The sequence below is a fragment of the Rhinichthys klamathensis genome, unplaced genomic scaffold (assembly GCF_029890125.1).
Source record: "Rhinichthys klamathensis goyatoka isolate OS25496 unplaced genomic scaffold, OSU_Roscu_1.1 h1tg000068l_1, whole genome shotgun sequence".
Lineage (NCBI taxonomy): Eukaryota > Metazoa > Chordata > Actinopteri > Cypriniformes > Leuciscidae > Rhinichthys > Rhinichthys klamathensis.
In genome coordinates this window covers 2,918,967-2,991,055 of record NW_026606611.1, presented here as the reverse complement: position 1 = coordinate 2,991,055, position 72,089 = coordinate 2,918,967, and the positions used below count along the sequence as shown (strand labels likewise).

Genomic DNA, 72,089 nt, shown 5'->3' with positions numbered 1-72,089 from the left:
ATGAAATGACGGTTCCTCTCACTCAGGCAAAAGGTATATAATGAGATATACACTAAATATTGTCAAAATAGATATGTATATCATGCAGCCATAACCAATAATAGCTAACTATAAATATTATAAAACTCTGAAATGTTTAAATTATTTAATATTACACTATTTGGTTTAATAGAAACAGATGCTATAGAGATAACATTATTAATAGATACAATGATAATTATTACACTTTTGACATATCACATCTCAAGCCCATTGTAAAAAGCATTCATTATTTCTGGCACTATGTTTGCCAGTCTGTGAATACTTGCTCATACGTACAGTGAAAAAGTCTTTGCTGTGAGAAATAATGCAATTGCACTCATCATGTCCAAATAAGTGATTATTTTAGCCAGAGCATATCCCAGAGTCCACCAGAACAGCGGTGGCTCTGTTATGCAATGGCGGCAACCCTGCAATAAACAGTAGGGAGCCAATTAGACAGTGGTAGAGATGCTAGAGATAACAGGATGGGATCTGCCATTTAACAACATGTGTTCTCGCTCAGTCACTGCAGAGATATGAAGGCAAATTATTAGCCTTTCAAGTCTCATGAAGAATAAACGATAGAGCATAGATCACATTGAGCCCGCACTGACTGAGAACACTGGTTTATGTTCCTGCGGACAAATAGCTTGATGCAAAGAAGCACAAGTTTCATATTCAGGGTGCATCTCAAAAAAAGACTGTGATACAAAGTTCCTTTGATGGACAAGCCCATAACCACAGAGTGATTGCTGGGGGCAGTATCTACTCCAATCTACATATTTTCTCAAATCCCTCATTGACCTAGAGGGTCAACAGCACTTTATGGTGACAACGCTTGCTTCCACAAAAACTCTCATCTAAAACAGTATCTAAATGGGGGTTGATTATTTTGGGGTTTTGTAATGATGTCTGTAAATGGGGCCTCCGGCTGTTGAAAGCGAATTCTGTTGGGGTCAACTCTGACCAGGCCCGGCAGTACAATCAAATCAATAGACACTTTGAAAACACAGATGAGAGTTTTTACAAGTGAATGGCAGGGGACTAATACAGACATAAGCCCATCTAAAAGCCTTGATGAAAAACAGCCCTGAGGGAAAAAACAAAGGCTCCAGGAGCACTTATCTTTTGCAAAGCCTCAACGGCAAATGAATATATCTATCCCGAGCTGCTTTGGATTCTGGTTGATTCAAGTCTTCTGCTCCCAGAATACAATTTTCTCAATTCGTTCTGGCTGCATCTTTCTGGTTAAAAGTCAAAACATTCATGGACGACTAATGTATAATGTTGAAGATTTTTCATCGGTCCAAAATAAATTGAAAATAAATGTATTCAGTGAATTTCTGGTGCCAGAAATAGCTGACCTAACTAGCCCCTTTGAAGCAATCATCCAGTGCATCCTACTAGTAAACACAATATTTGACACTACTGCTCTGTTCATAGCATAATAACAATGATTTATGTACTTAGGAGAGTACATATTCATGTTTAATGTTCTAAGCTGCCATCAGTAGTGCTATTTTAATGATTCCATAGAAATGTATGTTTTAGATATGCTGACTTGCTGCCTGTTCCACTTTAAACAAAAGACATTTCACCCCACCACTTTTCAAAACACTGCTGGCAAATTGATGGCATAACAGATGCGGCTCTCACCTTTCAATATTGCCAGTCCACATTACATGTACAGCATTGGTTAGTTGCATCATATTGGAAAGTGCCAGTCACTGCTCCTACTACTCACCATTAGTTGTGTCCAGCCTTCAATGTAAAGATACAGGCACAATTTAGTTTTGCTCTTTGTTTTAAAAATGACGAGGTGATAAAAAACGTTTTCACTCTGCTTGTCTTTGTTTATTTGTTCTAGACAGATTGGCATCATGTGTTTCTATGTCTTTTTTTTTTTTTTGTCAATCTAAATGAATCCAATCCAATTTCCCATTCCCAAAAACTTCGTAAAATAGGCCATTCAGTCAAGTGTTTTTGTTTTTCTCGGGGAGGGGGTGGGGTTATATGAAGGTATCTGAATACCTCTATATGATGCATAATAAAGTGGTGTTAAACCACTTTAATAACTACATCTTTGCTTTGTGTACAGGGGTAACTGCTGTATTTTTGCCAAAGAGGTCATCCCCAAACTCTTAGTCTGCCCCGACACGACCACGGAGGTCGCCCATGAACTGTCTGCCCGTCCTGTTACCACAGTGGTTGCATGTGAACTTTCTGCCTGTGAACTCTTTGCCTGTCCTGTATTGGCCAAGGAGGCCTTCTCTGAACCCTGTGTGTTCCCTGTGATGGCCACAGAGGAAGCTTCTAACCTCTATGTTGTACCAAATTAGCTCAAAGAGGAAATATTTATAATTAATCATAACTTGTTAAAATATTTGGATCAGTTAATCTGATTAACTTGATGTAGCTAAATTAAAATTACAATCAATTACTCAGTTCGTCCAGCCAACACTCAGTATTGAATATGAATTCTAAGAAAATGATAATTTTCATGTCCACAGAAAAAATATTCTTTCTTAGCACGCTTAGAGTGTGTAACAAGACCAGGAATCATTAAAGGGGTCATATAATGCCATTTTTGTACAAGCTAATATGATTCTTTAGGGTCTAAATTAAAAGTTTGTAATATACTTTAATTACAAATTCTCATTAGTATTGTAAGAAAACACTTATTTTACTTGGTCAAAAACAGCTCTGTTTTCAGCACGCCGTTTCAGTGCATATGACTTTAAATGATCATGAGCTTTGCTCACCCCGCCTCTCTGTTCTGTGCGTACACCGTTTGTAACACAATAACACAATAACCATAACGCCTTGTTCAGTATAAACGTGGGATTATGAATTATATTGAGAACATCATACATAGAAAACATGCCGTAAAGTACCCAAAGTGTAAACCTTAGACGCATTCATTGTGAAGCGTGCAGCTAGCGATTTGCAAAGATTAATATAAATATTAACATAAAGTTTAATAAAACGTTACACTCACTTCAGTTGTTCTAGAGGTTCAGCAGGAACACGAATAGCTGGTACCGATCCTTTTTTCATGAGCAGATTCTTAGCAAAACCAGCTTTACACTGACCCTCGTTTATAAAGCAGTCTGGTGAGAAATGATTCGCGCAAACATGAAAGCATTGACGTTGCTCGTGGGGAATATTCCCTTCTAAAACATACTCAGCCACTGCGTCTAAGCGGTTCGGATTTAGGAATATTAAAATGACTGCTGTGTTCGTTATTACACCCAAGAACAGAACACCACAATCGCTTAGACGCCATTCTGCTCATAGACAGTGCTCCAGCATATCAACAATGATCGCGCCGGTCCGCGCAGACTATGATTGACAGCTCCCTCACGAGCGAGGGTGGGTCTGTGTTGAAATGGTGCTGTCAATCAACAATCGTGGGAGGGGCTTCCGACCGTGTGATGTCACACGGTCGAACGGCTTGATTTTAGGCAGGGGTAAACATATAAGGAGATTAAAACAAAAACACTGGATAGATTTTTATCATTGTATGATGGTTGTGTACAGGCACTGCCAACACACATTTCAGTACAATCAACTTGTAAAAGTGCATGTACCATTATATGACCCCTTTAAACCTAGAAGATGAAAATAGCACAAAAAAAAAAAGCCAATACTATGGCTGTGATGAAATCTCCCCCTATACCCTCATTCACTATTCCCAACATTACTCCACTAATATGGTCCACTTGAAGGAGTGAATGAAAACGAGTGAGTGAATTTAGACACTGAGTGCGATGTAAGGGCTGCCACTTTTGTATAGTTTGCATAGTTTATGCTTGTCATTTAATAATCATTTGAATCAACTAGTAAGATGAAAAGATTTATCTTGAACTCTGTCATGGAAACTATGTATAAACCTTAATTAAACAAGTTAATAACCATTTAAAAAGGAATTTATACCTGTATGATATTATGCAGCATTAAGGGTATTCTCTAGCCGTTGAATGTACCGGTACACTCATTATTGCAGTGCATTGTGCGATTAAACCAGTGCACTCGATAACGTCCACTATGGTCTGGACGCCAATACAAATGGCTGTCCCTTCAAATAGTGCCCCATTTAACCGGAGGCTGCAGTTTTAGGACCACATTTCAGGACCCTAGTAGTTTTGTGACAGCACCACCTAGCCAATGCTACGCTAACAGAGGAGACTTGATTCAAACTTTAAACAAACATATACAAAGACTAAACCTGGTATTTGTTCTTTATTATTATTTTAATTTATTAATGTACTAATAAACACACTTGGTATTGCAATTGTTCTACCGTTTGCACTTTGTTCAGTGGGTCAGACATCAGACATGAGGCACTACGTTGCGCTATGGCTATTGAAATAAAGTCTCGCACAGACACAAGTCTCCAAGAATACTGAATTTAAAACTAGAATATAGGGCCTCAAATACTGAAACAAATTAGGTAAAATATTTCAAAAGGGATACCAATGGGTATGTTTAGGGTAATGGGTTGGTTAGGACAATATATTAATAAAATGTTTACAATTAAACAAGTAAATCATTCCTGTATTTATAATTGTATAAATATATAATTGAATAGTAAGTGCTATATAAACTGCTAATACATCAAATAAAATAAAAACTTAGAAATGAGGTCCTGAAACTGGAGCATCCGGTATTGCAGGAATATCCTACTCAAAAAAGCTTAAAATTAACTAGTTTTCTCCTAATTAGAATTAATGGATGGTAACATTGTCTTCTATGATGGCGTTCCACAGGGCTGTATAAGCTCACCAGTCCTTTTTATGCTTTATACAAATGAGTGCTCAAGTAGACATCTTAAAATATTCAGAAGATACAGCAATTTTAAGTCTATTAAATAATCTGGACAGCTCTTTCATTTATCATTCTGAGATCAAGTCATTTGTTGACTGGTGTGATGCCAATTAATTAAACACAAAGAAAACTGAGGGGATTATTTTCGAACCCAGGTTATTGGTGATCATAGACCAGTATTTGTATATAACCTGTAAATTACACAAGTGCAATCTTATAAGTATCTTGGATTGTATATTGGCAGATCTCTTATGTGGGATGTGCATATTGATTGGGTCTGTGAGCTATGGAGTTAATATTGTGCCATAATTAAACAAACAAATCCAGCATTTTGCAAACAAACTGGATCTGCAAATATTAGGGGTGTAACGATTCATTTGTTTTCTCGATGCATCGATTACAAATCCTGACGATGCATATGCATCGATCTTGAAACATGTATTTCGAATTGTGAATCGTTTATTTCGGTCAATATTCGATTTAAAATGCTAAGAATCGAATAATTTGCGATTCTATATCGATTCAGTGCTTTAAAACATATAAACATTAAATGACTACATGCGCGAATTAATGAGGCGTTGTGCGGCGTCATTTTGCGTCCTCACAGCTCTCACATACTCGCTGCACTCTTACCATCTTTCACTGGATTTCGCTCGCGCTCGGTCCCATAGCTCTCATCTACAGATTTTTGAGCAGTCCATGTTTGAGCTCTCCTCAGGACAGCCATTGGTGTTCACATGAGCAGATGACAGCTCTCTATCGAGAAAGCAAGCCATTGATAAAGCTGCCATATCTTTGCGCGGGCTGCTATGAAACAACGCGTTCGTTGCGTGGAAACGTCGCCGTTATTTTCTTTAAGATAAGATAGCCTACTGAAGTTTTACGAACATGGATCATACCCGTCCTGAGCAGTTAAAGTAAAACCCCACTTATTCAAGGGTGCGCATTTATTACATGGAAAGAGAAAACGTATAATAGGTGTCTAAAATGCACACGCTTCCGATTAATCATGAATGATGAATGAAATGTAACTTAATGTCGTTAAACTGAATGTATGAAGAAAACTGATGAAATAACTACAACATTAATTACACTGAAATAAGAGCGCGTGGTTTATCCATCAATCAGATGCGGATTAAAGTTGCATTCATAATCGTTAATAGCACAAGTAGACAGCCGGCACGTTTTCTTTCAGAATCACAAGGAAAATGTTCAGTCGGATAAAGAGAACAAAGAGTGTAGCTATTCCATGAGGAAACGTTAGTTAAGGTTTTAGTTGGGAAAGTTCATGGTATTTTTAGTCTCACAATGGAGGATGTTTAATGTAGGAACACTTTAAGGTTGTGTATCCATTCCTACAAAATAGTTAGCATGATGAACTATACTTTTAAAGCCTTTTTAAATCTTGGTTTACATTTTTACAAATGCTAATTTATAGGCTTTGGAAATATTTTTTATAATAATAGATTCATTAAAAATTAACATGAACTAACATTAACAATAGACAAAATGTTGTTGTTGTTTTTTTGTTTTTTTTCCCCCACTCTCTGACCCCCGAAGGCAGCTGTATTCACACCCTGACTAAGACCCATTGGGGGAAGCATTTCAATAATCCTATGAACAGGGGTGTCATGCAAGCCAAAATTCTGGGCGGGCACAATCTGAGACGTTGCAATTGTTTTCTGACGGGTGATATGGATCATGTTAGGAGGGGTCAGGGGGTTTCTCCCCCTGAAAATTTTTTAAATTCTGGCTGCTAAACATACCATTTCAATGCAGTTTGGAAGGGACAGAAATACCTTAACGGAGCTAGCAGCAACACTCCTCTATCTGATTCTGAGGACTAAGTTAAAGTATCTATTTTGTAAGTTTATGTAAAAGACAGGTTGATGAAAGAACTGTAAGCTCAAATTCAAAAGCTTTTGAAGTCTACTTCATTAAAGCATGTTTACACACACACTTACTGTACACTTAGGCCTACTACACATGATTTTAAAAACAGTACCATTGCAGTTTTTATGTTATGATTTTAAATTGGTATGTGACCTAAGAACGATCTTACATTAAAGGTAGCCTACATAAAGGTGCTGAGGTCTGACTTTGTGGTGCTCTGAAATTAAGTTATTTTAATATTAATATGTGATGAAGGACTTTGAAAGAAGTTTGACAGATTTCAGTGCTGAATAAGGTTTACACTATACCCCGTTTATTTGAAAATGGTTAATATTTGACAGAAATGTAAAAAAGTAATCAAATCAAATGCAATATGTATAGCGATCTGTATAAAAACTGTAGGGATTTGGGGGGTAGTCCTACTATGATATTAGACTACATTAAAAGATAATGAATTTCAAACCTGAACCAAACATATTTTTTAATTCAAAGATCAAAGTCTGTCATTAGTCTTTAGTCTGCCAAAAAAAACCCATTAAAATCATGAACTCAAATGTCATTGTGAAAAAAAAATGTGTTACTGTTAGTGTGTAGGCTAAATCAGACCTTTCAGGCTATAGCCTAACGCTAATAAGCCTTATGGCAAAATTATTATTACAACTAAATTGTCGGTCATTAAATAGGAAAACTAAATAATTTTGTAGATGATTTGCTTTGTGTAGGCCTAACCCGACATCAGACATTATAAGGCCCGGACGAAGTTTTTTTTTTGCACACAGTGGCGCGACCAATCAATCACTCCTTTAATGCTGCGTTCACACCAGACGCGAATAGTGCGTCAAATTCGCGCCTACCGCGTCTAGTTATAGCCTACGCGTGAACACTTTGAATCCATTCGCGCGTCAAGAGCAAATGACGTGCGTAAAAAAACTAAAGTTTAGACTGGCTGCCTGCACATTCACTGTCCTCGCGGCTGCGGCTGCTGCAATTGGAAGGGGCTGGCTGCAGGACGACTCAACTTCCACGGACAGTTTTTAATATTTTATATCAAGATTTTGCTTTAGTATAATTTTCGGGACAATTAAGGCCGGTTTCGGGATTCGGGACAACAGCTTAGATTTCGGGACTGTCCCGAATTTTTCGGGACTTCTGGTCACCCTAGGGAGGAAAAATCTGAGGGGGCACGTGCCCCCTCACTTTGAATGGGCATGACGCCACTGCCTATGAATGCATATAAAAAATTAAGAATCGAATCGAATTAATCGAATCGCATCGAATTTTAATGTGAATCGCATTGAATCGAATCTTTCTGAATTTGCAAAAATCGTTCTTGAATCGAATCGAAAACCTATGAATCGTGAATCGAATCGATTCGCTGCCTACCCAAAGATTCACAGCCCTAGCAAATATAAATAAATGAGCATAGATAATATTTCACAAATAAAAACAAACCATCCAACATATTACATGTAACCATTGAACAAATACCAAATCTAGTGCATAAAAATGCATAATCTATTATGATTGTGAGACACTTTTTATGAGATCTCTCGGCTCGATTTTCTCACAAATGTGTCCAGGCAGATTCTCACAAATGCAGTTGAGCAACTTCCTCTTCTAAAACAGTAGATGGCGCTAAGATAGGGGATTCATTTAGCGCTAGTCTCCCGGGAGAAGCACTGATTTGAAACGCGTGCTTGCCTTTGCCTACAGCTGTGGAAAATGACCGGTGAACAGGTGTGTTTCTGTCTTCCTTTATCTATAAATAACCTTTTTGAGGTTTTCTTTTGCAAAATGTTAATACATATCAAGACAGAAATCCACATTAGCACTTCACTCTCTCTAGGATAGGGGAATCTATAAGCTGAAAACTCTGCCATCATGTTGCTTTTTTACTATACAAACATAAAAACTGCTTGTATAGAAACAGCAGTAAAATATGATAAAAATCGCAAAAAAAATTGATGACTTTCCCCCCCAATTTTTTATTTTTTATTATGAAAGAATATTAATATATCCTAATATCCTAATATATCCCAGATCTTATGGGTTTGAAATGACAACAGGGTAAGTAAACGATGACAGAATTTTCATTTTTAGGTGAACAATCACTTTCACGTCTTAATGAGTCACACCATGTTCACATTTTGTCTAAACCTTGTCATCCATAGATTATCTTTCTGGATCATCCATAGATTTCACACAGCTGCTGTGAGTTACTGCAGACTTGAGTTAATGTCTTCTACCAGAACACAAAGATTAACCACTACACAGCACAAAGATAATTAGAATCTGAACAATGAACACGAGTTGTTTAGTACGGGTGAAGGAAAGGTCCACATTTCCATATGCTCCAGTTGTAGGAGAAGCACTGTTGACCATATCAAATAATCTGGTGTAGACAGAGAACAAAGGCCTGACTCTGTGGTACAAAATAATATTGCACACAATCTACTGAATATCTGATATTCAGGTCAGGACTAGAAAGAAGCTTTATCAAAGACCTTTAGCAATCACCATTCATAATTAATTCTTACCTTTGTGTGAACCAACTCCATTTGAAGCAAAAGAAAAGGGCTGTTTTAGGAACATCACCATATATTTATCTTTGCAAGCATTTGTATTCTTAGCATATGAATAACTAACATGAAAATGGATGTTGTGGCGAGCAGGACGAGGCCGAGGGCCGTGAGAGAGCGGCACGAGGCCGATGGCTTGATTGATAATGAGCGACACCTACGCGACGCACCGGTCTCATATCTCTCATGGAGGAGTGGAAGCATAAAGGAGGAGCGACGACAGTGAAGTTTGAGAGAGGAACAGGCCTAATTTTAATGTTGTGTTTTGTTTCTGTTTTGTGTGGCAGCAGTCATCCGCGAGGGGCATACTTTCATTTATGTATTTGTTGATTTATTTTATTAAACTTGTTGAACGTTCGCCGGTACCCGCCTCCTTCTTCCCATAACAACTGAATTGTGTTACAGATGTATTGTGTAAGAGGCACTTATCAGGTAACATGAATGTAAATAAAGTACAGGTCAAGTATAGATCTCACATGCTAAGAATGCTAAAGCACAGGTACCTGTTCAAGAAGACCATTTCAAAAATTCAAATAATTAAATTTAGTGTAAGATACAAAGTTTAGTGTAAATAGAGTCCTTTTGTGGAAGAAGACTTTTAGTTAAGCAAATATAAATGATGAGGACGGGATTTTTTTTTTCTGTTTAAAGTCATTGAACAGAAAATTGCGATAGTATTTTCTTCCCTATTGTGACGTAGTATATGAGTCAAAATATGCGAAGGGGTGATTGAATGTAAAAAATCATGTAAAAATGATCAAAATTAATAAAATCATTATTAAAAAAAAAATTTGTGGAAAATTAAACAACATTTAATCAAACTTTCATAATTGCCTTAATCTTTTACACATCTGAGAAGATAGTGATCAAAATCACCTGTCAAGTTTATAATATACACTGAAAAAAATGATAAACGCAACAATTTTGTTTTTGCCCCCATTTTTCATGAGCTGTGCCCGGTTGCATAAAGCACCTTAAGTGTAATTTTCCCTTAAGTTCGCCCTTATGTTTCCCTTAAACCTAAGGGTGTTGCAGAAAAAAAAAACCTTAAGTGTTACTTAAGGGTTTCTTTAAGTGAAACGTCATAAACACTTAGAATTTCCCTTAAATGCTGTTTTTTCACTTATAAGTAATCCCTTAAAAAGCGTTAAGTGTTGCACAAAACCCCTTTCGGTCATTTCCCTAAGTATAATTTAAGGTTTGGAAATCGTAACCTTAAGAGTAACCAAGAAGAATTTTTAGGGATAGGGAGAACCCTTTGGACCATCTTAGCGATGAAAAATTGTTGCAAGAATACCGGTTTGATCGACGCGCAATATTTGACATCGCTAACAAACTAGACGGCGACCTTGACCATGTCACACATCGCAACCACTCTTTACCTGCGGTGTTACAACTGCTTATAGCACTGCGTTTTTTGCAACTGGGAGTTTTAAGACAAAAGTGGGAGATGTTTTCCACGTGCATAAATCGTCTGTCAGCCAAGTGGTTCACCGGGTTGCGGGGGCTCTTTCCCATCATTTAAACGCAACGGTCAAGTTTCCATCCCGTAGTTTGCTTTTCAAAATTGTTTTTATTTTACCATATTCGTCAAGAAGAATACATTTCTCCTCCTCTGTCCAATTAGGCTTTCTTTTTTTGTTTTCTTTATCCATTCGGATATCCTAGCCTACTTTATTTGATGAAACCGCGAAATTGCTAGTGTTAGTGTTTTGCGTATCTATGGCAACAACAGACTTTTATAACGTGAATCGAGGATCGCTGTCGTGAAACACTTAAATATTTCCTTAACCTAAGAGAACTGTTTAAGAGATTATATGCAACACCCTTAAGTTATTCTCTTAGGTAAGGGAAAATCGCCCCTTAAGTATCATACTTAAGAGAAAAACTTAAGGTGCTTTATGCAACCGGGCACAGAACTCAAAGATCTAAGACTTTTTCTATGTACACAAAAGGTCTATTTCTCTCAAATATTGTTCACAAATCTGTCTAAATCTGTGTTAGTGAGCACTTCTCCTTCGCCGAGATAATCCATCCACCTCACAGGTGTGGCATATCAAGATGCTGATTAGACAGCATGATTATTGCACAGGTGTGCCATAGGCTGGCCACAATAAAAGGCCACTCTAAAATGTGCAGTTTTATCACACAGCACAATGCCACAGATGTCGCAAGTTTTGAGGGAGTGTGCAATTGGCATTCTGACTGCAGGAATGTCCACCAGAGATGTTGCTTGTGAATCGAATGTTCATTTCTCTACCTTAAGCTGTCTCCAAAGACGTTTCAGAGAATTTGGCAGTACATACAACTGGCCTCACACTCGAAAATCAAGTTATTTTTTTTACCAGGAAAAGAATGATTTGGATGCACAAAGTTGTTTGAAATGAAAATGCAGAACCTTTTTAAAACTCTTGTTCTATTAAAGGGTTAGTTCGCCCATTTAAGACATGAAGTTGTATGCAATCCTTACCAGCACTATAGTGCATACACACTGACCCACTCTGTAGTCACCTCCCTGGTCAGAGTTCTGGCCGCTGGAAGTTTTTCAATAAAGTACTCCCGGTTATTTTCCGGGGCCACAAAACTGTGCGTTTTTACGTGAAAAAATGATTTGCGTTTCAAAGCTTGATTAATTTACCACACAAAAAACACGCCAGTGAAAATTCATTCCTCAGTTTTAATCTGCACTATTTTCTATCCATTTCTATCAATCCGCGCGGCTGTCAACGTCAACAGTGCGCACGTTCCGATCAGCTGTTGATAGTGCGACTCGCTGACAACATGTCTGACTGCGAAACTTGGAAACTTCTGATAATGAAATCCAATTTTAGCACAATGTCAGACGGATCAGATGATTAAAGTAATTTTACCACAACGACAATGTTATTGATTGCAACACAAAACCACAATTGTGTGTGTGTTCAATCAAATAGTTTTCTCAGCAAATTGTACCAATATCCCTATATACTGTTTTTATATTAGACATCTTTTCACGTGTTTTATAATGGAGTCTAAACATCAGCTTGTTTACCGTACAGTTTAGACATGGGATAATAAAGTTAGTAAATAGAGCTTACCCGTGTTACTGGTACAGCAAAACTCTTTAATTTTCCTTTTCCTCCCGGTTGGGGATGTAATCGTCTTCGCTGAAGTGAGCACTACGCACACGAAAATCCTTTATTCTGGATATTTTAGCTCCCGCAGAGTAGCCGATGGCAACCAGCCAACAACACGCGCTTGCACCCCCTGCTGGTGAGATCGACTAACAGCAGATGGAGATTATGCTCGGTAAGCTGTCTCTAGTTATATTCGAAACAGGAAAACGATGGAATCTGAACTTTGATCCCGGCACATCCTTGTGTTCACAGCCTGGGAATTTACAAGTTCGCACTTTAAATTGTTAATTTAATACTTTTTACGTCGTTGTCAATCGATTGTGTAAACACTACAGCAGATCGGAACGTGCGCACTGTTGACGTTGACAGCAGCAGCGCGGATTGATAGAAATGGATAGAAAATAGTGCCGATTAAAACTGAGGTATGAATTTTGACCGGCGTGTTTTTTGTGTGGTAAATTAATCAAGCTTTGAAACGCAAATCATTTTTTCACGTAAAAACGCACAGTTTTGTGGCCCCGGAAAATAACCGGGAGTACTTTATTGAAAAACTTCCAGCGGCCAGAACTCTGACCAGGGAGGTGACAACAGAGTGGGTCAGTGTGTATGCACTATAGTGCTGGTAAGGATTGCATACAACTTCATGTCTTAAATGGGCGAACTAACCCTTTAATACTCCTCAGCAGATTTTGACGGTAACGCTTCCTTTTACAGTACAGTAATTACGTGTACTTACAGTGTACTTACCTAGAAAGTACTGGCTAAGTACATGGGTTAGGGGTAGGTTCATGGTTAGTACCTAGTTATTACCCAGTAATTATAATTACTATAATAAGTACATAGTAACTACATGGGGAACAGGACTGTATAAGGAAGCGTTACCATTTTGACTTATATCTGAGTGTTGTTGAAGGAGAAGAAATGTAGGGTGAGACTTAATTTTGTCATTGGGAAATTGATTGGATGGTTGTGGTTTCCTATTGGTGGATATAATTTGCTTGACAGGTTGTTCTGCACTCACTAAAATACATGGACGTTTTTTCACCACCACTGTAAAACATTATTTTGATAAAAAATTATGAGGGCACATTAATTAAAAAAATAAAATAAAATGAAATAATGATGTGCACAGAAAAATCATTTATAATAAATACTGAAATATTCCATAAAAAATCATGGTGACTTTAATCTGTCAAGCAAATACTTAATTGGGTTTCCTCAATAAATACAAGCAATTTGTGTGAATAGAGCTGAGATACTGGATGACATATTGCATTTAAAATCTTTCAAAAATGTAAATATATTAAGAAATATAAAGAACCGCTGTGTAATATATGTAGAATACTACAATATGTGTAGTATATCCACATGTAATTGAAATCCAAAGGGATATCCGGTCTTTGAAATGACAGACATCTTATATTTACACATAAAATTAGGCTGTCCAGTGATCTATTGTGTGTGGTAGCACTTTCAATTGAAAGCAAATCATAGGACGAGTGAATTCATCAAGGACTCAGAGGGGTTTAGCACATAGTGCGCACACATCTTGCTCTGAGAGAGAAAACAGACAGCATGCTTCATTGATTACCTTATCTGTTGAATGTCAAAGGGGAAGATTAAGGCATTCATTTCCATACAGAGATGAGAAGGTGAGAGGGGTGGGGGTGTGTTGATGACATGTTTTCCTCTCCCTGCAAAGCAGTTATGTAAATTAGCCGGCGATGCAATGTGAATATTCTTAAATTTGTATTACTTATGACATAAAAGCCACAAAGAAAATGACCAAACAAGGCTTGTTTCAGAATCCATCTGTACTCTGCATAAAGGAGAATAAAAGGCATTTTTTGAAGCACACAATAAAATACGGCTTGTTTAAAATCTAGGTCATGCTATTTTCTTTCCATTTTGTGGCACATAATTCTAAGATAAAGAGGCTGAAATCACTTTAATGGCTGCACTCTGGAAATACAATGTTACAGTACAATTGGGTACAACACATGAAGAATTCACACAGCTGCACCCATTTATCATTCTAGACAAAATAATGTGTGCATACATATATAATGTGTGCATATCAAAAACTGAGAATGAGATCAATGTGAAGACTTCTGAGATTATTGATTGCCCCCATGCAACTATGATGAAGACAATAAAATGGCCTGTTTCACGCTGTGTCTTTAATTTAAGAGGAATGAAGAAGAATTGGAGTCATTTGTTGTGCTCATTTAGCTAATTTTTAGGCCAAAAAAATCAAATAAAAATCACTATCAATGTCAGGACAGAACAAATGAACGGAATGTAAATACAATGTAAATTAACAGCATATTTGGGGGCAATTATGATGCAAAGGGGATTTAAAAACCCATTATTTCATTTCACAGCTTTCTCATAATGTGTGTGTGTGTGTGTGTGTGTGTGTGTGTGTGTGTGTGTGTGTGTGTGTGTGTGTGTGTGTGTGTGTGTGTGTGTGTGTGTGTGTGTGTGTGTGTTAGCTCTCTGGTGTGCACTGCATGTGTTGAAATATGAGATATGAGAGTCACAACAGAGGGGAAGATAATGAGTAACAACTTTAAATTCATTCTGTGTTCAGTCACACAAAGCTATATGACTTCAGAATATGTGGAATATTGACGTGCACAAGTTGTTTTATGGTACTTCTATTACCCTGCTGGGAAAAAAAAAAACAGCATTAACCAGCATGAATTCCTTTTTTGGTCCAGGCTGGTTTATGCTGGTTAGAGCTGGTCTAGCTGGTGGACCATGCAGCATAGTCATGCTTTTCCAACCTGATCTCACGGCAATCCGTACGAATTCATACGACCTCACTCGTACAAATTCGTATGATTTTTGCTAATTCGTACATATTTTACGAGTTACCAAATTCGTATGAATTCGTACGAATTAACTACCCCTGACCCCTAAACCTACCCATCACGTGGGTTTAGACAAATCGTACGAATTAGCCACCTTTTAATCACTCGTTCAAATTCGTATACGAATTGGTCGTGAGATAGCGTTGGCTTTTCTCATGCTTTTGTATCTGGTCCACCAGCACTCCCGCTTCCCATGCTGGTGACCAGCAAACCAGCAATCATCATCCCACATGTTGGATGTTGCTTTTTCAGCAGGGTATTGTTATATGGTAAATTATGGGAAAGAGCAGTTCAGCAAAACATCCATTCTCATGTTTGACAGAAGAAAGAAAATAAAGCATTTGGTGAAGTTGAGTAAATGAAGACACATTTTTCCAGAACAATAGACAATTCACCTACAGACCTGCTAGTTATTAATCTCTTGACTTCTCCATTACACAGAAACCTCATGGAAATGTCTTTAATCCTTAGTCAGGCTCACACAGGTGATTGCATCTCTGCAGTGCTGCTAGAGGCTTGTGTCTTAAGAGACCTGCCTTTGATTGCATGTAAACAGCTCCTCATCAGACTGCAGTACACGAGCCCTCTTGACTCCTCTGAGCTCATGCTCACTACCGGTGGGCTTTTATTCACATGTTGCTAGGATACACAACTTTCAGATGAATCACAATCATTGTGGACCATGTGCCATTCTTAAAAATATGCCCTATAAAAACACACACAATGGACAATAAAAGATTTAAAGCATTGATGCACTTTTAAAATGCTGTCAAAGTTTGGGGAGGTTTAATGTAAATCAATTACAAAGCTATTTGTTTATTCATTTTGTATACAGTCATTATAACTGGTAACATTAATATCACTAATTTGTCCTCAAGTCCTTTTATATAAGCTTTTCTGTGTGTTTTTCTCTTGTCATATAGGGTCATGTTACATCATATAAAATGGTATATTAGCATATAAACTCTATTAAACATAGGCCTATATTTTATCTAAAATTCCAGTCTTCAGTGTCACATGATCTTTCAGAAATCATTCTAATATGATGATGTTCTGTTCAAGAGACATTTCTCATTATTATCAATGTTGAAAACAGTTGTTTACTTAGTATTTGTGTGAAAACAGTGACACATTATTTTCACGACGAATAGAAAGTTAAAAGAAATGTGTTTATTTGAAATAGAAATCTTTTGAAACATAAATGTCTTTACTGACACTATTGATCTATGTAATGCATCCTTGCAGAACAAAAGTATTAATTTCTTTTTAACAAATGGTAGGGTTTATTGAATATGACAAAATCCTTTGAAAAAGTATGTCAGACTGATTATCCTTATTGCATGAAATGTAGCCCTCTGGTGCATGAATTATGTAATTAAATCTGTTAAAAATATATCTACTTTACATCAAAACAATAACATAATTGTTCCCCATCTTTTCCCCCACAATGATGCAAAGATGTGTTTTGAGAGCGGTACACATTTCTCCATTGACAGAGAATAAGTATCACACTATTTTCATCATTCATTCAAAGGGGGCAGTCATTTTGTATTATGAATAAGAGTCAAAGGTTGTGGTAGTGAGGGTGTGATTTTAAAGATCCATCTAGTGGATACCAGCATCAGAACGTTTAAGCATTTTATAAAACCTAAACACGTTAGAGGGCTGTAAGCTCGGAATGAAATGTATTGAGATTGTGTTTTAAAATGTGTTTGTTCTGCTGTATTGTTTGATCAAATATTTCGGTGTGCAGTTTCAGATAGCAAAATAAAATAATAATATTGCTCACTGCAAATCCCAGTGCCAGATACATGCTGTGACTGAACAAAGAGACACTTGAGAATCATGGGAAGAAAAAATAAGAGTTTATGATTGCACTAGATAAATAAAAATGGGCAGGGACTACTTTAGAAAGACTGAAATCATAACAGATATTGAAGGCACATATCACAGCCAGAAAACACATTTTCCTAACAAAAATACATACCGTATAGGAAATGCACTTTAAAAGTGTTAATGCTAATGTTTTCATTTTTTTTCATCTACATGTATTGAGAATCAATGATATCCAAGTACTTTGCTTCAATGATCTTTGGCAACAAGTAGTTCCTGCAAAGAAAACAACATGTTACCACCTCATAGAATGTTATGGCAAATAGCATTTGTCTGTGTTGAAATCAGGCAACATGCATTTTGCCTTAAAATATGTATTACCACAAAGTGTGCATCGTCTGTCTAGACGTTACACACACAAATACAATAAACAGCAGGCATGCTTCTTTTTTATAATGTCAAAAACATTGGAATTATTATAGTGATGATCACTTAAACCTCTAGGTAACACTTTACAATAACAGTATATGAATAATGATGTGCTAATACCTGAATTAATAGTTGCTTCAACATGAACTCATGATTAGTAAAGATATTAACTTGGAGAACCAATGAAGAGCTGTTCTTAATTACGACAGGAGTCATAAGGATTCAAGCATGAATAATGGCAGCCTTAACTACATGTTAGTACATATTTGATAGTTAATGCATTAATTAACATTTAGGGGTAAACTAAATCAATCAGGCTCCGTAAGAATAAATAAGTATTACTCTGAATTTGAATTAAACGTGATTTAATACTGTCATAGTTTAAACTGTAAGATCATAATCTGCCATCTGCAGCTTTGTGATAAATAATTGGAATGACAAATGATTATTTAGCCATTAATTACACAGATCTGTCTAATCAAATGTGGAAATAGACTATACCATTAATAAATTTTATTTGATCTCAACCATTTTCTGATTTTTATAGTTCATTTATGTTTAGTCATAGCTTTTCTTCCCGAAACTAAGTATGTAGGGTTTGTTTCTGGTGGGACACGCATTAGTGGTGCTCTTGTCACGTTAGTTGTGTGTCTACGGTAATGCTAGCATTTTAATCTAATAAGTGTTGCCTGCTTTGGTAAAACGAATTAATAATTAAAGACATGTTTGCATGTATTGTGATTTTTCAGGAGGTTATGTACAGTAATTAACTGTATTTTTTGTCATTTAAATGTATATGCTTCGATTAGCATTAGCTTATGGATGTGCCCTATTGTACATGTAAACGTGCCTTATGTGTGTCTTTACAGGTATGTTTGGGCTTTCTTTTAGGTCCATATGTTTAATTAAATAAATAAAAATAAACAAACTACAAAACATTTTTATAGTAGTTAGGAATAAGGACGGCACTCTTGTATATGTTTATTCATATTTTAGTTCATGATTTGTAAGTGCATCATTGTGTCAATGCTTTACTTGAGGGGGTGCATCATAATTAACTCATTATTAACCAGACACTGACATCAACTAATGGATTGTTAATGCATTATTTTGTCATGACTTTACTTCAGGGGGCACATCATAATTAATACACTAATTCAGCTCATGACTTATGATACACTTACTATCAAATACACATGTACTAGTACAACGAGTATTCAGCCCAGTTAAGTGACGTTGTGTGGCTCCGTGAGAACGGAGGTACAGTATCATCATCAAAGCCTGTGTCTGGATGGAGAATGAACTGTACTGGTCCCAGCAAACGGTCCCCTGACCTTAGTTCATGTTTCCTGTTTGGTTATTTTTTTGGTAACCGATTCCTTGGGAACTGTTGTAAGTCAAAGTAGGTTTAGTTTGATGGGAAAGAAAATATCACAAATTAGTGGATTTAGTATTTTCTCAGTGAAATCGAGGATCAGTGAAAATAATGACAAACTAATCCTGTGCCATTCAGTAATGTTTATGACGAAGCTGCTGATGTCAATAGTTTACATTATGACAATAATAATTTGTTTAAATTTATTTCAGTCAAAATATTTCTCATTCCTTCTTACGGACCCTGATTGGTTTAGTTTACCCCCAAATATTATTTAATGCATTAACCATCAAACATCTACTAACATGTAGTTAAGGCTGCTGTTATTGATGCATGAATCCTTATGACTCCTGTCGTAGTTAAGAATAGCTCTTTATTGGTTCATTAGTTCATATCTACACTAATCATGAGTTCATGATGGAGTAACTATTAATTCAGATATTAGTACATGCTTATTCATGTACTGTTATTGTATAGTGTTCCCAACCTCCTAATATAAAGGCTATGATATACCTTATTGGGATGAGCATGATCATGAGTAAAGGAAAGATCATCTTCATGTAGGGAAGAGGGTACATCCCAAACACACACAGGATGATCAGCTGAACAATCTGCAGGCCTGTGAAATAATGCACCTTCCTCTGCGGCACTCTGCGGATGTAGTGAGTGGGTGGATACGACGTCTTGGGAACAGAGATTGAGATTAGTATGAGAATGATCAGTGACAGATTTGTATTATTTCATGTTAGTCAACCTAAAATATAATCCTATTTACTTTCTTAAAGGGATAGTTCTCCCAAAAAAGAAAATTTGCTGTTAATTTACTCACCCTCAGCCCATCCAAGATGTAGGTCTTTTTTCTTCAGTAGAACATAAAGAAATGTTTTAGCTAAAACCGTGGTCCTTGGTGAATCATTTAATGCAAGTCAATGGCTACCATCATTTTGAGAGTAAAAAAAACAACACATACAGGCAAAACAAAATTAATACCCGCGGCCCCTGACGACACATACAAAAAAACCCCCCAAAAAAACAAGACCTCAATAAGTATTTTATTAGAATTTGACATTTTACAATAAAGCTCAATGAATGATAATATTGTCACGAATTGCGTGGAAGCAAAGGCGGTAGTCGGATCTAAAAGGAGCAGTAGACTTTATTTAATACAGACTTGGGTATACTCGGAACAGGCAAGACACTCGTCGTACGTAAATGCATACAATAACTGACAAAGACAGGGCAGAAACACAGGGCTTAAATAATCAGAGACAAACGAGCAGACAGGATAACAAGGGGGCGTGGATAACAAGAAACACCTGGGATAACTAATGACAAGACACTAATGACACTAAACATGACAGGACACAAGACCCACATAATGACAAATATCAACAGAAACAACAATATAAATAATTATTAATATCATCCACCATTAATAACGATAATATAAAAAAAATTACCCATAATTCCATACCGCACTCTCTCCATGTGGAGTATTCCAGTAAGGTAAGTCAACCTGGTCTTGAACTGAGGAACGGTATCTGATTTCCAGAGTCTTAGAATGATGCTCTTTGCAATAATCATTCCATAAATAATAGTGCTTTGTACAGAGACATTATGGTCTGACAAAGAAACAGAATATCCAAATAATGCGATCTCTGGATCAGGGTTAAACACAAAACCATACATGTCAGAGAACCACTTAAATGATACACCAAAACTCGTAAAGTTTAGGGCATGTCCAAAAGAGATGGGTAAGAGAGCCCTCTGCAGATTTACACCGGTCACATGTAGGAGAAACGGTGGGGAAAATTCTATGTAATTTATATTTTGAATAGTGCAATCTATGCATCACCTCAAATTGAATTAACTGATGCCTAGAGTTAATAGAACAAGAACGAACCCTGCTAAGGCTCTCCTCCCACACTTCAGCTCCAATCTGTATACAATTCCTCCTCCCAAGCATTTTTAAAAGAATGTGTAGAATAACTCATTTCTTTAGAAAACAGAATAACAAAATCTGAAATCAAATGTTTGGAATCAGGCGAGCCCAACAATATCCTCCTTTCCTCTGGCAGAGATTCAAAATTAGGCACTGCATGACGTACATCATTTCTAATCTGTAAATGTCGGAAAAAAAAGTGTGTTGTGGGTAGAGAAAACTTCTCTTTTGATTGAGAAAAAGAAGCAAATTGTTTGTTAATATATAAATCCTCTAAGGTAACAATATCATTCAGCCTCCACATGTTGGATGTTGCATCTAAAAGAGAAGGGGGAAATGCGATTTCGATATACTGGGGCGAAAATAGCAGTGTCAGATAATATGCATTCCTTCTTAATTTGATACCATATTTTCAAACAGTTTGAAACAATACAATTATCCACCTTAACAGATGTTGGCAATACAGGAGTTGTAAAGAGAAGTGCTGGGAGCAAACTATTTGTAACGCCATTTTTTCCCAATAGCAACCCAGGGGGGAGCGTCAATAGAAATTTCTGTTTTATAATCCCCCTGCCAATAAACAAGGGCCCTCGCATTCGCTGCCCAATAGTAATGCAAGAAGCAAGGTAGCCCTAGCCCACCCTTCTCCTTTGGTTTCTGTAAATGTATTTTTGATATTCTGTGAGCTTTAAAACACCAGATAAAGGGTAGGATTATTAAATCTAATGTTTTTTTTTGGGGTTTTTTTAAGACTTTGTCAAGAAAATAGGAAGGTTTTGAACATATTTCTTATGTTCTGCTAAGAACCAATCACATGCCAGAGATATTGCATTGTGTGTTCTTATTAGCTATAGCACTTGTCAGTAAAGTTTATGCAAATAAACTCTAGAAAGTTCAGTGTGTAGTTTGCTGCAGAAGAGTTAACACTGATGTTGCGTGTCTGATAAAAGCTAATAAAACCTCCTGGTACAAGTTAATCTGCGTGCACCCAGAGCCTCCTTGAATATTTCTTCATCATAACGAAAGCATTACAGGGCTGACCTCTCAGGTTTTGACAGAATGAAAACAACATCATCTGCATATAAGGAGATGTGATGATCTACATTTCCCAGTCTTACAGGCTCAATAGATGGATGGTTTCTAATACTGATCGCAAGGGGTTCGATCGCAGTTGGGGGACAGTAAGGGCTGAGGGGACATCCTTGACGTGTGTCTCGATGTAATAAAAAGGACTTTGACATTTCTTGATTTGTGAGTACAGAAGAGGTTGGGTGAGCATATAATATTGTAATCCATGACACAAAACGACTACCAAACCCACATTCTTCCATAACTCTCACCATATAAGGCCATTCCACCTGATCAAAAGCCTTTTCTGCGTCTGAGCACAGAGCAGCCACTTTAGAGCCTTTTTTATATTTATGGTACATTATGTTCATTAATCTTCTAACATTAAACAATTAAAATCTATTAGGAACAAAACCAGTTTGATCCATATGGAAAATGGATGAAATGTATGTATTTAACCTATTAGCTAATAATTTTGTAAACATTTTAATATCAGAGTTAAGTAATGCAATAGGCCGATAAGATGAAGGCTCAGTCTCATCCCTACCCTCTTTTTAAATTAGTGAGATATTAGCATTGTATAATGTGTCAGGGAATCTTTGAGTTTCAAGAGAATGAGTGAACATCCTCAGTAAAAGGGGAGCCAGCTTTCCAGAATATTTTTTATATAATTTAATGCTGAAACTGTCTGGCCCCGCCACCTTGCCATTAGGAAAAGATTTTATAGAATCAACAATCTCTGGAATAGTAATTTCAGAGTTTAAAGCCTCACAGGCAGCATCACTCAATTTAGGAAGATTCAAATGTCCAAGCCAATTAGAAATGTCCCCTATTGCTCTTGATGTATATAATTGTTCATAATATTCTCTAAAGCGATCATTTATACCTTTAGGATCCACAAGCATGTCCCTTGCTTTTGATTTAATTTTGTGTATGGCTTTATTTGCTTGTAAACCTCTCAGCTGTCGCGCCAGCAGTTTATGTGGCTTATCCCCGAACTCAAAATATTTTTGTCTTATCCTCAACAATTGATCCCATACCTGTCCTGATAAAATAGTATTGTATTCATACTTTAATTCAAGAATATTCTGCAAGGTAGAGGGGGCTATAGAGGAAATTCGGGTTCCAATTGAGATAATTCCTCTTCTATTTCTGCAAGGCGTCTACGTTTGGCTCGTCTGGCCGAAGACTCAAAAGAGATAATATGACCCCTAATCACAGCCTTAAAATATTCCCATAAAGTGGAGTCAGTGACTTTATAATTGTCATTAATATATAGAAAATCTGAGAATTTTTCAGATATAAATTGGCAAAATGATACATCAGAAAGAAAAGAATGATGAAAACGCCAACAATGTGGTTTAGTCTTATGGCCCAGATCAAGAACCACTGAAGTCGGAGAATGATCAGAAATTAAGATGTTGTGATCTGAGGAGATCAAGTTTGATATAATTTTGGAGGCAAGTAAAAAATAATCTATTCTAGAAAAAAACTTGTGAAAAGCCTTTGTGAAAAAAAGAATAGTCTCTACCTGTGGGGTGTATCAGTCTCCATATATCAACCAGATTCATAGAGGACATAAGGTTATTTAAAACTATGGAGGCAGAAGGAACTGGCTTATTTGGGCTGACCTGTCCGAAACATTATCAAGCACACAGTTAAAATCACCACCTACAATAACATGCAAATCAGTAAAATCAGACAATAAAATATTTTAGTAAAGAAAGTAGGGTCATCAAAGTTATGTCCATATACATTAAGAAGTGTAACATGAAATGAATAAATGTAACCAGTTACCAAAATATATATCGACCATTTGAATCACTCAAAGTGGAAACATGTCTAAAAGGAACTGTCTTACGGATTAAAATTGCAACTCCTCTAGCCTTGCCAGAGAATGTGGACGTAAGATATGGCCAACCGAGCTGAATTTAAGCATCTTCTCTCTCGTGGGTCTAATATGTGTCTCCTGTAAGTACATCACATCAGCGGACAGAGATTTCAAATGTGAAATTACTTTAACTTGCTTGATCACATGACCCAGGCCACGCACGTTCCAGCTGGTAAAAGTGATGCCGCTGCCCTTTGAAGGTAAACTAGGATTCATACAAAATTGAATGAAGTTGAAAATAAACAATGTACAACCCTGCTGCCCTTTTAAAACAATTAATGGCATAAAAAAAAAAAACACAACTCGCGGAAAAAGAACATTACCCCCCTACCCCCGTCCCACTTTCCCAAACAAAGTGAGAATACGCATCACAAAAATTCACTGAGGGGTTGCCGGACCATCGAAACTACAGCTAAAAAGCACTAGCTCTCTCTCCAATCACTTGAACAAGTAAATGGTCATATAACTGTCCCAGTCTGAATAACGGAAGCTGTTGAATAAAAGTCACATACCAGAGCATGTTATGCAAGCATACATGTATAAATGCTTTTCAAGACAGCGTCTCGATTATGGTCTCAGTCTCCTCGGGCGAGGAAAACACCTTGTCAGTGATACCATGAGTGACGCACAGTCTTGCCGGTTAAATTAAGCCGCTTCTCACACCGGCTTCTCGGAGATGCTTTCTGACATCATTGAATGCCTGCCGCTGCTTCATTATTTCAGCTGGAAGATCGGGAAAGATGTGTATTGGCCTGCCCTTGTAGCGCAGAGGAAACTGTTGACGAGCCAGTTGAAGTATTTTTTCCTTCTTTTGCAAGTGATGTATCCGGGCTATCATCACACGCGGCCACGCGTCTTCTCCAGAAAGTTGCCTCCCCAGACGATGAGCTCGATCCACTTCCAAAAGCTTAGAGAAGTTGCTAGCGCCCAGCAGGTCTTGAATAAACTTCGTCAGAAATTCCGTGGGGTGCCCATTCTCTATCTTCTCAGGTAAGCCGACGATTTTAATGTTTTGCCGTGAGCCTCCAGATCGATCACTTTCTCATGGCGGGCTTTGTTCTCTGAATGTACTTTTGCGCACTTCTGCTCGACGAGGGAAAGGCGGCGGTCATAATCGGCAATAGCATTCTCCACCTCCTTAATTCTATCCCTGGGGCACACTAAAGATGCTTGAGTGCACTGTAAAACCCAACAAGTTAAGCTAACTCATTTCGGAAACCGATTGCCTCAATTCATTTAAGTTTATAAAAAACAATAGTTATGAGTACTCTGAACTTATTTTATTCGAGTTCACTAAAACAATAATATTTCTTAAAACACAAACTTTACTCTGCATTTAATACTGTTTATAGCTGAAACTTCACTTTGAGTAAAAACAGTGTGGATGCAAAAGATGCTTCCAGAAGATCAAATCGATCCGTCATCGTTTTGTTCATATTCTGTATTGCCAGAAGAATACTGCCAGCTTCGCCACTCGACCCCGAGGATGCCGCGGCCTGTTCTGCCATCTCCGACTGTGACTGAGCAGGGGATTCTTTCAATGCTTTATCCAACTTCTTTCCCCTTTCAGCTTTTGCCTTAGTCATTATACAGCTCTTCAACAAAGACGATTATAAAGTAATGCCGGTAGAACACCCCCCATCCCCCCCGAATAATTAGAAATATTGAGAGGAGCTCAGCAGAACACTTCTACTCCATGCGCCCCCCACAGTGATGTTTTGTGAAGCTCAACGATCAGCCTCTGCAAGAAACTGAACATTATTTACCACATTATTACCTCTAATCCACAGCCTTGGCAAACGGTCCTGAGCGCGTTCATGGCAGTCTGGATCGTGAGCTTGTGCGGGGGAGCAAACTCACTCGTGACCTGGCGTTGTGTTTGATTACAACAAAGATGGAAGACGCGTGTGTTGTATTGTTAATCAAAGTGGTACTTGTGCTTATCCTGGTCCTGGATGCCGCAAGCTATATAAAAAATAAAGATTACGTGCGATTGTGCAATCTTAATCAAAATGATTGACTTTTCACAGATTCTCAACATTTGAGCTCCCGCATATATGTCGTAATGCGACGAAGCTTGCGCTCTAGACTGCCTTGAACGCGCACTCAGGACCGTTTACCGAGGTTGTGGATTACAGGTAATAATGTTGTAAATAATATTCAGTTTCTTGCACAGGCCGATCGTTTCGCTTCATAAGACCTCAATGTGTGGTCAGGACTCAGGAGCCAGGGGTATTCATTTTGTTTTGCCTGTAATGTGTTTTGTTGGCTCTCAAAGTGACGGTAGCCATTGACTTGCATTAAAAGAATCACCAAGGACCACTGTTTCAGCTAAAAATCTTTTTTACTGTTCTACTGAAGAAAAAAAGACACCTACATCTTGGATGGCCTGAGGGTAAATTAACAGCAAATTTTCATTTTTGGGTGAACTATCCTTTTAATACACATTCAATGACCTATAGACATGATTTCCAGCAAAAAAAAAAAGCTATTTGTCTTTCCATGCTGAACACATAACTGCTGCACATTCCGATAGAAGATATCTGATGTTACGAGGAGTAGAATTTTAAACCAATGAGATTTCACTGAGGCCAGTGTCCGATGCTTGATGCGTCTTGTTAGGACAAAAACTCAGATTTGCCCCGTTTCATTCCAAAATGCATCAAATTACATTAAAATCTGTTGGTAATGACATTTCACGTTGACAAACCTGTACATCTTCAACATGGTCGAATGGCCAGCATGGGACTCAAAATCTGGGACTCAAAAACAACCTTCACAACCACAAATTAGTCAGTAAAGTCACAATTAGTTAGTCAGTCCCTCACTACACTAGCTGTATACTGATTTATATTGTTTTTCACAGTGGTTGTACATTCTAAAGGTAGCACTATTAAATTATGCAAATTATAATGCAAAGTATCATTGATAATATACTGAGTGATCTGGACGAGGCTAGGATTGAGATTAGAAAGTCTTGTGTTTGATAATCAGAGGAACCTGTATGGTTTTAAATGAACTAAGTTACTGGGGCATGTTGAAATGCTTTTATTACTGTATGTGTATTCATAAACTTAATTAACTTGACCTTTACTGGATGGTGCTCTTAATATACAGTAACACTCATCCCCCAGCATATTTGTCTTTTTGTAGTTTGTCAATTTAAATTGCTATCAATGGAGAAAGATGCATTTTCCTCCATAAGGCATAAAAAAAAAAAAGTTTGGTTCCGGTTGGTTGTCAGTTGAGGTCATGGGGTATGTCATTGGGGGTCAATGAGGTAGGGATTTTTTTTTTTTTTTTTTTTTTTTTTTTTTTTTTTTTGTGGCAGCAGCAAGGGATAGGTAGGAAATTATTCAGGGCTCGACCTTAAGCCTTTTCATGTGCTTGCCCTCCGAACAAGTAAATCTGTCATTCACTTGTCAGAGTAAAAAAGTTGCTTGTCCGGATTTTTTTTTTCTTTTTTTTTTTTCTGAAGCAATGTTCTCATCAGTGTTCAATCAGCTTTGATATTTAAATCGGCATATTGTAATATCTGCACCTCCCCCAATCTTATTGGAAGGACATCCCCTCCCCCAATCTTATTAAATGCCCTATAGTGTCATCTTATTCTAAATAATTGAATTTATTGATCAAATTTAGGAATTTAAAATGAAAGATGAAGCATACTGTTACCCTAGGTAGGGCTGATCAAATTAAATAATTTACACTGAAAAATTACAATTGCATAAAATAATGTTATGAAATTGATTTAAATGTACAAATAAGAAACATAGGAAAGAAGTATACTGGGCTACTTATAAACATAACACTAAACTGCCAATAGGTGGCGGCAGGCGACCGTATTAATGAGTGAGTCATTGATTCATTAATTCAAACGATTCGTTTAAACGGTTGATTCATTCAAGAATGAGACAGATGTTAATGAATGGGTCATGGAATCTTTGACTCAACCGATTCGGTCAAAATGCTGAATCATTCAGTAATGAAAACAGGATGAGTGTTCCTGTGAGATGCGCCGTGGTTCTGCTGTGATTTTTGTTTGGAACTATTTTCGCTGCTGAAACAGAACAAAAACAGCCAATATTCATTGCATCTAAAATGTAAGTGACTTAATTGTAACTGTTTATTGAACTGTTGTAGGAAATCAATGTCACATTTTCAATCGTGATATGGTATTCAGGAAAAATAATTGAGGCTGCTTAACACATATGTTAAAATATAGAAACTCCACATTTAGATTTTTATAGGCAGTATGTTGTTAACTGAGTGTGTGTATGTGTGCTGCGCTCATGTGTGTAGATTTCTCCTCAAGAGGCTGCGCGAGCGTCAACAGCGCAACCTCACCGTCAGTAGGCTAATTATTTATTATCCACAATCGATCGCAATTTACAATAATTGTAATAAAATCACAATCATTCTCTCGGTTTAGTGATTCCCTAGTTATTTTTTTGTTTGTTATTGATGTTCTTATCAGGCTACTTGTCCGTTCGGGCAAGTAAAATTCTCTAACTTGTCCTTCAAAAATCCATTTGTCCCGGACAAGCGGACAAGTTAGACGGGCTCTGGAGATACGAAGCGCGGCAGGTTAGAGTGTTTTGGATTGCATAAAATAATAAAAGAAACGAACAAATACACGGCGAAAGAAGTGGTAGACAGCAGAAGAGGGGATTGGGATTTGGGATGATTTTTAATGAAACTTGGGAGGCTGATGGAGGTTACTCTTTAAAAAGAAAAAGAAAAAAAAAAAGACTTGTAGGCCTATATAGTTCAGTTTGACGAAAGATGTGTGAACGACCATGTAGCTGCCTCGTTTGTTTTGCTGGAGGACAACAGGCATCTTGCATCGCGTGCTATAAAAATACGGTGCTGTACAAAAACGTAAATTATAGTTCGCCTCAAAGTTTTTTATTTGTGTATTTATTTAATTTTTATTATTTCTTCCCCAAGCTCATAAAATAAATTTGGGTCGCACATAAATTGACAGGGTCGGTCGGAAACCGGAACCAAACAAATTTTTTTTTTAATGCCCAATGGTGTAGTTTTGGCTAACAGGGCAGTGCTAATCAGCCAAACTTGTTTCAAAGGGGTTGGCCCATTCATATTTTATGCTCATCAAGGCTGCATTAAAAAAAACTGTTTCTATTTGACAATATATTTTAAAATGTAATTTAATGCTGTGATGTCAAAGCTGAATTTTCAGCATCATTACTCCAGTCTTCAGTCTCACATTATGCTTCTGAAATCATTCTAATATGATGGTTTGCTGCTCAAGAAACATTTCCTATTATTATCTGAACACAGCTTTGCTGCTTAATATTTTTAATAATCTTTGATGAATAGAACAGATTCAAAAGAACACCACTTATTTGAAATGATGTTTTATAAACAAAGTTCGGGAGGAGCACGTTCAAATAATCATTCCAATCAACTGGTCATCAAACAATTACCATGTCTACCCTATCAGCACGAGAAGGAGCATATAAATATTCACTCTGTCAACTCACCTAACATTCCTTGACAGTTTCAGCATCCCTCCACCACCCCGACTCCTCACTCTTGGCTTATCTTATTTATTTATTTCACAGCCAGGAATACGGGGGGAGTGCTCTGGGTTCGGGCCGAATACCTAACTCGGAGCCCTCTCCTCGGACAGCACGCCAAATACGCATTTATTCTATCTGACTTATTTGTAAGTGTGAACTCGTGAAATGGAAATCTTTTGTAACATTATAAATGTCTTCACTGTCACTTTTGCTCAATATTATGCCTGATCAAAAGTGACAGTAAAGACATTTTGTTCTGACAGTAAATATATTTTTTTTCTGTTATTCTGTATACAGAATAAAAGAGAAAAAAATCTTACAGACCCAAAACTTTTGAAAAGTAGTTTTAATCAGAACAAGATACGCTAATAAATCAGATTATTACTGGTTCACTAGTCTAAGTCTCTCACTTGTTCTTTAAGCAGAAGGGCCATTCGGTCACACATCTGGTTTCCATCAATAGACGTAAGAGCGATGTAAAGGAAGAGTCCGTAGAGAACAGGTTTCGGTATCCACTGCAGAGGCACTGGCAGCAAAAACACTGACAAACCAATCAGGATGTTGGCAGCCAACGACGTAAGTCGTGTCTCCTTCACACTGACTATCCTGCAGGTACACATAAGGACGTGTTTTACAAGTCTTGTTAATCACACTTGATGTGTTACTTGCTAACTCGTATGCATCATGCATGTTTAAACATACTGCGAGTATTGTGTTCTTTAAGTGTATATGTAGGTGTTTGCCATCACGTTTCATAGAGGTGGCCCCCCTCCATTCGCTGTTCCACCCGCGCCAGCTGACGCACATGCAGCGTGGAGTGTGGGAAAGCTGCGTGCATCCATGGTAACCCCAGCACCGACATCACGATGTTGATAAACCCAGAGAGCATCAGGTCCCAGTGGTACGCCGTTCCCTTTAGCAGTCTAAAACGCATACACACCAAAACCGTTCATATGCTGTCTCTCAGCGCCCCACGACTGTCTACACTGAACTGACACTGTGAATAATGGCTGACTGATCGTGGAAAAACGTAAACCAATGGAATGCTAGCAAACTGAGAAGGTATGGCACTGCAGGATGAAAACAAACTTTCAATGTTTAACAAATATGACACTACTGATACCTGTTCTCTGGGGCATTGGTGAGGGACACCACGATATTCTGGTCAATGAAGATGAGCAAGGCAAGGAGAAAGCCAAGACCACATGCGCTTAATATGTTCATCCCTGTCAGCTGATTAAAAGGTGCCACTTTGAATACAGTTCCATTCTGGTAGTTGAATACTGGAACTGTGGATCAGCATATTGAAATAATAAATTGATTGTTCACTAAACAAATAATAATTCTGCCATTACTTACTCACTCTTTGCAATAGCTCACAAAACACATTCAATCCTGTCACCTCAAAATGTGTTATAAAATGTATGATGTCAATGGTAACCTGCTGGGTTACCATTGACATCATGATGTCCTGCTGCGACATATCTTGAGGTGTCAGGTTTGAATCAAAGACTGTATTACAAGACTTGTGTAATATATGATGCTAATATAACTTGCATTGCCCTGAATGGGATAATGTCCAATATGGCGGCTCCAGTAATGAAAGTCCCCCCTTTTAAATAAAAGAGCTAATCGCCAATTGGAAACCTGAGATTGGCACTTAGTTATGACTGCACACACGCATTGGTCGGACTTACCTGAAATACATCCATTTTAGCTTTAGCTTTGGCTATTTGACAAACCGTTATACGACAGTTCATGTATTGTAAATTGCTGATTTGAACTATGTTATTTAAATGCGAGTATGGCCAACCTGCTCAAACGGGAAATGTAAATATTTTATGAGGTGGTCATGTTGTATGACGTAAATCATACGTGCGATTTTTTAGAAGAAAAAATATATGCATATGCATGAAGCCCTAATCCTAGCTGTCAGTGGGGCATAACCCTAACCCGTATGAGATCGTACAAATTCATACGTATTAGCCACTAATTTGCCAAATTCGCAGAACCTGATTTAAGCATGTTCGACATGTTCCTGGATGAATATCTTTGTTAATCCTGGAACTACATTCCAATCAACCAATCAGATTTGAGGGACAAGTTTACAGTTTGTGTCAAGTTTAGGCTTACAACCAGGGTTAGGTGCTTCTATATCAGTGTTATTCATCTATCATTTCCCTCTGATTTTAAGGATAACTTGTAGGGTAAGGTTTAGGGGTACCCAGAGGAAAGAAAGTTTTAGAAGAGACCTCAACAACGTCACACACTGTCCTCAGACTTTTCTCCTAGACTTCGGTGGTCTCACATTTGTCTCCTCTGAAGATTCAGAAGAGACCTCAACAACATCACAGACTGACCTCAAATTTTGTAGAGAAGAATAAAACTAAAATGGTAACACTTTACAATAAGGTTCATTAGTTAACTACATTAGTTAACATTAACTAAAAATGAACAATACTTCTTCAGCATTTGTTCATCTTTGTTAATGTTAATTTGAACATTTACTTATACTTTATTAAAATCTTGTTAAGATTAGTTAATGCACTGTGAACTAACATGAACAAACAATGAACAGCTGGATTTGTATTAACTAACGTTAACAAAGATTAACAAATACAGTAACAAATGTATTGCTCATGGTTAGTTCATGTTAGTTAATACATTAAATAATGTTTAATAAATTAACCTTATTGTAAAGTGTTACCACTAAACTTATAAAACTAAAATCGAGACACAACTGCACCTTAGACAGCATCAGTTCGAGTCCTAGCTAAAGGCACTTTCCTGCTCCTGTTCCCTTCTCGTCTCTCCCATTGTTTCCTGTCCCTCCTCCTGTCCTGTACATTAAAGGTGAAAAACCCCAATAGCATAAAATTATAATAATAAATGAAATAAGAGCAACCTCTGCAAGACAATAAAGAGATCGTCTCGGTTACGGATGTAACCCTCGTTCCCTGAGTAGGGAACGGAGACGTTCCGTCGGATGACGACGAATGGGGTTTCGCTTAGAAAGCCTATCGACTTCGAGTATACAAAAACGAGCCAATGGCAAAGAAATGCCGTAACTCCGCCTCACCTCGTGGGTATTTAAGGAGAACGCTCCAGCACATAGGCATGTTTCTTTGCTGAGGAGCCAAGACTGAGCTCAGGCGATCCCGGAAGTGGACAGCGGAAAGTGGCAGGAAGACGGAACGTCTCCGTTCCCTACTCAGGGAACGAGGGTTACATCCGTAACCGAGACGTTCCCTTTCGTTGTCACTCCGAGTTCCGTCGGATGACGACGAATGGGGATACCAGTCTAATCACGCCACCTTCTCAGCTGTCTTCCAGTGCCCTGCGTAAATCTAAGATCCCTGTCGTGAGACTAGCACGGACGAAGGACTCCTATTTAGCACAGGAATACCAAGGTACACTGGGGAGCATATCCCAGATTTGGGGGAATATGCAATTACTGCCAACCCAGAGGGGGGGACTTAAGAATACACATATGACCCAAGGGATGCATATGGAGAATCACTGGGGTGTCCAGCCGCAGGTGGTATATTTCAACCCCAGGGGTGGCAAGGTGGCTTGCCAAGGGAAAGACACCCACTCAGAGAGGCTTACAGTGGAAATACACATGTGGGGGTAGCTCAGAGGAGGTACCATGCACACGGAAGGCACCTAGCAGGGCTTTCGGGGAAGCTCACCTGAGGAGAATATCGCACGTATCCAGTCCGCGGAGTGGAATGGCGAGCAAGCGAAGACACCTGAGCGGGTCCGGCACTAGCTGGTTGAAGCGAGTACATGAGAGGACACTGGCTCCACTCGGAGATTGTAGAATCTGGCGAATGTGTTAGGTGTCGCCCAGCCTGCAGCTCTGCAGATGTCTGTTAGCGAGGCGCCATGCGCTAGAGCCCAAGAGGACGCCACACTCCGGGTGGAGTGTGCGGTCACACCAAGGGGGCACGGTTAACCTTGCTGCTGGTATGCCAAAGCAATGGCGTCCACTACCCAGTGAGACAACCTTTGCTTGGAGAGAGCCTTTCCCTTCAGCTTCCCACCATAACAGACAAAGAGCTGGTCTGAGGTCCTGAAACACTGCGTTCTGTCTACATAGATGCGAAGAGCACGTACTGGACAGAGCAGCGTTTCAGGAACAAAGAGCTGATCTGAGGTCCTGAAACACTGCGTTCTGTCTACATAGATGCGAAGAGCAGTGCCAAGGCTGGGTCTGCCTCCTCCGGGGGCAGCGCTTGCAGGTTCACCACCTGGTCCTGGAAGGGAGTGGTAGGAACCTTGGGCACATATCCAGGCCGGGGTCTCAGGATCGCGTGAGAGTAAGCCGGCCCGAATTCCAAGCACGCTTCGTCAACGGAGAATGTGTGCAGGTCCCCTACCCTCTTGATGGAGGCCAATGCAGTCAGAAGCGCTGTCTTCATTGACAGGAAGTTAAGCTCGCCGACTGCAAAGGCTCAAAGGGAGCACTGCGCAGGGCAGTTAAGACCACTGCGAGGTCCCAAGAGGGTACGAGAGGAGGGCGAGGAGGATTCAGTCTCCTCGCTCCTCTCAGGAACCTGACGATCAGGTCGTGCTTCCCCACAGACTTACCTTCTATTGGGTCATGATGTGCGGCAATGGCGGAGACATAGACCTTGAGGGTGGAGGGAGACAGCCTTCGCTCCAACCCTTCTTGAGAAAGGAAAGCACGACACTGATCGAACATCTCCAGGGGTCTTCTCGGTGAGAAGAGCACCAGTTGACGAAGAGGTTCCACTTCAACGCATAGACGTGTCTCGTGGACGACGCTCTAGCGGAAGTGATGGTAGCCACCACCGCTGGTGGTAGGGTACTAAAAAAACCTGCCTCGTCCCGTCCAGGAGCCATACGTGGAGGTTCCAAAGATCGGGACGAGGGTGCCATAGGGTGCCCCGTCCCTGAGAGAGGAGGTCCTTCCTCAGGGGAATTGGCCAAGGAGGTGCTGTCACGAGGAGTATGAGTTCGGAGAACCAGGTCCGGGTGGGCCAGTACGGCGCGACCAGAATGACCTGCTCCTCGTCCTCCCTGACCTTGCGCAGGGTCTGAGCAAGGCGGCTCACTGGGGGAACGCATATTTGCGGCCCCGCGGCCAGCTGTGCGCCAGTGCATCCGTGCCGAGCGTGCCCTCGGTCAGGGAATAAAACAGGGCGCAATGGGTCGAGTCGTGAGAGGCAACAGATCTATCTGTGTGTCCCCGAACTGGTCCCAAATCAGCTGAACCGACTGGGGATGGAGTCGCCATTCTCCAGGGAGGGGCTGAAACCATGAGAGCTCGTCTGCACAGTTCAGGGCTACAGGAATATAAACGGCACGAAGCGACCTCAGATGCTTCTGACTCCATAAGAGGAGGTGGCGGGCGAGTTGCGACATACGGCGGGAGCGCAGACCACCTTGACGGTTGATGTACGCTACAGTTGCTGTATTGTCTGATCGGACTAGTACATGCTGGCCCCTGAGCACGGCTCGGAAGCGGCGCAGGGCGGGCTGTACAGCCAGCAACTCGAGGCAATTGACGTGCCATAGGCGGTGGGGTCCTGTCCAGGAGCCCGCGGCAGCACGTCCATTGCACATGGCACCCCAGCCCGTGGTAGAGGCATCTGTTGTTACAACAATATGCCGGGAAGCTCGTTCCAGGGGCACTCCGGCCCGTAGAAAACTGAGGTTCGACCACGGAGTGAAGGTCTGACGGCAGGTCGGAGTAACTGGTACTCGGAGAGTGCTGTGTTGCCATGCCCACCTCGGGACTCGGTCACGAAGCCAAAGCTGAAGCGGTCTCATATGAAGCAATCCGAGCGGTGTTGCCACGGCTGCAGATGCCATATGCCCCAGGAGCCTCTGAAAAAGTTTCAGTGGAACCGCATTCTTGCCCTCGAACTGTCTCAGGCAAGTCAGCAGTGACTGCGCGCATTCGCTCGTAAGCTGCGCGAACATAGCGACCGATGCGATCTCCATACCGAGAAAAGAGATCCTCTGCACGGGGCAAAGTTTGCTCTTCTCTCAGTTGACCCGAAGGCCCAGACGGGCTACATGGCAGAGCACCAAGTCCCTGTGTTCGCAAAGCTGATCTCGAGAGTGAGCTAGTAACAGCCAGTCGTCGAGATAATTCAGAATGCGAACCCCGTGTTCCCGGAGGGGAACAAGGGCTGCCTCGACGACCTTCGTGAAGACGCGAGGAGACAGGGCTAGCCCGAATGGGAGAACTGCGTACTGATATGCCTGCCCTTCGAAAGCAAACCGCAGGAACGGTCTGTGTCGAGGGAGGATAGAGACATGAAAGTAGGCGTCCTTCAGGTCGATCGCTGCAAACCAATCCTGGTGCCGCACACATTCGAAAACGCGTTTGGCGGTGAGCATCTTGAACGGCAGCCTGTGAAGGGAGCGGTTCAGAACGCGCAGGTCCAGGATTGGCCGTAACCCACCGGTTTTCTTCGGGACAATGAAGTACGGGCTGTAGAAGCCGGTCCTCATTTCGGCTGGAGGGACAGTCTCGATCGCACCCTTCGCCAGCAGGGTAGCAACCTCCGCTCTCATGATAGGGGCCTTGCCACCGACCATAGTGGAGCGGACTCCCCTGAAGCGGGGAGGAGACCGCGCGAACTGAATCGCGTAGCCGAGCCTGATCATTCGCGCGACCCAGCAGGACAGGTTGGGAAGCTCTAGCCAGGCTCCCAAGGACTGTACCAGCGGGGTCATGCGAACCACAGACTTCCCGTCGGTGGAGCAGCGAGGCGGCATGGCTGACCCAGACGTGTACGGCATAGCGGCCCAGTGTGGGGGTACAGCCATAGACCGCGTCCTGACAGAGGAGACTATGGAAGGAGGAACGTTCCACGGGGGTCTGCTCTGCCAGGGGTCTGGCGACAGAGGAGGATGAGAGCGGCACGGTCCGGGGACGGCGCGCACTGTCATCCGGCTCTGGGACAGAGTAGGACGAGGGGTGCACGGCCCGGGGGCGGCGCACCGTGTCGTCCGAGAACTCTGTGTGCTCAGAGACGGGAGAGTCAGTTCTTTCTGGAATAAGGATTCTTCCCTGGCCCTCCACCAGGGAAAGGAGTGGCCCTGCTACCAGCTCCTGGAAAGAACTGAGTCCCATCTCTGAGCAGCCCATCTCAAGAGTGCCGCTTAACCCGGCGTATAGCGGGGGGCAGGGCTGGAGAGGGCTGTGGCGTCCCCCTGCGGCTTCCAGAGCCAGCCCGGGTGAACGGGCAGGGTGGGAGCCGCAGGAGGGCGCCTTTGGCGGTGGGCAGACCGAGGGATCTGCTCGGACGGCGGGGCCGTCGGGGCAGAATAAGCCTCAGTCTGCTCGTGGGCGGTTGAGAACTGTTGGGCAAAGCCCTCAACCGCACCGCCGAAGAGGCCGACGTGGGATATGGGGGTGTCAAGCAGAAGGGTCCGCCCGACATCCTGCACATCAGACAGGTTCAGCCACAGAATGGTGGACATCACCTGACCCAGGGAGCGTACGGCCACTTTCGTCGCTCGGAGAGCAAGGTCAGTGACGGCGCGTAGCTCATTGAAGAGCCCTGGGTCAGTCCCGCCCTCGTGCATGTCCGTGAGCCTCTGGGTCTGGTAGACCAGCAGAATGGCCATGGCATGCAGTGAGGCGGCTGCCTGTCCTGTAGCGCTATAGGAATTCGCCACAAGTGTAGACGAAAAACTACAGGCTTTGGACGGGTGCTTAGGATCGCGCCGAGAGGAAGCACTCTGAGGACACAGCAGCATCGCAACAGAGCGTTCAACCGGGGGGACCCCAGTGTGTACCCATGGGCAGCGGCCCCGTCAAGGGAAGGAAGGGGCGGAGGAGATCAACGAGGGATTGCTGGAAGACATGGGGGTCTTCGAGGATTTCGAGATCTCCTGATGCACATCCGGGAAGAAAGGCATTGGAGTGGACGCCGACAGGAGTCAGCAGCCACACCCAAAACCAATCGTCCAGCAGCGAGCGCTCGGACAGGGTGAAAGGTTCCACTCTAGTCCGATGCTCGCAGCGGCCCGGGAAAGCATGGCCCTCATCTCAGGATCTGACTCGACAAATGCCATTTGCACACCCGAAAGTGGCAGCACTGTCGAATCTTCACTTCCTGAAGATTCTAGCCCGCCCTGTGATATGCGATGGACAACAGATCCGATTCTGGAGCGTCAAGGGAAACCCGCGGGGCATCCGAAAATAGACCCGGGGAATCCCCTGAACACTGCGGGGTTGCGTCACTGAAGAGGGGGGCGTGGTCCACGGACAAACAGTCTGCGGATTTGTTCCACACTCACACCCTCAGGTCACCAGCCGAAGTAGCACCTCGCGTGGAGAGTGTTAGATCGGGGTGTGGATGAGGGGACTCTCTCTCTAACGAGATCATTGAGTCTCGACCGTAATGACGTGATGGTCACGTTCCCGCGGGGAGAACGTGAGTCATCCACAAACGCTGCTCTAGCGTGATCAAGCCCAAGCACGCAGAGCAGAGAATGTGCCCATCAAAATCGGAAATGAGTCGACCGCAACCAGCAGAGATGGGGGACTCGAGTCATATGACTTGACTCGAGTCGCAAATTTAAGGACTTGAGACTTGCTTGACTAAATTTAGAAAATGACTCGACTTGACTGACTTGAAATCCAATGACTTGAGACTTGACTTGACTTGAACTGTATGACTCGAGAATGACTTGATATACATTTATCATCGCAACATCAATTGATGAACAAAATGAAAGCAACGGAACCATTGACGCCAGTCATCAGATTCTGCGCGATTGCGTGACACTGCACAAGCCCAGAAAAAACATACATCGCGGTGAGCGCGCTAAATACAAAAACATCTCCCAGCATCGTTTCTTTTTGGATATACAGTAAACACTAGAAATTGACTATATTCATACAAGAAGATTTGCTGTACGCATAATAACTGGCAAGGGATATCGGACGACCATCACAACCTCAGTCGAACTTCATTCACCACGTCTAAAAGTAAGCTATCTTGTTTAACCTGTTTGTTATAGTTAATTTGACTATCTTTAAATCTAGAGAGAATATTGGTCAAAACAGCATGCCTCTTTATACACAATTATGTTTTCAAATGTAGCTTTGTTGTCAATATTCAAATGATAATTAATTATGTCATATGTTTTGTATAACATTTGCCACATTTCTTTTTAAATCATGCTTTAAAGCCAAATATGTCGTTCTTTCCAATGACAAAAAACAACATAGAAAACTGTTAATGTTTCGTCGTGTTTTATATTTCTCTTAAAGCAGGGTTAGATGTTATCAGGGGTTAAATCTATTAGATGTTATCAAAATGCCAGCAGAATTAATATTGCACCCAAAATTCAAAATGTGGTGGAAAAAAATGCCCTAGTATGAGTTATTTTCATAATTATAACATATGATATTAAAAAAATATTTCCAAATATTGACGCGATTGCAAATGTGATAATGATTTTATAAAACAGTTCAGTAAACAAAGAGTGAATATTGTCATGTGACATTTAGACATAGCCTAATATTCCAAATATTCTCTGTTTTTGCTCGATTTCTCCAATGACAATAGTTCCAAACAAGCCACAGAAAGAGTTATGCGTATTGTGATTCAGTGACCTAGTTCCAGAACGAATCTGCCGTTTTGAACATAAGTTAAATGAATGCTTCTATGACTCGTACATTAATACGGTAATTTGGCGCCACCTATTGGCGGTTTTAACTTCATAATTAAAAATATATAACTTGTATAAGGGGATGCCAGTTTGAAGAATGCCTTTGGTCGCATAGGAACTATACTTGAATTGTGAATTGTTTAATACCTTTTAATGGTCTTCTGCAATGTTTGAGGCATATTTATTTTTTCATGCTTTAATGTTGGCCTAATTTCAGTTACATTTAGATTTTTATTGTAGTAACCACTAAGCTATATGTGGAAATGCATATATATATATATATATATAAAAAAAAAAATTTTTTGCAAATAAAACCATAGTCCACAGCTTCTGTAGTTTTGACTTATTTTAATATATAAATTCAGTGAAATCGTCAAACGTTTGTATGACTTGCCAGTGACTTGTGACCCAAGCTACGACTTGACTTGACTTGTTTGACATAAGGCAGTGACTTGACTTGACTTGCCTTTATAAAAAATTGACTTGGACTTGCTTGAGACTCGAAGGTTAAGACTTGAGACTTGCTTGTGACTTGCACATGTGTGACTTACTCCCACCTCTGGCAACCAGAAATGCACGGGCGAGCCGTCTTTAAAAAGACGTGCCGCGTGCGAGCTCTTTTATGAGAGGAGAAAAAAACTCCGCGATGTTGAAGCGAGCAGGGAGAAACACACTCATTGGCAGATCACTGCACAGATCAGCAGGCAATGTGAACTCGCTGCAGATCGCCGTCACACCAACACCGGAGAGAGTGGCTCGTCTCGTAGAGTGAAGTCAGAAATGGCTGTGGAGTGAAGAGATACTCTTGGCTCTGAAGCGAAAACATGCCTATTTGCTGGAGCGTTCTCCTTAAATACCCACGAGGTGAGGCGGAGTTACGCTAGGCAAATTCCGCAGACCCATGGCATTTCTTTGCCATTGGCTCGTTTTTGTATACTCGAAGTCGATAGGCTTTCTAAGCGAAACCCCATTCGTCGTCATCCGACGGAACTCGGAGTGACAACGAAAGGGAACTCCCATTTTTCCTCACAGCCCATTCTTATTTTGGACTAATTTTTTTAAGAACATTTTTAGATCTCATTTGTGCCTACTTTTATTTCTCCTAAGGAATTTAAGGAGATACATCTGATATCTTAAAAAGAGCAACCTCTAAGCAATAAAATAATCCTAGTGAGTCTTGAAAGAGATTGCAGCAAGACAATAAAGAGATGTTCTACGTTTCTTCTACCACATTCTCAGTTTTGACTCCTTTGTCACTCCAATATTTCTCATGTCTCATTTGTGTCTATTTTTATTTCTCCAAAGGAATTTTTTAGGAGAAACTTCTGTTGTCCATCAATGCTGTTGATACTAAAATGAGAGATATGAGAATCACAACCAAGTCTCGTGAGCTTAGGAAAAGCAACCACTGAGCAATACATTTTTCCTCTGGGTAAAGATTAGGTTAGGATTACATTTTCGGACAGGAATGTTGTTCCAGGATCAACAAAATATGTTGTCCCAGGAATGCATATAACTGCATATAACCTGTCAAAATTAGGACATGCGCTCTGAGGCATTACACATATGGCCGCCAAGTGAACTGACTTTCCTTGAAAGGGACTTTGTTTCAATGTGCGGAAGAGTGAAAGAGATTTGAGAGCTGCAATTTATGGGATGATTATCAATAAATGATTTAACTTTCAAACAATATCTTAAAAGACTTGAAATATAGCACATTGGTCATATGGACTACTTTTATGTTTTTCTTTTTTGTCAGTTTTGAAACTTGACGGCCCTAATTTATATTGAATTTCCTGCTAAATATTTCCTTTTGTAAAAATCATCCAGGCCTGGAATAGCATTATGGCAAGTAAATGATGACAAAATGTCATGTTTAGTTGAATACTCAAGTTCTGATGGGTTGCAAAATTATTACATTCAGTGTTATTACAGGATGAAATCAGACCTAACGCAAAGTCTACTACTGAAAATGATGATACACGCAAAAAGACAAAATTATCCTTTTAGGTGATTGTTTTGACGTGAGGGCTTACGCTGAATGCCAATGAAGAGGTAAGCGCCCACAAAAGAGAAGATGACCACAGAGATTGGCAATGCACAGTCTGACACCACCTCCCTGACTTTAGCATGCAGGAATGTGCTGGAAAGAAACCATAAATTAAAATAAAATGCAAAAACACTCAGATCAGAATTTCGAGTTAGTGTGGCCATATAAAAAAGGGGGATTCCTCATTCTAGTAATAATAACCATAATTACATTTTTATGTGAATCTGAGTCATTTTGTATTTTGTTTAGCTTAAATCAAGCACAGGTTAGAACAGATGACCAAGTATTAGCAGCTAATGACAATTACAGTTAACCATCCTATAATTACCTTCTCTTGATGAGGAACAGGACATAGCCCAGCCACATTGTTCCCAGCATCAGCAGTAGGCAGAGAATTGGGAGCTCCCTGGTGCCCAGAACCATTGTTGCAGGCAGTGAGCCTCCGTTCTCTGTTCCGTTCACTGTCTGATGAAGCATTACACCCAGACGACGCAGATCCTCTGTGCTTACATTGACAAGTATAGGGCCATGGTAATATTTATGAAATACTGAGAGAAAAGAGAGATACAGTGGTAAGAAAGAGAATAGGTTAAATAGAAACGAGTGAGCGAATAAATAATATATATATATATATATATATATATATATCTTCTTATTCAGATGTAAAACATATAGTGCACCCAAAAAAATGACAAATCTTTCTCAATTTATTGACCCTCATGGTGTTCCAAAAGCATATGATTTGCATTCTGCAAATGCAAAAAGAGATTTTAGGCAGAATGTTCATGCTGCTCTTTTCCATTCAATGAAATTGAAAGAGGACTGGGGCTCTCAAGCTAAAAAAAAAGTACATTATGATTAATACCTAGCTTGTTACATATACATGCAACATTTCAGCCATAATTAAATTATACGTTAACTAGATTATGTTTATTACTTGTCTAGCGATGTGTATTTATGCTTAAATTTACAGGGATTGGACAATAAAATTGAAACATTGGCCAATATAGTGCTATACGATTCATACCTATATGCGCAGCCTGGTGGCCAATCTTCACTGATTGCTCATTTCATCAGTAAGAGAAGAGTGTGAAGGTTGAATTAGCAGAGCAATAGGACAGCTGTAGCCTACATAAAATAGTACAATTCACACAACATAAAGGGAGACAGAGCAGAGTTCAAATTGTTCGTGCGTCCCTCTCTGGCTCATCTGTGACCAGGACAGCAAGTCTTTGTGGTGTATGGAGAGCTATGGTATCCTGGGTAATATCGCCATGCCACCACACAGGACGGACCACATCCAACAAGAGTATCTGCTGATGCAAGAGGAAGCTGTCTGGAAGGGATGTCCGGGTATTAACCCGGATTGTATCCTAAAAAAACATAAAACCACAGCTGCCCAAAACACTGCAGAATTAAATGCACATCTTGAATCTTGACTCTCCTGTTTCTACCAAAACGATTCGTCTGGAGCTCCACAGAGTCAATATTCATAGTCTGGCTGCTAGAGCCAAACTTTGTACACTTGTACCAATGCCAAATGTCGATTTCAAATGGTGCCAACAGAGGAAATCTTGGGCTGTGGACAAAGTGAAACATGTATTGTTCTCTGATGAGTCCATCTTCACTGTCTTTTCCACATCCGGGAGAGTTACAGTTTGGAGAAACCCCAAAGAGGCTTTACACCTGACTGTTGCTGCTCAGAGTGAAGCACGAGGTGGATCAGTGATGGTTTGGGCTGCAATATCATTGCCTTCCCTACTGTGCTTGATTCACTGCCAAGAACTACAGAACCATTGTGGAAGACCATGTGCACCTAATGGTTCAAACATTGTACCCTGAAGGGGGTGCCGTGTATCAGCATGATAATGCAACAATACACACAGCAAGACTAGTGACAGAGGGGTTTGATGAACATGAAAGTGAAGCTGAAGCTGAACATCTCCCATTTTGGGCATTTAACAGCCTCAGTCTCCATTCACTTTCATTGAGTGTAACATAAAATCATTTCTTAGAAATGTGTCAATGTTTTTTTCACCAAAACTGATTAGTTACCAACATTCTTTAAAATATATTATTTTGTGTTGCATGGAATGAAGTATGTTGTACAGGTTTGGAACATCAAGAGGGGAGGAAATTATCTTTTTAGGGTAAACTATCCCATTAAACCATATCACATAGAAATATCATCAATAATGTTCCTAAAATACATCAAATAAATTCCCTGTTAAATCCACATTAATTATTTATTTCTAAGATAGTAAAAGCGGTGACACTGCTCTGGTATGGATATGAGTTCCAGCTATGTTCAGAGCTCTGAACTTACTGTTTACGGTGCCTTTCAAGGCGTCGCCCACAAAGGCAATGGAGATGAACAAAGCTATCACTTCTTCTGTGGAACTGAGAGGACACATAGGACACAGTGAACAACTGATCTTCCCTTTTATCAAAACAACAGAGCACAAACCTAGACATAACAAAACCGGGGCACGCCATGAACGGAGATTACCACACACATGACAGGAGAGCACAGATTTATGATGTTTATGCTACAGAGAGAGGCCACAGCAGAAGTGTCTGAGTTATATCAGAATGTAGCGTCTCCCTGAAGAGATTTTATACATCAGTGAAAGAAATCTAGATTGGTACATTTTCTCAAGAAAATAAGTGAGATGCTTGTTTGTGTAAAATTCTCCACTACAATACTAGGTGGTTAGCAGGGTTGATATAGTGTTATGAGTTGTTGTTACTAGCTGGTTGAATACTGCTGGTTGGTACTAGCATTCTTCACTCTATAAAATTCTGAATCTGTCCCTCAGTTTGGGACTTTCCCCATCCACCAGGCTAAAAAATCGTAAATCTGATTGTGTAGACATGCTAAAGACATATGTTATTGCTGGTTAGTATGACACAGGAACTTAAATGTATTAATTTGGCTCAACAAAACTTTTGTTTTTTTCAACAAAAAAAATTAACTTGTATCATTCTTATTGTACCAACCTAAACTAATTGTGAGGAAAATATTTACATTGTACAAACAATTTTTTTAGTGAAGTTTCATTAACCATTATATGCAATGTGTAAAATGAACAAATGAGAAGAAAATGTCTATTTGTCTACCTACCTACGTATTGTTTGTCACATGGACAAGATAATAGGTAAAGCACATTGGTAGAAGCGCATGTAACAAATTGTTTAATCTTATATGTAAGGTTCGTTATGCTACTGCGAAAGGAAGAACATATTCTACGGATGTCTCTACATGCCGCGCACTTAAGACAGGGAAAGAAACCAGTCTCCTTGTTTATACGTCCATCAGGACAAAATGCTAACAAAAATGTTTTTGAATGGAGGATTGTTGTGATATGTATATATAATCATGTAGACTATTGATGTAAATATTTGTATATGGGATAAAATCAGATTCCGGTATGTTACACGGTAATAAGTGTTTAAATGACTGCAGGTGTACGCTTGGTAACACATGACACTGATGAAGGGTTGAACTCTTGCACTTTTTTTGCAATTTTGCACTTTATTTGTGGCCTCTGGACAATAAAATCTTGTGGGTTTTTGGCCTATATTCGTGTGCAGATCTCTTTTTTCTTATTACTGAATAAGAGGTAAAATATTTTTTGAGTGTACTTCTCAGGTCGTAAAATGCAGAATTCTGTATAAATAAAGGGGGGGGGGGGATCACATCACATCACTGGTAAATATACACATGGTACTACTGCACTGACCGTTTAAAGAGCTTCATAAACAGGCTGACATTGAAGATGCCTCCTAGTATGAGGAACAAACTGTTCCAGAGGCCAATGCAGGCGTAAAATGCGGGAAAGTCTAGGTCATAGTCATCACAGATGCCTCTGATCACTGCAGTGTACAAACAAAAGAGAGAAAACAACTGAATAGGGCTCTGAGAGAGACCTTAGCTTCTTTTCTTTATAAGAGACATGCAGTACCACTGATGAAGATGGCTAGAGGTGCTGTGGTGAGAGGGATGACCAGCGGAGACCCAGAACAAAGAGAGTAAATCACTCCTCCAATGCTCTGACCAATTATAGTCTTCTGTACATCTGCAGAAAGGCAAATAAACCACCAGGAACACACAAACACAAAACTGTCAAAATATCCTTTCTAATCAAGCTGGATTTGGAACATGGTAGCTGATGTCCAGCTGATCAGCCATCTAGGCCAGATAGGACCAGCTAATGTCCAGAAATGTCTTAGTCATATACTTTTGACTACAGACCTATCTCTCCTCGCGTGCTCTCATCATTCAGAGAGCCAAACGCAATCGCTGGCAGCAGGATGGCAATGTAGAGGAAGATGGCCGTGGTGGTGTATTTCAGCAAAGATCTGTCAGAGCCCAGAATACCTGGAGAGAAACCACACAGCAACAGACACCTCAGCCTGAGCAACAGAGATTTCTGTTATTTTTAGTAAAAGTGAAGTCAAGCAGGGACTTGAGGGAAACTGAGACTCACCATCTGTGAAGTCGGACAGGTACAGTGGAAGCCTGCGGCACAAGTCCTCATAAATGCCATGACCTGCTCTGAGGAAATCTTTTACCTGGGTACAAAAGGAGATTTGGAGGAGAAAAAAATATGCTTTAATGCATTATAGCAGAACTCATAGAATCTTAAATGCTTAAAAAACAAAACCATGAAAATAAGTGTTATGTCCTGTAGACTTATGTGAGATTTACATGAATCTCTCCTGAATTTTATGGAAAGTTTTATGGAAAGTTGTAAAATCCTTGAATATATCTGTTATCAAAATGGTAAATGTCTCTTATTATGCAGTAGGAAAATAAATAAAATTTCTGAGCAGTTCAAAAATACAATATAAACAGTAATATTGTGAAATATTATTACAATTCAAACCAACTGTTAAAATGAATACATTTTAAAATGTAATGTATTCCTGTGATTTAAAAGCTGAATTTTCAACACCATTACTCCAGTCTTCAGTGTCACATGATCCTTCATAAATCATTATAATATGATGATTTGCTTCTCAAGACATGTTGCTTATGATCATTAATGTTGAAAACAGTTATGCTGCTTGAAAATGTAGTGGAAACCAAGACGCGTTTTTTTCTGAATTCTTTGATGAATTGAAAGTTCAAATGTCCAGCTTTTATTTGAAAATACAAATCTTTTGTAAAATTATAAATGTCTGTAGTCTGTACTATTATTTTCGATCGGTTTATTGCATCCTTACTGAATAAAAAAGTATGAATATCTTTAAAACAATCTTATACTGACCCCAAACGTTTAAACAGTAGTGTATTTTTAAAAAGTGTTATTAATTATGTCAGGTATACCCTATAGGGACAAAATATCTCCACAAAGATGGCAATCCTTGTCCTTGTGGAGACATGTTTGGTCCCTATGAGGAAAACAGCTATCATACTAAGTGATGTTTTTTGAAAATGTAACAATTCAGAAAGTTTTGTAATGGGTAGGTTTAGGGAATAGAATATACAGAATGTACAGTATGGACATACAGCAGGTGCTTACATCAGTGCTTACATCGGTGTGGAGAAGTTTTTATTTGGTCAAGGTTTAGCATAATGTGAGGGTGGACTGTACGTGTGAGGAGTGCACTTAATGACCCACACAGAGAAAACTGAACATTAAGTTAGCAGGCAGACTGAGCAGATAATTGGTTGTTGAAGCCATTTACATGCACCTGAGCCTCTCAGATTCAGACCTTGAGTGGTTTGTTGCTGTGTGGGTCGGTCTCTTCCTCCACCGAGGGCTTCTGGATGGCAGCGGAGAGCTGCTGCCTTTGAATCACCAGCTCTTGCTTGAAGTCCTCCTGGGTCTTAGTTTCCAGGAGTTTCTGTCTTAATGAGATGTCTGAGAACAAGGTGGCAAAAGTACGACCGAGCTCTATGGCAGTCTTTGTACTTTTCTGCAGGGTAAGAAAGAGGACAAATCTAAAGAATCTTAAATAGGGTAAAAACTTACACAGTTTGAAACAACTGCAAATTAGGAGACAACAGTTATAATTTAAATCTGTGTTTTTGCCACTTTAGGAAGATGAAAGGAACGCCTTACTGTTTGAGGCGGTGCCACGATGAGGATAACATAGCGGACCTCACAGCAGTTAACACCCCAGTTCTGTGGCCGCTCCAGACGGGTAATGCAAACACATCGTCTCTGAAGAGTCTTCACGTTACAGCTGAATATAGAAGGCCACACACTTTTTATTAGCCATATATTTAAAGTGCCCCTATTATGCTTTTTTGGATATTACCTTTCATGCAATTTGTTATATAGCCGTTTGTGAATGTAAAAGGTCTGTAAAGATTAAAGTGCACAATAAATGGAGTTGCCTCCCAAAAGAAAGAACCGATTCTGAACTACCTCAAACGAGTCGTCAGTAATTCCATTCTTACTTCCTGCTCTAAACTATGTAGGTTTGTAATACATTTGCATAATGCCAGTGTAAGGATCCTTTAACGGGACTGCTATTTTCCTCCTGGTCGGCAGGTGGCGCTTCTCACCTGACTCCTGCTGAACACTACTTCTCATTATGCCTGATCTATCACACCTGTGTCTTGCCCTATTTAAGTGTGTTTGTGCCATGCTTTATTGTTCAGTCTTGAGCCTATGTTACCAGTTGCAAGCCAGCCTGTTAATGTTTAAGTTTATATCGTTGGACCCTTGTGTCTGTTTTTCTTTTTACTGTTTCTTGGTAGCCCGGCTTCCTTTGTTTTGTTGTACTTTTTATCAGTAAAGTTTGTCTTTCATTGAAGATCTACGACTCCTTGCTTTTTGACCACCTCTGCTCTTGGATTCATCCATTGGGGAGTTAGCTCAATCTGTTAATTCAGTGACTTAGAGAACAAGAGACCCGGGTTCTATCCCCACCTTGAACAGCCTCGTTACAGCCAGCCTATTGTCTGCCTGTGAACAGCATCTACTCTGACCCTAAAACACTGTAGTTGTAGCTGAGGACTGTAAGAGTTTGGTTTGTGTTGTTGACATGTCAAGAAGACGCGGTTTCAATGCTGTGAAAGCAAATCCACTTTGCAGCACTTCGAAGTGATGAGGACTCGAGCTGCAACTGATACGGTAAAACCGACACCATAGTTACTGTTTGTATGAAGTTGTGTATGAAGTGCTGAGGAAGATCTAGAGCTGAAATTCAGATATGGTAATGGGTGTTTGGTTTCCAACCCACTGTAAACAGTAGACCAATCACTACAGACTGGGCCATCTGACCAATCAGAGCAGAGTAGGGTTGCGGAAAGGTGGGGTTTTAGAGAGACCGAATCCTTTATCAAACTGTCTCGGACACCGTGAGAAAATAGATGATGCTGCAATGTATATTATGAGACACTGTTTTGACCTTGGGTTCATGTAAACCTATTGTAGGAGACCAAAAACAAAAATAGTAACAAATAAGGAATACTGTGTTAAGTAAATATTTTGTGTGCATCTCAGTTGCAATTGCTTACTATAAATAGGATACATAAACTGTAGCATATACAAAACAGCATTATATTGGCCACGAGTCAGATCATCTAATAAAAAGAAAAATTAGAAAAATAAAAATGCATTTAAAAAGTAAAATACTAAATTCAATCAATACTAAATTTTACACGTTCAGCTAAATGTTTGATTGCACCCCATAATTAATAAATTTCACTGCATTATTTAAAATTATTCAATTATTAATAAATGAATTGGATTATGAAAATTTTAAAGTGCAAAGTACAATGATTTTGTAATTTAAATGGCTTTGCAATATAAGCATTAGAAAGAATAGAACAAGTATGTAAATGTATTAATACTGCAATAAACATTCAAGGCTATAGGCTTAAAAAGTAGTGCAGGGTTCTTGATCTGAAAAAATATGTTAGATATTTAAAGTATACTTTCAAAATTGGCATCAGCCACTGATTATAAAAAATTACTGGTGGACCACTAGTTATGTTTATGTTTAAAAAGGTTGAAGAAAAAAAAGAAAGAAATATATATATATATATATATATATATATAAAGTGCATATTTATTAATATTAAAGTGCTACATACAGCACACAGAGCCAGGACTGCTGGTAGCGAACTCCAGTGGCTGTCGCTGTCACACCCTGAATGGTCTCGGTCAAAAGGTGAACTTGAAAAGACACAGAAAGAGAGAGAACTGTAAAACCCATTCCCTGTTTTTAAAGACAGTGGGTCTTCCATTAACCATATTCTCAGAGGGGCTGCCCTGGATTTCTGGATTGCTAGACTAGACAACCTGTGGCATTTGGGGAGAGCAGCCCGCTGCTCACCATTGGCATCCTGTTCTCCAGCATCTGTGAACAGAGCACTCATGACCTCGTCCGCATTGCAGCTGCCCGGCCCGTCCTTGGCCACATGGTTCAGCATTCTGCGCAGTACTTCATCCAGGGAGGCTGCCTTCTCATCCAGTAGGATGCTGGCCTGAGCCAAGAACCCATCTAGATCCCGGTGAGCTCTCACCTCCTCCTGGAAATTCATCAGCTTCACATGCTGAAACAGGAAAGAACAATTCATAAGGTCATCACAAATCATCCTTTAGATCCGGTTCTCTTTAATCAGTCAGTTAAACCAATCAACAAAGCATTTGCATTATATTTACGCATTTGACAAAGCTTTTTATTCAAAGCAAACCCATGACATTGAAGCACAGTAGTGCATTTGTATGTTAGTAACAATTAAAACAACTGTTTTATTTGAATATATTTTAAAATGTAATTTAGTCCTGTGATTACTCCAGTCTTCGATGTCAAATGATTCTTCAAAAATCATTCTAATATGCTGGTTTGGATCAAAATATGATCAAGAGACTTTCAAAAACATAAAAAAAATTTTTTCTAAAATTGGTGTACATTTAGTCAATTCTACCTCATAACTTCAGATCATAAAAAAGAGAAAAATGCACTCATGTGCTTCAAATTGAACCATGAGGCTTCCTAGCCATAAACATATCAATTAAACAACAGATTTTAATTATAAAAAAGCTTTAGTAAGAATGGCTTACTCTTCTGGATGTATGTAGAAGGCCAAATCCTGAAACGTCGGTATCTATTCATAGGCAGAAAGGAGAGGAAGAGAAGAAAAGAAATGATAAATTGTTAAAACCCTTGTGCTGTTACATGGATGTATGAGTATGAAGGACATACCACTGAGCCAGGCCTCCCAGAAGAAATGTTTTCCTTCATTATCTTGAAGCCCTGAACCCTTTGTATTATGTCTCCCTGGTTATAAATAGTCAAAGAGTCTCCAAGTCTGCAGCACAGACACATCAGAAGTGCATTGTGGTCCCTGAACCCTGACACCGCAGTCACTTAGGAATAAGACCTGGCACAGCCTGCTTCCCCAACACATCAGCCAAAATATGAAAACAATACTGATTGTTTTTAAGGCGGAAAGTGAACAGAGATCATTTTTGATAGGTGTTCAAAATGTGGAGGAGGTTGAGCTGCTGCTGACGGTTGATACTACTGGGATCCATCTATACCTCAGGCTACCATCACAATGATTTTTTTGAGATTTTTGAAGTAGTCTCAAAGAGAATCTCATCTAACACACCCACGCACATCATATCTGAACCGCACCACACAGATCTAAACAAACGCTCAGATGCATCACACGCTCTGACCTGAGATGGTCGGTTGAATGGGCGTCTCATAGCGACTGCTGTCTGTTGCGATCGCGAGTGTCTCTTGTTTCCTCTAGCTCTCTTCTCTGCGGCATCTCGCAGCTCTGAGGCATCAACATGTCACAATAGAGCTCCTTAAGTAGGACTTTCTTAGCTTTAAGATGATTATTATAATCTCATTTCCCTGCCTAACTCAGTCTGACGTGACCTTTTACAGCTGCTGTAGATGAAATATAGCACAGTGCGTTTTTATAGAGGCTGAGAGGTGTTCACTTCCTGTTCAATGAATCATGCTCATTTTCATTTCAAGCAGAGATATTTATTTAACACTATTTATGGTATGTGACTTCAGATCCACCCCCCTCAAAAATATATGCACCATCTGTTAAAGCTACAGAAGGCTGCCCAAATAAAACCCTGCCCAAAACCAGACACATGGAGCAATATAACCATAGCCGCCCCAATAAATTCTTTCTTTGCATGGAAGAGTATAATCATGACATGAGGTAAACTACATGATATTCTGAGGGATAAACCGAGTTTGTGCAGGCTGCAGCTGTTTGTTTTATAGTTGGGGTGATACGCTGTGAAGTCTGTTTACTCGCAGTCTCTGGTTTTGATGGTATTTACTTAATGTGATACTGTGAATTTGAGCCGGATTTTTTTTTTATATAAAGTTATGCTTGTATGATCAATTCAGCATTTCCTCTTGCAGTATTTAACACATCAGCACCAATCTCATCTTCAGCCCTCCTCAACCTGTTTTGTTTGTCTTTTAATCTAACAGAAAACTTGCTAACTAAACAGGGCACACCTAATTTTATTTGAAAAAGATGCATAGGAGCAGAGAAAAAATTATAAAAAATGATTTCTCACCCATCCCTTGGAAGAGGTGGCCATTTTTTGTCTGCCCAGATGGAGTGTCTGTGGAGGAAACAGGTCTCAACTGAGCCTTCATCTTCATACAAATTAGTTTCTTCACATATTTCAAGGTGGTCAGAAGAAGAATTACAACACTTACCAAAAATAGATGGATAGCCAGACGGTCATACAGACAGAAAGATAGACAGATAGACAGATAGATAAAGCCAGACAGATAGCCTAAAGTCAGCATGAAATTGTGTGGGACTTGATTCTGTCAATTGGGAAGTGATTTGATCGTTGTCATTTACTAATTGCTCATGTGAGTTTGCAGCAATTACCGAATTAAAGATTAATTAGTTTATATATACACACACACCTACAAACACACACACAGGTATATATATATACATACACTCACCTAAAGGATTATTAGGAACACCATACTAATACTGTGTTTGACCCCCTTTCGCTTTCAGAACTGCCTTAATTCTACGTGGCATTGATTCAACAAGGTGCTGAAAGCATTCTTTAGAAATGTTGGGCCATATTGATAGGATCTTGCAGTTGATGGAGATTTGTGGGATGCACATCCAGGGCACGAAGCTCCCGTTCCACCACATCCCAAAGATGCTCTATTGGGTTGAGATCTGGTGATTGTGGGGGCCATTTTAGCACAGTGAACTCATTGTCATGTTCAAGAAACCAATTTGAAATGATTCGAGCTTTGTGACATGGTGCATTATCCTGCTGAAAGTAGCCATCAGAGGATGGGTACATGGTGGTTATAAAGGGATGGACATGGTCAGAAACAATGCTCAGGTAGGCCGTGGCATTTAAACGATGCCCAATTGGCACTAAGGGGCCTAAAGTGTGCCAAGAAAACATCCCCCACACCATTACACCACCACCACCAGCCTGCACAGTGGTAACAAGGCATGATGGATCCATGTTCTCATTCTGTTTATGCCAAATTCTGACTCTACCATCTGAATGTCTCAACAGAAATCGAGACTCATCAGACCAGGCAACATTTTTCCAGTCTTCAACTGTCCAATTTTGGTGAGCTCTTGCAAATTGTAGCCTCTTATTCCTATTTGTAGTGGAGATGAGTGGTACCCGGTGGGGTCTTCTGCTGTTGTAGCCCATCCGCCTCAAGGTTGGCGTGTTGTGGCTTCACAAATGCTTTGCTGCATACCTTGGTTGTAACGAGTGGTTATTTCAGTCAAAGTTGCTCTTCTATCAGCTTGAATCAGTCGGCCCATTCTCCTCTGACCTCTAGCATCAACAAAGCATTTTCGCCCACAGGACTGCCGCATACTGGATGTTTTTCCCTTTTCACACCATTCTTTGTAAACCCTAGAAATGGTTGTGCGTGAAAATTCCAGTAACTGAGCAGATTGTGAAATACTCAGACCGGCCCGTCTGGCACCAACAACCATGCCACGCTCAAAATTGCTTAAATCACCTTTCTTTCCCATTCTGACATTCAGTTTGGAGTTCAGGAGATTGTCTTGACCAGGACCACACCCCTAAATGCATTGAAGCAACTGCCATGTGATTGGTTGATTAGATAATTGCATTAATGAGAAATTGAACAGGTGTTCCTATAATCCTTTAGGTGAGTGTATAATTGTACTGTATTACAGTAATGATAATCTGAAAAATTACATTATTGCACTTGGATGCTTTAGTTTACAGTAATGAAAATGTGAGGTGAAATTTCAATGCAACTGCTTCTACTGTCAGTATAATCAATGAATGAAAAGTTGTAAATGAGCCTTATTATGGAACTGAAGAGGGGCAATAGTAGGGGTGCACGATTCAGAAAATGTCACGATTCGATACCGATTTTTTGTCTCAAGATTCGATTCAAAATCGATTTTCGATTCAAAAACGATTCTCGATTCAAAAAACGATTCGCAGTATATAAATGTAGTTTATTTTTTCCTGTGATTGATTGCAGTAGACACAATTTAAAAGAAAAAAAACACAACAAATTAAATGTAGTTTGATATTACTTTATATGACTTCATACAAAAATAAAAACTTCTGCAACTAAAAAGTGCAAAGTGCCAAGCTTTGGCCAGCTTAAATTTAATTCAAGTTTAAAATAAAACTTAAATAGAAGCTTTTACATTTAGCTTTAAAGTGCTGTAGTCAGATCAAACAAACAATTATGCTAAATGTGGTTTAAGGACTACTTCAGCTACCAGGTTGACTGTTGAAATGTGAACTCGACTGGGCACATTGGCCCTCATTTATCAAAAGTGCGTACACCAAATTTCCAGCGTACACCTGGCGTACACCCAAAACCACGGTGACTTTGAGATTTATCAATATGGACGTTGGCGTACTGCACGCTCAAATCCTACGCCAGCTCAGGAGGTGGTGTACGCACGTTTTGAGTTAGTGCGGAAATGTGCAGAAAAACAATTCCTAACACCACAAAACGCACTGACAAACTAAAAGATATTATATATTATGACCCACAGTAAAAAAAAACAACAACAACATAGTAATTATAAACTTCAGTGTTTATTTTTGTGCAACATGGACTTCAATGTTTAATTTGTGTGACTTTACCAAAGCATTTGATTTGTAGCCATATGTATTCCTTCAGTTGCGAGCCTGTGCGCTTTACCCTGACGTTTCATGGTTTGGCCCGGCAGGTGCGCACGGACTGAGTTCGGTAACGAAAGGCTTTCAATGACCAAAAAATAATTCAGACTGACAAAATAATAAAAAATACATTCTTCTTCTTTTAAATAATAATAATAATACAAATAATAATAATAATGACATTCTTCTTCTAAATAACAAAAAGCGTCATTAATAATACAAATCATACTAATAATAAGAAGAATATTACAAATTGTCATGCAATTATTAATGTGAATGAATGGTACTCCACATCACATCATCACTTTTGTTCAACCCAATACATGTAACGTGATTCGAAATTGAATGCTAATCATAGACTGTAAGATGCTAATTCAAAAGACGTGCTGTAAAATAATGCATTGTGATAGGTCATTTCGGCTCCACGTCAGAGAAGTTTCTCTTCTTTGCCGTCTTCCGTGTGTCCATGGCGTAAAATGAGGGCGTGGGGGAAGCGGAGACTTGAATATATAGGGGCGTGTTATTCTAATGACGATCGTTTTTAGCCGCGGGATTTATCAAGGGCAGGCATTGCGTACACCTGGATTTCAAAGGTACGCACAGCTTCATAAATCAGGCGGTGAGAGGAGTGTAAGCATAATCTTACGCCAACATATACGCCCGTTTCTACGCAAGAATGATAAATGAGGGCCAATGAACTTCCTAAAAATATATACTAATGTCATAGAACCCATGCGAAATTATTTTAAATAGTTTTAAAAAAGCCACCGCTACTGGTAACATCTATGGTTTAGATTGATTTGTTTAGATCCAGTGAAGTCGTTCATAGGCGTAATTTGCGGGTATCTCCAGTTAACTAGCAGACCATTCATTTAGTTCGCTATTAAATAAGAGATCTGTTGTTTTTGAAATCAAGCTGAGCGCTCGTGTCCGCTGCTATCAGTGTCATGGATACAGTGTTCTCTGTGGCTCGCGCAGTCTTCACTCGGACGCGCGCTTCAATCTATCGCCGTTGTGGAGACTCCGGTAAAATCACAAAATAAAATGCTCACAAACGTGATGAACATATTCGGTTTTGATGAGAGAGAGAAAACACTATACGAGTGCGGTTTAGAACCCGTAACCTCTGACAAGCTTGGCAAAAGATCTACAGAACTCAAACATAAGATCTGCGGATCGATGCATTTATTTACGGGTTGAGCAGAGAGGCTGCACAGTTTGACCAGCGGGCGGCAAGAACTTGCAATGTATAACTATTTATCAGACCGGCCCTCGCAGCCTCGAAACACTACCGGACCACCGGTAAAAGTCCCGACTCACCCGATTGCCACTCCACCCGTGCACGCCATTAAAAAAAAAATATGAATCGATTTTTGGAATTCTATGAATCGATTCTGAATCGGTAAAGATTGAATCGCGATTCAAATGTGAATCGATTTTTTTGCACACCCCTAGGCAATAGAGTGAAGAGCAGTCATGAGTCACTATTATAAATTCAGGATCCTGACTCTTACTCTTACCTCAGCTGCACACACTTATTCCAGGCCATCAAAGAGACTGGGATTTAATGGAAATGTCCCATCTTTGAAATTTATCCAATTTACACCAGCCCTGATGGCGTTATGCATGGAAGGCTCAGAGCCGTCACGTATTTTCTTCAGGGTGGATGGGATATTTTCTGCACAAAAATTGTATCACAGGCTGTAGGATATTCTTAGCACATCGTGTTGCTATCTCCAATGAGCGCAGCTCCACCATCATCCCGCCATCTTTCATTTAGCAGACAACTTGCTTTGTTACAACAGTCCTCACACTAGATGGGCCTCAAAACACTGTAGTGCTTCGAGCCCTAAGGCAGATCGCTGCCCTTGCAACCCTGCTGGCCTGGAAAAATTGATTCAGTTATCTTTGTGACAAAATATAATTTGTTCCTATATGTATGCTTGCTAAATACTGGTCTATTGCAAAACTAGGTATTTTCTTTTGAGAGAGTGTCTGAGAATGGAAATTCCTCACTTGTGGATTGGTTTGCTCTACAGTCTGGACATGTGACATCTGGGATTAGAGGAAAGATTGTAATTTCTAGTCTCACTTCAGGACCTCATCAGCCCTCAGGCCACACGAGTCCTGTAATGGCTGGACATACACACTGTACGTGACAAAACCATTTCTGAGAGTCCTTAATGGATCCCTTAAAGCAATGTTATGTGTTCAACACAACTTAAGCTCAGTCCAAAGCATCTCCAGCATGCCGCCAAAGAAAATAACGTAATATCACACAAGAAAGACTTGTGTTGTGACACAATGGCCTGTTAATCACAGCTAAGTACTCTTGCAAGTGTGAAATTTAATTTGATAAGCAAATATTTAACAGGCAAACATGTAACTAAGTAAGGAAAAGCCACTCACAAAATGTTATTGGTCTGCTTTGAAATCATAGTCAATATGATAAAATATGTAATCTTTGCATTCATTGAGAATAAATAATGAATCTGATTAATTGCTGAAAGCTTCTATTGAAAGTGTAGCAGACTTCAGATGGTCACTTCCCGGACATTGCGGACACACCACCACACAACGAATGGGATGATGAATGCAATGGAATTTATTCCCTTTAACAGAATAGTGAGGCAAAATTAGTTAACTGACATCAGGGGCCTACTCTCTCACTCCTCTGCTTCTCCGTTCGCATACACTATGCGTCTGCGCGCGAACGCTTAAAGGATAATTCCGGTTTTTAAATGAGTCTATTTTCTAGTTTGTTTTGGATGAACTAGAGTGGTGGACTTAGAAATGTTGACGATGGGTCCTGTCTCTACTTTTTTGACTCTTTTAGGATCGCCTCTGAGCGCTTCAGAGTGGCTGTCTATGGGCATGCTCAAACTGTCCTTAAAACAACCCTTAACGTTCGTTTTCAAAACTGTGCAACTCACCGAGTGGTTAGTGGTGTTTGTTGATGATTAAAAACAAATATATCGGCGCAATGTATGCTTTCAATCCGTGTTATTTGCTATAGTGTAACTATTTTTTCAGATACCTCACAACCGCGTATAAACTTCCGCTCGATATTTGAGTCTGAAGCGTTAGCACACTCCCGACCACTTGATGGCGACAACCACTTTGCCGCAGTTGCTCAGCTCACGCTAGCCTTCTGAGAGACCCCGTGAGAGACGGAGAACCGAGCGAAAAGACTACAACCAAATGTAAACAGACCCCTCTTTCCGTTTCCCGTAGCGCAGTAATATCAACGAGCACTGAGTCCTCCAGCAGACATCAATGCGTATTTAAAAAATGGCAAATAAAACACGACAGGAACTGTATTTTGCTACGCTACTTGTTTTGGAACATCAACGAACACCACTAACCACTCGGTGAGTTGCACAGTTTTGAAAACGAACGTTAAGGGTTGTTTTAAGGACAGTTTGAGCATGCCCATAGACAGCCACTCTAAAGCGGTCAGAGGCGATTCTAAAATAGTCAAAAAGTCGAGACAGGACCCATCATCAACATTTCTAAGTCCACCACTCTAGTTCATCCAAAACAAACTAGAAAATAGACTCAAAGTGTTAAAAACCGGAATTGTCCTTTAAAGGAGAAGCGATATCCTTCCCTTAACATCCAACATGTAAATGTCAATGATTAATTACCCCACATAACAGAATATCACACATGGAAAACAAAGTACTGTAAACTCGTAATCTGACTGTTACCACTATTACTGTGTGTATAGACTAATAAATATTTTTCTACAACCAGTCTCATTGCATGAATGTACATCACAAGGCAAATGGTATGAAAATAACAAACACACAACCATCACATTAAATCCACAGATTATATAACAAACAGTCACATTACTAAATCATAAATTGAAACAACATACCTTTAACAGAATATTGAGGCAAAATTAGTTAACTGACATCAGGGGCCTACTCTCTCACTCAGGGTTCTCAAGTCTCACGCATTGGCCGTGAGACACACGCAATTCAACCAGTTCACACGCTCACACGCCACACCGTGTATTTCTCACGCTGAAAAGGCAATGCCAACCAAGTTGTCCTGCAAGCTTTATATATAACGTTGTATACGAGGCGCATGCACACAAAGATAAGTTTCCTGCCGCCAGCGCGTCCGCATCTCGGCCAGATTGCGTTCGTTACTATAGGCAACTTATAGACGCGCGAAGTCCGCGAACACACACGGAAGTTCAGCCACCGCGCGAACACACGTCGTGATGGAGAAAGTAAGTTGGAAGAAAGCTCGCCTAACATTTTTAGACTAGAACATTTAATATATAGCCCATCGTATACATTATTGATGCAGTCAAAAACTCTACAACTGCTTTGCAACCAGGCCAAAAGCTTTGGCTCGGTTTGGCTAAGGAAATGTTATTGGGTATGGGAAGGAATGAAGATGTATTTCTTCAGTTTATTTTAAATTCTATATTATACTGTATTAATAGTATTTCTAGTTACATTAAGGCTAAAGCAGAGTGCTCTTGATAATATTGTATATCCTGTCAAAACATACATTAGCCTAATCCATTGCATTTGTATTTTTCAAAGATGTCAGGGAAAAATGCAAAAATATTTGTTTTTCCAAACATTTTGGAGCAATTTGTTATATATTTGTAGCCTAATTTTGAAATATAACATTAAAGAGTAGGCCTATATTTGATGTGATGAATTGCTCTGTCATTTATCAGATTTACCAATTGTTATAATTTCAATTTTTGCTGGTTAATTATGAACAATGGGTAAAATTGGGGGCGGGGATAGGTGGGGGCGGGGCTCCATTTAGGCTCCTCCCCTAACCGCATGTGATCTCACTCCAAGCTTTTAATAAAACTTGAGAACCCTGCTCTCACTCCTGCATTAAGAGACACACGTGAAAATGAAGCGCCTACTTCGACACGGTTAAAAAAGCACTTTCAAAGAAAATAACCCAACCACATTGATACACTATATGAAGTAACCTCTTAACAAAGTTTTGACATCATTAATATAGTAATCAGGTTACAAAAAGACACAAATTGCAAGACAAATGTGACAGAGAAAATCTACCTCTGCTTCTCTGTTCGCATACACTATGCGTCTGCGCGCGAACGCTTAAAGGAGAAGCGATATAATTTCCTTCGGGTGTCTCACTAATTAAAGCCCCACATACAACAATTTGCCGGAACTCCCGATCGGAACTATTGAAAATAGTAAATTGAACACAAGTTTTGCTGAAGTTAACAGTTTAAACAACATTTCTCTTTGCACATAAAAAAATATATAAAATTAAACTCAAGTGTCTAAATCGACCGGCTACAAAAGCAGTGAAGCTAATAACCCAAAGAGACACAGACAGCAACATAATGTCTGCCCAGATCCGGTATGGTATTTTGTTGTCTGGGGAAGGTCCTTTATCATAAATGAATGTAGCAATCCAAAAATATCCATGATATATTTATCCATGTAAGAACATTATTAGTCATAAAATTAAAGACAGACTTAAAAGAGAACCAAGAGGGGGCCCCACTTCCTCTAACTCACACTGGGCCCCGCCCAATGCTTGGGACGGCCTTGCCTACATGCAGCCACATAAAGACACTCTCAGACATGAGCTTGCTTGCAAAATCCTATAGGATTTGTTTGAAACATTGTAATTAATACAGTACTACAACTTGTCACCTTCAATGGGCTTCTCTTTGTGTTAGTGATGTGAAGTCTAAGTGGTCGAAGTCTTAATTGTTCAGCTTCATACTCTCAGAAGTGAATATTTTGAGACACGCAACACAACACACTGTGGTCTCTCTTCATTACCCACAGTTGTAGGCTACTGGTAAATCCGAGTGCGAGATATGTCTTGTCACAAATCACAGTCTTTTCACTGCGTTTACACTGGACTCCACAGTCGCGCCGCAACAGCTTAATTCAGGCTGTTTACACTAGACGCGGCAAAGTGAACATTGAAAATCCATTTGTCCTCTGTGTCCGAAGGTGTGCTAGCGCAAACGAGGCATCAGTTTAGGGGATTTGTTGTGTCGCGCTGCACTCTGTGTAGACAGCAACACTGATTATAATGGGTTCTATATGCTTTTGTTGTGTCATGTTGCGCCGCTCGCGTTGTGACTATTGATGTAGATTCATTGTCTGCTTTATGTTTACCAGGCATTAGCAGTCCTTTCACAAACTTGTCCATGTCCATGCTTAGAGCAGAACCATGCATAATTTATTTATATTTTTACACGGCTCCCTGCCATGCTCAATTTCGGTTCTTTAAATGAGCCATCTAGCAGTCTGTTATTGCACGACAACAACCGCTACAACTGATAACAGACCGCTCAAGCAGGTTACTATGAGACAACTTGAGGTAATAAAATGTCAAATTAATATTTTGTGTTCAATTATATACGTGGCAAGTAGCCACATAATAAGCAGGATAATTTCGCAGTGGGGTCTTGTATCAACCTGAAGAGGCTCCTTTCGGTTAAAAATCTGCTGACTGTACAATATTCCTTAGCCGTGCCCCCCTTTTTATAACTCCGGGCCCCCAGTTTGGAAACCACTGCGCTAGACAGACGCGTTTGACTGTTGCGCTTGCATGATTGAAATGACTCACTGAAAAAGACAGTAACTTGTCACCACCTAGTGGCATATCAATTTTAACCTGCAGAAAGCGTCACTGCAAAATCCCCAACACTAATGGACACACTGTCTGGAACAAACAAACACAGACAAGTGGAGTGATTAAAACACTGATAAGTTCCAGTAATGTTAATACCAGTACACTTGGAATGTCGAGCAGCAAATCAAAATCTTCGGCAAATGTGATATGTTTAACCCCTTAAGTTGCACCATTAGCCATTACATATTTAAAAAAGTAATATCCTATACTAAACCTAAACTAATATTGACAAACTATATATCATTGAAAGCTTACAATCTGTAGTTTTCATATTTTGTGATTGATTTTCAAAATAAATTACAGAAGAGCCGTAATCTATCAATTTGCAACAATAATATTTTCACAGTCCTAAGGCGTGTTAAGACCTTTATTTTGAAATAGTGATGAACATGAAAATCATGAAAGAATGGTAGAAACCTCAGTTTATTTTCATGCCAATAGTTCAAAAGATAACATCAATTAATTAATTTTTTTTAAATGGTCTGAAAATGTTTTAAATATAAAGAAAAAAATAATAGATTCACCATTTGTGACGTGGCAGCGAGCTATAACACACATGCGTGTTATTTTTATGTGATTATTGAAGTTGAATTCATATCAAAATATGCCAAACTTCCCTTACTACTTCTGAATAGGATGCCTACTTCATAAATTGTATGAAAGTTGTGGAAATAATGGTTCAGATCACTCAAAACACATGGAAATGGAGGCGCCCTTATATGGGCAGTAATGGAGTCTGGTTGTGACCTAGTGAAAAAGTTTGGTACTGCGCCCAAACAAAATCTTACTGAAAGCACATTTTTTAAGATATCAACCTAAAATTTGAAACACAACTTGTTCAGAGTTTTGGAGTCCACCAGGTTTTGAAAAAATATATTTGATATAAAATATGAATAATTCAATTTTTACATTTGACATTTTCATAAACTCAAACTTCTATAACTTTTTTTATGTTCCACTTTCTTAAATTATTTAACTTCTACAAAAATCTGCCAAACAAGATTTTTTTAAAACAAGACCAATCTCACATCTATATTCCAAAGCATTCTTTAATTACAACCATTTAAGTCCGGATTGTGCATTTTCATGTTTATTCAAAAAAGGGGGCGCGACACTTAAGAGGAAAGCATGTAATCATATTTTGCTTACAATGCTACACACATTCCCTCAATGGACATCTTTTCTCTGCTGCTTGCCTCACTACTTCCTGTTGGCAGGCTCGCTGACTTCCTGTTGCTGACTGTGCTGTCCTTTGGTGCTGACAGGAATAATAGTTCCATGAAAAGGTCTGTACCTTTAGCAGGAACTACAATAAATTGGCACTGACCCTAAAATAGTTATTTTAACTCTCTCTGAGACCTGATGGCAGATTTGAGTTCCTCAAAGAGTTAGTTCATCCAAAATTTTTAAAATGCATTGCATTCACATATAAACATTCATCAATGCACATCATCTCGTGAGTTACACAGCACGTTTAAGCTTCAGCAAGAACCAATGAAGTTCATTCTCGTGTTACGCAGCACGTTTGAGCTTCAGCAAGAAACAATGAGGTTCATTCTCGTGTTACGGAGCACGCTTGAGCTTCAGCAAGAGCCAATGAGGTTCATTCTCGTGTTACGCAGCACGTTTGAGCTTCAGCAAGAACCAATGAGGTTCATTCTCGTGTTATGCAGCACATTTGAGGTTCAGCAAGAACCAATGAGGTTCATTCTCGTGTTACGCAGCACGTTTGAGCTTCAGCAAGAACCAATGAGGTTCATTCTCGTGTTATGCAGCACATTTGAGGTTCAGCAAGAACCAATGAGGTTCATTCTCGTGTTACGCAGCACGTTTGAGGTTCAGCAAGAACCAATGAGGCTCATTCTCGTGTTATGCAGCACATTTGAGGTTCAGCAAGAACCAATGAGGCTCATTCTCGTGTTATGCAGCACATTTGAGGTTCAGCAAGAACCATTGAGATTTGTTCTCACGCGTCAAGCAAGTATGGGTCAGCTTCCGTTTATGTTCGGGTTGTTGACGTGATATGGTATTTTCACTGTCACACAAGATAAAAATTTATATAATTAGTATTGTCATCATTTAAAATGTAGTAAATGGTTAAAACAGTAAAATAATTGACAAAGTTATAGTGACCCCTTATATTTTCTCAAACATCAGCTGATCAATGTTTATATGTGAATAAAAGAGTAAATTCAATCTGCTCAGTCTTAGGGGATTGGAACGACATGAGGGTGAGTAAATGATGACAGAATTTTCATTTTTGGGTGAACTTTTTAAGGACAGACCGGATATTGAATTTATTGAATCGTATAATATGGGAATTTTTCTGTCCCATAGAATATTTGTTTTTAACATTTATACATTTATTCATTATAATCATTTCATTTTAAAAGTATAGATTGTTGCTTCTCTTTAATGACCTTTTTTGAACTTTTAAAAGTTTTGATGTTTCAGAATTTCCCTATTTTGAGCTTGTCCTATACTCAGAGCTTTTAATAATAATAATAATAATAATAATAATTATATTGTATCCCTGGCGTCTGCCATGTCAAAGAGTCCTCAAACGTGATTTGTTTTAATCATAAGGAGACAATGAAGCTTGATGTGAGAGGGTTTCTCTGGCAATTATTTTTTTATTCAGTATGTTTTAGAGTGATTCAATGCAATCATGTTTATCTAACACAGACGGATCATCATATTTGCTTTACATTTGCTCTTACATCTTCAGCTGGCTTTTCATTACCAGATGAATCCTGACTCATTCTTATACCGGTTTTTACCTAATATTGCACTGCAATATTGAATATTATAAGTAACATGAATTTTGACACACACAAAAAAACTCTTAGTAGATAATCCTCTTAAAGAGAGAAAAAATGTAATTTTTCATTTAAATATTACTCAATTTTTTTCAGTAGTACGTTAGAGTCTGATTAAAACTCCTGACTTAAAAAGGCATATGTCCCATATGCAGTGTTGATTATCGCATTTGAATAGGAAACATTTTCACAGTCCTTCAAAAATGGCAAGATTAAAACAAGAGAAGTATTTCTCTTGTCTTGTAATCTTCCAGTCTAAGCAAATACAACAAGTGATTCTGTAAATTACCCTGATAAGGAGACAAACTAATTCACAAGTGACCAAAACTCCACTTACAGGTCTCTACCCCCACTGATTTAGTTGACTAAACACAGCTGAACTTACCGGTTGGGAAAAAATTCAGCACTTCTTTGCTTTCCATCATTTTCCTTAGAAGTATAGCCGATCAACTCATCATGGTTTCAAATAAAAAGTCTACTGTCTGCTTCAAAACCATACCTTAACACCTCCACACATCAGCAAGCACATGAAACAGGGAGGGTTTGCTCTGCCTCTGGGTCCCTGCGCCTTTCACAGACACTAGACAAAACTGAAACCCAACACAACTGACAGTAAGATATTATTTCTCATTATTTCTTGCCATTATCACAAACATGAAAAAACTTTACTGCTATGTTATACATACAGTACTATACTGGGTTGTGTTATACTACATAAACATATATATATATATACACAGTGTATACAGTGTATATAGTATATATACACTCACCGGCCACTTTATTAGGTACACCTGTCCAACTGCTCGTTAACACTTAATTTCTAAGCAGCCAATCACATGGCGGCAACTCAGTGCATTTAGGCCTGTAGACATGGTCAAGACAATCTCCTGCAGTTCAAACCGAGCATCAGTATGGGGAAGAAAGGTGATTTGAGTGACTTTGAACGTGGCATGATTGTTGGTGCCAGAAGGGCTGGTCTGAGTATTTCAGAAACTGCTAATCTACTGGGATTTTCACGCACAACCATCTCTAGGGTTTACAGAGAATGGTCCGAAAAAGAAAAAACATCCAGTGAACGGCAGTTCTGTGGGCGGAAATGCCTTGTTGATGCCAGAGGTCAGAGGAGAATGGCCAGACTGGTTCGAGCTGATAGAAGGGCAACAGTGACTGAAATAACCACTCGTTACAACCGAGGTATGCAGCAAAGCATTTGTGAAGCCACAACACGCACAACCTTGAGGCGGATGGGCTACAACAGCAGAAGACTCAACCGGGTACCACTCATCTCCACTACAAATAGGAAAAAGAGGCTACAATTTGCAAGAGCTCACCAAAATTGAACAGTTGAAGACTGGAAAAATGTTGCCTGGTCTGATGAGTCTCGATTTCTGTTGAGACATTCAGATGTTAGAGTCAGAATTTGGCGTAAACAGAATGAGAACATGGAACCATCATGCCTTGTTACCACTGTGCAGGCTGGTGGTGGTGGTGTAATGGTTTGGGGGATGTTTTCCTGGCACACTTTAGGCCCCTTAGTGCCAATTGGGCATCGTTTAAATGCCACGGCCTACCTGAGCATTGTTTCTGACCATGTCCATCCCTTTATGGCCACCATGTACCCATCCTCTGATGGCTACTTCCACCATGTCACAAAGCTCTAATCATTTCAAATTGGTTTCTTGAACATGACAATGAGTTCACTGTACTAAAATGGCCTCCACAGTCACCAGATCTCAACCCAATAGAGCATCTTTGGGATGTGGTGGAACGGGAGATTCGCATCATGGATGTGCAGCCGACAAATCTGCGGCAACTGTGTGATGCCATCATGTCAATATGGACCAAACTCCCTGAGGAATGCTTCCAGCACCTTGTTGAATCTATGCCACGAAGAATTGAGGCAGTTCTGAAGGCAAAAGGGGGTCCAACCCGTTACTAGCATGGGGTACCTAATAAAGTGGCCGGTGAGTGTATATATATATATATATATAAACATTACATTTTTTATTATATAACAGAAATGTGTTATTTAAGCACATTACATCTAATTTGCTCATAAACACAATTAACCAGAAAGGTTCACACAAATAAAAAAATCTACTACAAATTGAGCCCTGCACTGGGTCTGCCTGGAGAATATTTAAAACGTCTGACTATTAACTAACTTTCATGAATTAAACAATTTTCTCTCCACCTAGTAGACTTACATTTGAGAGCTGATATGCATTTGAATTAATGCAGGATAAGTAGTGGCAAAGTGGAAGGATGATTAAAATTTGCAACCGAGATCATGCTACCAGTCCATTGAGAAATTAACCCAGCATCACATCAGTAATAATGCTAATATGCTCAATTTGGAAAATTTACACAAAGCACCTGTTGAATAACTGAAGACTATCCCTTTAATAATAGAACTGCACACTTATAAATACTGTAATAAATACTGCAAAGTTTAAGCATACTAAATATATTTGTGATGATCTGCGGCTGGAGTGCCCGCTTGAGCCTCTGGGGGGCACTCCTTCCTAGTTTATTATTTCCATTATGTTTGACCCTGAACTGATTATGGTTGATTTTATGCACCTGTGTTTGATTATCTTGTTTAGCGCACCTGTCTTAAGCCTGAGTTATCCCTGTGTCCAGTGCGAAGTCTTGTTTTGCCCTGCAGACATTTCCAAGTATCCCAGGTTTTCCTGTTTTCTCTCTGTGTGCTTTTCTGTTTAATAAAGTTACTGCGAATGGATCCGCACGACTCTGCCTCTTCGTTACAATATTATTGTGCTCATATATTGTATAATTGTGACAGAAAGATATCTAATGACATAACATATGATAAACTAGAAAAGGGAATGTAATCGAATGTAAAGAGTTTTATCTCTAAAAACTGTTTAGCGTATAACGCTAGTAATGGGGGCATCTATTAAGTAAAAAGAAATCGCTAGTTTATACCACTAACAAGACTCAAAATAGCCCCACACTAACACAGTAACATAATGAGGGTCCCTACATGCAAAACGAAGCATTGAGAACTTTGTAAGTGTACAGACCGTTTAAAAAGAAGATATTTTATGAAGACAGTCCACTTCGTGTATACAGACAGGAGCCATCTTTGGAAAACAGTCTCGACTAATCAAACCACGAACGCCATTCATACAGTTCAGAATTTCACTGAACTTCATACAGTTCAGCTCACTTAGCACGTCGTTCGTGGTTTGACTAGTCGAGACTGTTTTCCAAAGATGGCTCCTGTCTGTATACACGAAGTGGACTGTCTTTATAAAATATCTTCTTATTAAACGGTCTGTACACTTACAAAGTTCTCAATGCTTCGTTTTGCATGTAGGGACCCTCATTATGTTACTGTGTTGTGGGGCTATTTTGAGTCTTGTTAGTGGTATAAACTAGCGATTTCTTTTTACTTAATAGATGCCCCCATTACTAGCGTTATACGCTAAACAGTTTTTAGAGATAAAACTCTTTACATTCGATTATCATGAAAACAAATCTCAGAGAACGGTTGACTAGGTACCAATGTTTTATTAGACCAAAGGTTCATTTTGCGCCGGAGTTCTCCTTTAATTATACAGGCCTCAGGTATGAAATATCACAGTGAGTTATGCCTCTGGCTGCTGCTAGGGGGCAACACACAGCAGAGGCAGGAGAAACTTTGTGGACAATTCATAAACATGACTCAACCAACAATTTTTTGCAAGACTTATAGCATATATGATTAAAGTAACAAGGTTGCATTATTAGCGTGTGTACTGGATCATTTCTTTAGATAACAGTTCATTCTAAAAAAAAAAAAAGCTTCCACTGAGGTGGCACCCTTTCAAAAGATATTAATATGTCAATACAAATATGTACTTTAAGGTACTAATATGCAATCTTTAGGGGTAAATAAGGTACAAATGTGTAACTTTTTAAGGTAAAGGAAAACCTTTAAATTTCACCATCTATCAAATGATGCATTGTGTTATACTTAGGCTTTTTCTGATCACATTCTTTGCCCCCTTTCCCATCACTAACATTTATTTTAAATATACGTGACTGGTGTGTAGATGAGTCTACCCATTCGGTGTGATGACGTTGAATGTCCCTGTCAACCTCTGTAGTCCCATTTATTCACTTGTTAGAATAGAAATGCCTTTTTTTTAAGACAAGCTGAAGACTTCAAAATAATCACGAGGGGGGATTAATACTTATCCATTTTATGTAGAATAAAATGTGAAAATATCGGTTTATCACAGACCTCAGGCATTTAACCAAAAAACTCATTAAAAAACCCCCAGTGACTTCGGGATGATGGAACCAGAAGTGATGCAATGCTAACTTGTTTCCAGGTTTTGGCCTGCAAAAATCCCTGCAGCACTCATATGGTTAGGGTTAGGGGTTGGAGTGGACTTTAATCCTCTTAAGATTTTAATAAATACACACTGAATTTGTTTGTATTACATATTGTAATGTACTACAATACACTGAGGCTATCTGAATTATAGTGTAAACATTATTTAGATGTTTTTTAAAGCCTACTTAGTGCAAATAAAATACTTAGTGTAAATAGCATTTAACATGATGTTTACTCTTCTTCACACATCAGATGTGTCAAACAGTATTTCATTTTCAAGCTGCTTCTCATTAAGACTCCATGCAAGAACACTAACTTTTGAAACAACTTTATTAAGTGTGTAATTTATGAAAAATATATATATTTAATTTGCATGTGAATAATTGAAATCATTTAGGATTATTTTACAGTTATTCAGATCACTGTTTTAGCATGAATTATACTTTAACATGAATTTGCATTCTTAAAATGGATCAAGATTCTCAAAGTCTGTGTCTGTGAAAGGTGGCAAAAAAAAATGGTGAAGGCCTTATAAAAAGTTTCCATGACAGTCTTTGTGTGACCATCACCAAAATGAAAATGTTGAAATCTGTAAGTCTTGATAACAAATAACCCCTGGGTCATCAACCATAAGTTAAAGAATCACCTATTATAGAGTGTCTGATTGTGAATGAGCATTTTGATCTGTTTTAGTGAATGTCAACAGTGCCCTCTGCTGTTGTAGAGCCAAAGGACCTGGAAGTGACTTGTTAAGCCAGTCTGATCATTATTTACAGCAGTGTTTTTCAATCCTGGGGATCCACACCACTGCACATTTGCTATATCTTCATAACACACCTGATTCAGATCATCAGCTTATTAGCAGAGAAAATATGCAGTGTTGTGGGTGTCCAGGAATGAAAATCACTGATTTAGCCATGTCTGCTGAGATGGCGAGAACTTGGGGATTTGAGAAATGTTTTATAAGTGATGTGGAGATTGTGTTTTTATTACTCAACAGGTGAGGAAGGTATATCATTGTAAAGGATTATCTATTGTGAAGGGTCATTTCATTAGCATTGTAGTTGTAGCGCTGTGCTGGAATTTATTTTTAACGAAGTACTGTGTCAATTATAGCTAACTAGTCATGGCTTGAGATCCTTTCCATCTTATATCTCTTAAGCTATAGTTAATGTTTTATGAGTATGATAATCTCTCCTCCTCTCTTTAGTTATGAGACAGAACCATATCCGTCCGCACAGTCATACAGAGCCGAAGCACACAACCAAAACATTATCCTTCTGCAAAATGCATATTACATTACATTGTGTGCTTTTAAACATTACCAGAAATATCATGTTTTGGAATCTTACTCAAACATCTACATTACTTGAACTTCTTTGGCTTAAAAAAAAGTGTTAATAGCTCAAAATGTACACAAACAAAGCTGTGGGAAATATACAGTAAGGCCTTGCACTTACATACTTGAATTGTGTTTGGTCAAAGCATGCGGGCACTTTTTAAAAAATAAATTATTTTAAAGTATTACTGAGTTTTGTTGTAAACACTTGTCACTATTTGTCCCTTTGGTGAACTTTGACATTTCTGTTGAAAAACTAAATTTAGGTGCATCGGCTACATGAAGTGAGGTTTATGAGCATGTTTAATATTTACCTGAGACTGTAATAATTTACTTAATTTAACCCTATATTTCTATAAACAAATATAAACTACAGTATTTCAATCACAAATGTTAAGTTTACTTTTACCTGATTAAAAGTTGAACTTATTGTTAGCTTAATGTTTGAGTTCAATCTTTATGAATAGCTCATTAGGTGAATTTTATGACATATTTGAGAGAATTAAGTTGAGGCAATGGATTTACTAAAAATAAATGTAACTTATTAGTGTTTACAATGCAGACAGATACTGTAAACTATGATGACTCGCTATGTAAAGACAAATGAAAACACAAAGTCCAATTAATGCATGTCTCATTCTCACCTTAGCCAAGATGACAATTAGAATTAATCATTTGTAGGAAAAGTTAACTGAGAATAAAAAAGCACATAAGGCTCATTTTACATACACTGCAGTCAACCATTAGAAATGAGCAGACACATGGACACTGTTTTATCATTTATTCACCAGGCCTGAAAAACATGTGCCAAGCAATGCCAAGACCACCAGAACAAACCCTCTCAGTCACACTTTATATTAGTTGCCTTTAACTGTTATGCACTTACGTTAGCCTACAACGGACTTATTGTGTTCATGTTTGCATTGTAAAACACTTGTGCTGCTATTGAGGTGGGATACAGGTAAAGTTAGGGACAGGTTTGGTGGTATGCGTAGGTTTAAGGGTAAGGGAAGTGTCAACAGTGTAATTATAGATGTAATTACAGAAATGAATTACAGATGTAATTAAATGCAGGCATTTAAAACCTCTTAACCGTTGCCAGAGCGCGGCGCACTGAAGCGTTTTTTTAAAATAGTTCAAAGTTACTATCATATTTAATGTTATTACATTGACAAATTATACATCATTAAAAAGATATAAGACTCAAGTTTCAGTATTTGACCACTATTGTATTCTGAGAAACTTATAATGACAGTTATGTCTTAATTTGTGCCAGGAGTTATGTAATTAAAAAATGAGTCGATACCTTTAATATGAATTATGAGCGTCAGCCGCTCCCATTCAGAAAAAAAACTCCTGTGCTGTCGTCATGACAGCGCTTGACAAAACAAGTCCCTCATGGCTTTTAGCTCAAAAATTTGCAGATGTGGAGAAATATTGATAGATTCTCATAGGTTTACATCATATTTCTATAGACAGGAATAATGTTTATTGAATTTATACCCAAATGCGTCGATGTAATCATTATGAGCGCTGGATACTCTGATGTACTGTGTTTTCAATCCATACTGGCAGCCTGAGGGCGCCGGCGCACTATGCACAGTAGTCCAAATATGGAACACATGAAGAAGTGCCATAATCATGTGACATTCCAGGAACTGCCTGACATAAACAAAGCTAACAGAAATCGCTGTAACATGGAGATAAAGATGTTTTGAAGAAAATAAACATGAATGCAATGATATTTGATTTACCTGTGTTCTTCGAGCCAAGGTATTTTCATAATAATAGATTATATTTATAATGTAATGCTAATCGATATAGACTTTATCATTGTGCAGAATACTATAAAATAATATATTTTCTGTCTTATTTTTTTATCTGAAGCCAAATCAGATCACAGAAGGTTATTTAAAACACTCGACTTGCGTTATAAAGTAAGTTTGGAGCACAAACATGGTTTTAATCTCATAAATTGTTGTGTATTGATGGTGTGCTAAGCTAACATGCTAGCTAGCTCTAGGTGCACCTGCCATCACGTTAGCTGTTATTTTTATGATTTTTTTCTAAATAGGAATGCTTACTGAAATGTTTATTTTTTTTTTCAAAAAGGGCATTTGATACAGTTTCAAATGTGAAGTGAGAACTTTAATAAAAGAAACGAGGGATTGAAACAGTGTGAATAGCCAGTCGTTAGTAATTATAATGTAGACAAAGGAAAAGCATATTTCAAGCCATAATCAGGCCGGAGAGGTGTGAATGTGTGCAGGGGAGACTGATACTGAATGGGGCTCGTTTGCACCACAAAACAATAGAGACAATAGACTGAATAGATGCTAGAAGATGACAATAAACGTCAGTTTGCATTTTAGAGTTTTAGACTTATCATCTTCAAATTTTAAATATAACATGGTCAGACATGTGGCTTTAGTTGCAGTGCATTTCTAGATTGATACAATGCCAACTTCAATTTTATTTTCATGAAGATGTTTCATAAAAATAAATTTCTAATAACTTTACAAAATTTTGAAGCCATTTATAATTATTATTTTTTCCATTATGACTAATTAATTCCACATCTACAATAAACTGCCAGGTGTTAGCTTTCAAATGAGATCGTACTTGTGCTTTTAGTACAAAGGGTTCATGAACTGCATCTGTTT

General features: G+C 39.2%; 1 protein-coding gene across 1 annotated transcript; it reads right to left on the bottom strand.

Moving 5' to 3' along the window:
• Positions 1-17,160: 17,160 nt before the first annotated feature.
• Positions 17,161-50,240, bottom strand: LOC130084803 (solute carrier family 4 member 11-like). Its single transcript, XM_056250284.1, has 17 exons — positions 50,142-50,240; positions 49,411-49,630; positions 49,169-49,250; positions 47,184-47,307; positions 46,834-47,037; positions 45,603-45,687; positions 45,368-45,493; positions 45,078-45,191; positions 44,856-44,988; positions 43,439-43,512; positions 41,441-41,660; positions 41,099-41,205; positions 30,520-30,685; positions 30,146-30,319; positions 29,807-30,002; positions 19,463-19,632; positions 17,161-17,421 (listed from the first exon to the last, which is right to left on the bottom strand). Exons 2-17 carry the CDS (start codon positions 49,616-49,618, stop codon positions 17,355-17,357), a joined length of 2,250 nt encoding a protein of 749 aa, XP_056106259.1. The 5' UTR covers positions 49,619-49,630; positions 50,142-50,240; the 3' UTR covers positions 17,161-17,354.
• Positions 50,241-72,089: the final 21,849 nt, after the last annotated feature.

What these genes read in the sequence shown, in the direction of transcription:
- LOC130084803 (XM_056250284.1), bottom strand. Translation starts at nt 49,618, where the DNA reads ATGAATTTCCAGGAGGAGGTGAGAGCTCACCGGGATCTAGATGGGTTC. An exon ending in TCGTGGCACCGCCTCAAACA is followed by an intron (nt 47,038 to 47,183) that starts GTAAGGCGTTCC and finishes CTTACCCTGCAG; the next exon opens with AAAAGTACAAAGACTGCCAT. An exon ending in ACAGCAACAAACCACTCAAG is followed by an intron (nt 45,688 to 46,833) that starts GTCTGAATCTGA and finishes TTTTGTACCCAG; the next exon opens with GTAAAAGATTTCCTCAGAGC.